The 72,089-nt window shown below is 39.0% G+C and overlaps 1 protein-coding gene across 12 annotated transcripts; it reads left to right on the forward strand.

Annotated features, from left to right (window-relative positions):
* Window positions 1–15,128: 15,128 nt before the first annotated feature.
* Window positions 15,129–38,401, forward strand: Trim52 (tripartite motif-containing 52). 12 transcript variants are annotated; one of them, XR_015637947.1, is made up of 5 exons: window positions 15,135–16,725; window positions 35,690–35,771; window positions 36,468–36,567; window positions 38,064–38,196; window positions 38,331–38,401. XR_015637947.1 is itself a non-coding variant. In XM_087585439.1 (2 exons), exon 2 carries the CDS (start codon window positions 15,946–15,948, stop codon window positions 16,651–16,653), a length of 708 nt encoding a protein of 235 aa, XP_087441565.1. In that variant the 5' UTR covers window positions 15,129–15,221; window positions 15,902–15,945; the 3' UTR covers window positions 16,654–18,374.
* The last annotated feature ends 33,688 nt before the right edge of the window (window positions 38,402–72,089 follow it).

Genomic DNA, 72,089 nt, shown 5'->3' on the forward strand with positions numbered 1-72,089 from the left:
TTTCTGAGGAACCTCCAGACTGATTTCCAGAATGGTTTTACTAGTCTGCAATCCCACCAACAATGGAGGAGTGTTCCTCTTTCTCCACATCCTCGCCAGCATCTGCTGTCACCTGAGTTTTTGATCTTAGCCATTCTCACTGGTGTGAGGTGAAATCTCAGGGTTGTTTTGATTTGCATTTCCCTTATGCCTAAAGATGTTGAACATTTCTTTAGGTATTTCTCAGCCATTCGGCATTCCTCAGCTGTGAATTCTTTGTTTAGCTCTGAGCCCCATTTTTTAATAGGGTTATTTGTTTCCCGGCGGTCTAACTTCTTGAGTTCTTTGTATATTTTGGATATAAGGTCTCTATCTGTTGTAGGATTGGTAAAGATCTTTTCCCAATCTGTTGGTTGCCGTTTTGTCCTAACCACAGTGTCCTTTGCCTTACAGAAGCTTTGCAGTTTTATGCGATCCCATTTGTCAATTCTTGATCTTAGAGCGTAAGCCATTGGTGTTTTGTTCAGGAAATTTTTTCCAGTGCCCATGTGTTCCAGATGCTTTCCTAGTTTTTCTTCTATTAGTTTGAGTGTGTCTGCTTTGATGTGGAGGTCCTTGATCCACTTGGACTTAAGCTTTGTACAGGGTGATAAGCATGGATCGATCTGCATTCTTCTACATGTTGACCTCCAGTTGAACCAGCACCATTTGCTGAAAATGCTATCTTTTTTTCCATTGGATGGTTTTGGCTCCTTTGTCAAAAATCAAGTGACCATATGTGTGTGGGTTCATTTCTGGGTCTTCAATTCTATTCCATTGGTCTATCTGTCTGTCTCTGTACCAATACCACGCAGTTTTTATCACTATTGCTCTGTAATATTGCTTGAGTTCAGGGATAGTGATTCCCCCTGAAGTCCTTTCATTGTTGAGGATAGCTTTAGCTATCCTGGGTTTTTTGTTATTCCAGATGAATTTGCAAATTTTTCTGTCTAACTCTTTGAAGAATTGGATTGGTATTTTGATGGGGATTGCATTGAATCTGTAGATTGCTTTTGGTAAAATGGCCATTTTTACTATATTAATCCTGCCAATCCATGAGCATCTGTCCGTCTTTATTAATGGGTATTGAAGTGTCCCTTCTTTAGCTTTTTAATCTTACTTGTTTTGAAGTTTCTTAGCAAGCTGTCAAAAGACAGATACAACAGAGAACGGATAATGGAAAAGAGGTATATACAAACAACGGAATTTTGTTCAGTCATAAACAAAATGAAACTGGCAGTAAAATTGATGGGACTGGAGAATAGTATACGCAGTGAAGTGATTTAGGCTCTGAAAGATGAACAGTGCATGTTCTCTCTGATGTGCACACGAGCTCCTAGTTGTTATCCTTGCATATTTAAGGGATGTTAGAGTACATGTGAGTAGGTAGAATGGTAGAGTCAGACAATACAGCTGGCACGAGGGACAGGGATAATGGTGGGCCAATCACGGAGGATGGTCCCTCAAGCCACATATTAAAATAAATGTCTTAAGGAAATGTGTTACTCTATATTGGTGGTTTCCAACCTTCCTTATATTATGACACTTTAACATAGCTCCTCATGGTGTGGTGACCCCTATCCATAAAATTATTTTCATTCCTACTTCATAACTGTAATTTTACTACCTTTATGAATTCTAAACATCTCTGTGTTTTTCCCGTAGTCTTAGGGGGTTATGTCCCACTTGTGAGAACCACTGCTCTATATGCTAAAAAGAAAAAGATAGCTACACTTACTCCTGCCCCTAGGGAAATGACCTTACAACTCTATTACGTGACAAGTCTCCTTCTTTTCCTATTCATACGTGTGCATCCTGAGATCTGTGACTTGCCACAGACCACAACAGGGATACAATGTGTCGCTCCTGACCAGAAGAAGTCTTGAAGTTCCCACTTCCATCCTCAGGAAAAGTCTGAGTACAGACTAACAAGTGATAAAACGTAGCCACAACCCGTCAAGTAGACATGTTATACTGAGAAGGATAATAACAATCTAACCCCCAGAACTGCAAGGATACCTGACCTTCTAGGCTCATCCAGCCCCTGTGACAAGCCCTTACCCACCCCATGGAATAAGAGATATGTCTTATGACCCTTGTTCACGTTCCTGATCTGAAAGGTGGATAGTAGAGTGAAGGCCATTTTAAGCCAGTGAGTGTGGGAATGGGACTGTAGGCAGCAACACGTACTGGGGCTCTTTTATTCCCCCTGACCTCTCTCACATGTCTTTGAGGGGCAGAATCATATGGAATGCGTTGTTTAGGTGTTTCTCCACAGAGCAATCTTCTGGTTACACAATAGCTGTAACAGAATTAATTCTACCGTGTACGGCTCTAGAAAATATCTCAAGATTAGTCTGATAAAGTTCTGCAACTGTCAGTGTGATTTTGAAAGGCAGCTTTGTTACGACTTGATAGTTGAATTCATGGCATCGCACATATTGCTGGATCACAATGGGGCTGTTAATGCAAGTCTCCAAAGCCTTCCTCAACTCTCCTCAAAGTTGGTCAAAACCTGGTCCTATCGTCAGCCTCAGAGAGAGTCATTGTCTCACCAGAGATGTGAAGTGGACAGGAAGATAAAGCAATGGAGAGATGAAGAGGACAGAAATTTAACCACAGCAGACCTAAGGCCGCTCAAGGTATTGTTCTAAAGTGTGTGTTTGATTTTAGAGTAAATTAAGTAAAGTGGAAAAAAGCAATGAAAGTGGTATGGGAATGAGAGCTCATGCCAGACTCAACTCCTCACCTTCTACAATGAAAGAAAAATAAAATGACGGGGACACAAATATTAAATGTCATTTTAGAAAAAAAAAAGTGTGATACCAACAGACCAAATAATATCCATTTTTTTATGACAGGTAATGTAATGGAAGGAAGATATTTTTGGAATAAAATAGATTTTAAAGGAGATGTGTGAGTGATGAGAACATCTCCCGCCCCTTCCTTCTGTGCTGCGGATGGGTGATTAATGCATGAAAGAAAAAAATTGAATTGTTAAAAAGAGGTTTGGGTCACTTTCCTGTAAATAATTAAATTTCACCTTTTGGTCGGTTGGAAATGGCTTTCTATCTTTACTTCTCTGACGAGTACACAGGGGAAGCTTTATCTATCTTTATTTTTTTCCCATTAGCGTCTCAGTAACAGCAGTCGGTACGGCATAGCATTGGAACTGTCTTGTTTTCAGAAGAAAGTCATTCATTCGGTACCTTCCCTTCAGGGAGACCTGTGCTCTCAGCCGCACAGTGGCTGGAAGCCAGAGAAGCAATTTCCTTTCCTTTAAAAGGGGTTGGGAAGCATCTGATTGTTATCAGGAAGAAGCATTTCAGCTTTCAAGGTGAAAGAACACTTGCTTCTTTTAAAGATACTGCTAGAAATAAGATACAGCAGTGAAAGACGGAGGGCTGACCAATTAGACAAATCCGGGAAGGGCGGGACATCGTCTGTCTACAGGCTATCTCAATGAAGTTAGCAGAGCAGGGTAACAAAAGCACCTTTTCAGAATCCCTGTGCGACTTCGCTCAGTTTTTCATCTTGTTTTACTTACATTTTGCTTAACATGTAATGAAGGTATATATATTTTTGGATTGTAATGTGATATTTTAGTTTATATAGTTATCAGGTAACAATTAGCACAGAAAGATTCGTTCACCTATCACTGAAGTTTTCCCTCTGTTTATGATTAGACCGTTAAAGACCTCATTTCATTCAGCACTCTGAAAAATATGTTTTATTATTTAAAACAATATTAAAATTTAAATATATTTTGATCAGATTCCCTCCCCCAAGTCCTTCCAGATCATCTCCCTATCTCTACCCACTGAACTCTAAATTTTCTTAAAATAAATAAACAAAAAAAAAATCAATATAAAAAAATCTCCCACCCAAAACAATACAACAAAATAAAGCAATATGCAAACAGAAAACCAAAAACCAAATCCCAAAACAAAACCATCAAACTGTAACCAATAGAAGCAGACGAAAACCTGTGGCATCCCTTATAAGTTGGTGAACTCATCCTGAGCGTGAGATCTGCCCCGGATATATATTCCACTTAGATAACTTTGTAGACCTTAACAACTTGTGGTATAATATTCATTACCTAGAAGGCTTATTCCCCTGTCTCAGAATGACAGTGAACGCTTACATTAGGAGTTAAAATTTTAGATAAGAGTATAATTAATTTTATTTGTTTTAGTTTTAGAAAAGATTTATTTACTTTTTTATTTTAAGTGTATTAGTGTTCGACTGCCTGTATGCATATGCACCATGTGTGTTTCTTGTGCCCTCAGGGGCCAGAAGAGAGTTTTGGATCTCCTGGAACTGGAGTTACAGACAATTGTAAGCTTGGTGCTGGGAATTGAATCTGAATCCTCTGTAAGAGCCTCTCCGTAGCCCTAAAATATGAAGTGGAAGGAATTATGGAGGTTCTTTGAGCTCTAGGCTATAAGAATAATACCTGCTGAAATTATTTTTAATTGTGATGACTCTAAGAATAAGTGAAAAACTGCTCAAAATATCTAACAAATTTTGTGTTCTGCCTTTAATATTTACTTTTTAGCTAGTAATACTCAGAAGATACAGCATATAAACAAAGGCTCCATGTAATTTCAGCAGTTTCATTAGCCACCTTTAGTAAAAGGGCAAAGAAACTAGCATTGTTAATTTTCATGGCATATTTTACCTAACCCAGTATACCTGAATGATACAATTTAACTGTGTAATACATGTAATCACGAATGAAATATTTTCTACAGATTGCTTTTATGCTGACCAGTAATGCAGCTTGGGAAGATCACAGGGTAGCGGTTTTACTTTTTACCTTTAGGGTTCTACGTTAACATTGTTGATTAAAGATTCAAGACTGTGAAAGTTGTTGCTTCAGTGTCTGCCTTCTCCTTACACCAGGTTTTTTATTTTTATTTTTTTTATTTTTCCATCTATTAGCTATCATAAGCCGAAGATTGTCTTTAAAAATACTATTGTTTTTCAACTCGAGTTTTAGGAGCATACAAAGTAGTGGATTTAATTTTGACATGGTCTATCTGTGTACAATTCTGTCTTCTTACTTGCCCGCCCACCCTCTGCCTCCCTGTCCCAGGCAGTCCCCGTCCTTTGCCTAAGCTGTCCTTGGCTCGTTCATGTTCCAGAGGATTCCATTTCACTTTTGTCCCTTCCCCCACTTCTCCTCTTATGGCCCATTTCTCTTCTGTTACACACACAAACACGTGCAAGTGCACACATGTAACACTAGATTCCACATATGAGAGAAAATATTTATTTTTATTTTAAGGCTGACTTATTATGCTTGATTATTTCTAGTTCCATTCATCTTTCTCTGACAGTTCTGTAATTTTGTTATTTAATTATTTATTATTGGTTATTTATTTATTTACATTTCAAACGTTATCCCTCTTCCCGATTTCTCCCTCTCCCAAGCCCCCTTCCCCCTGCTTCTGTGAAGGTGCTCTCCCATCCACCTACCCACTACCCTAGCTTTCCTCTATTCTGGGGCCTCCCCCTCCCATTGATGCCAGATAAGGCCATCCTCTGCTACACGTGCAGATGGAGCCATGGGTTTTTTTAAAACTCTACTTAATTAAATCAAATAGCATCGTGGGTGTGTACCACTGTTTTCATGATTAAATCATCTGTCAGTGGACATCTTGGCTGATATCTTGGATGTTGTTAATATTGCTTCAGTAAATGTACAATTCTGCTGATTTAGAGTCCTTTGGAATGATACAGCAGGGTCCCACTACTCTGAGTTTTTTGAGGAAGTGTGATACTGATTCCCATACCAGCAGTCAGAGTTTATTTCTATGAACTAATTATTTTATTTTATTAATTAACATTCAATTATTTCATTTGAGTAATTAATTGTGGGTTGTATGTTAGGGTTATACATATGCCATTACCCACGTGTGGCGATCAGAGGATGCTTTTTGGGGGTCGTATCTCTCTTCCCACCATGTGGGTCTTGGAATGGACCTCAGGCCATCAGCCTTCGCAGCAAATGCATTTGCTGCCACCGGGTCGTTCTGTGGGCATACTATAGTAGTTTATATAGTTTATATTCCCAGTGTCATGTACATTGTCCATAGTGTTTGTCTTCTTCCTTTCCCTCTCTCTCCCTCCCCCCTCTCTTCCTTTTGTCCCCATTTCTTTCCCTCCTTTCTGGAAACAGGATCTAACAATTAGTTTTGTCTCAAAGTTACTATGTAGGTACAGGTGACCTCGGGTTCCTCCTCACCCTCCTTGGATTATAGGAATGTCCTACCTGACTGTTGCCTCAATTCTAGGTGGCAACCTTTCTGATTTGAGCAAATTGGAATCTCAATTTATTGTTAATTTTTTGTTTCCTAATGGATATGCTGAACAGGTCAGGTATGCATATGCGTGCATTGCATGAGTGTGTGTGAGTGTGTATGTTTGTGTGTATGTGTATGAGAGAGGGGGGGGAGAGAGAGAGAGAGAGAGAGAGAGAGAGAGAGAGAGAACTTGCATGTGGACACTAGAGACCGATATCGAATTGTGTATCAGTTATCCTCAGTCTCCTTTTTGTGGTTTGTTTATTTTTGTGACAGGTAAAACTTTGTGCTAGTTAATTTTTCCAAACTTGCTAACAACCCCAAAAGTAAATTTGTGTCCTGACTCCCCATCACTGGAAATACAAATTTTTGAATGACTGTAGTTTCAGTCAAATCCAGCCCTCACAGTTGCATGACAAATATTTTTACCACTTGAACCATCTCCCTAGTCACACTTTTCCAAATATTTATTGGTCATTTGTGTTTTTTCCTTTGAGAAGGAAGAAATTAATTAATTTTTAATTCTTAGGATTGTTTCCTCTTCAACTCGATTCCTACCCGGAACTTTTGCTTGTGTCTTCAAATGCTTTGTCTCTGCTTTCCTATAGCAGTCTCAGAGTTTTACATCATACATTAAGGTCTTTGATATATTATGAACAGAATATTTTTTTGTGCAAGGTGAGAGATATAGATATAATTTCATTATGTTGCATGTAGACATCTGATTTCTGGGCACTATTTGTTAAAGGATTTTTTTTCTTAATGTATAATTTTGACACTCTTGACTTCTTGACTTTTTTTGTCTAATATATTCTGTCAATTTTTCTTCATTGCATGACACTTTAACAGGACTCCCACTGTTCTTGAATTCCTGTTGATATTATTCCATTCCTCACCTTCTCTCTCTCTCCAGCATTAAAGTTTGCTGAGTCTGACGTCATCTTCAACTTTAATATGTATGTATGAAGATGGAGAAACATTGGAGTCAGAATAGAAGAATGTGAACTGGGCATAAAAGTAAACGGCAACTCTCGATCTAATTGAGAAAACCTCAAAGAAGCTAGAGCATGTGCAAACAAGAAAAAGGAAAAACCCAAGTTGGAATCTATGTCTTTTCTGCAGTAAGTAGACTGTGAATCTCTAATATAAAATTGTGAAACCCTCTGATAATAAAATAGTCTAAATGCCATAATGCTTGTATTTCATAATCTATTACATAAGTCCAGGCTGTATGAAATTTGTATGGCCATCTGTGATGATGGAATAATTTCAAAATACAGCATATGGCAATCTCTCATCTGCAGTGTGGCCAGCTGGAACATCACTTGGCTTGCCTTTTGTATGTGGGATATATCACTCATTTTGCTCTCAATAGTATTTTTTGTTATCCAACAGTATCCGTTATTCTGCCTGTCACTGGCAGTTCTTAACTCTTTTAGCCATCCAACAACCATTATGCCCTGTTTCCTATTGCTCCCATTTCTCCTAAAGTAACTGTACCTGCTTCTACTCTTTGTTTTTAAAATTTAACATCTATAGACGACTATATTATAAGGGTTGGGAAGATGGTTAGTGGTTGAAAACACTTGATCCTTTTATAGAAGACCTGGGTTTGCTTCCTAGCACACACATGGTGGCTTCAAACCACTATAACTGCAGTGCTAGAGAATATGATGCTTTCTTCTGACCCCTGGGAGCACTGGAAAGGCACATAGACACATGTAGGGAAGGCTTTCATACACAAATAACAAAATAAATGAGTATAAAAGGTAAAGCAGAGAAAATCACATGTACAGCTTTTATAGAACATGGAGCAGCCTTTCCCCCCCCCAAGTTAGTTGTTTTCCAGACTGCCACCTGAAAAGACCATTTGAGTTAACTAATCTATGACATAAGTATCATATTACCATGGGACAGAAAACCAAAGCCAAAACCAACCAACTAACCAACCAACCAACCAACCAACCAACCAACCAACCAACCAAGCAACTCCCCTCAAAATAACCTTTAAATACAAAGAGATATCAGTGACTACATTTCTCATTAAAATATTGGCTATTTATAAGGCATTTAAAGCTTTATGGATTTCCTAGGGGAAACTGACAATCTTACAGGAACGCTAAAAAATTCTGGCATAAAAAAAGGATGTAGAATCTGGCCCAAAGGAATGCATAGTCCAACCCAGAAATGTCTTTGTAATTGTTGAAAATATATCTTCCCTGTGAGATCAGTGAAGGTCCAGTGAAAAGGTGGTCAGCTGAACTTAGAAAGCTAATTTATATTAAAGCTGAAACTGATAGTGGTATGGTTTGAGTTTTCAATGCTTTTCAAAGGACTGGGTCTTTGTCCACAGAGAGGTACTATGAAGGAGAGCCTAGTAAAAAGCATTTGAATCACCCAAGGTATGATTCAAAGAGTTTTATGAACCCACAGCCATTTCCTCAGCCTCCCTTTGGTTTTTCTTCCTGGCTGTAGGATAAATGGTTTAGTTCTAATATTCACCATCCTGATGGGCTGTTTGACATGGACCCAAAGCAACAGAATAGCTTGATCACAAGTGGAACCTCTAAAACCATTAGTGAAAATAAATATTTTCTTTTTGTAAGTTCAATCTTAGATATTCCATTACTGTGGCATCCTTACTAACATACATATATATGCTCCCAGTTGGGTGTGGAGGAGAATGGAATTCCAGAAGGATGATGTAACTAGGAAGGATGTACAGATGCTGTAACCCAGGAAATGGAAGGAATGTGTTGAGGTTAGAGCACAGAGTATGTGAGTGGCTATACAGTACGAGGTTAAGGGGAAGAGATGGCTCAGAGCTTTACCAAAGAAAGCTGTGTGCTGATAGGTTTGGAATTTATTTTGAAGGTAATAAAAAGCTATTGAGAGATTTCAAGCCAATGAGCAAAGTGAGATCTTGTATCTTAGTTTATGTCTCTCTGACAGCACTGTAAGAGATGTACTGGAAATGTGGCACACATGGGGAGATCCTGATTGTCTATGAAGGTGGTACTGAGGTCAAGTTTTTTAAAAAAGGTGGAAATGAGTGAAGCCAATGCATCAGACAAGTAACAGAAGAAAAGTTGATAGTACCTGGGTGTAAAGAACCTGTATAATCAGGGTGAGAGGGGAAATGAGAATTTCCCTTAAGACTCACCTTCTGTTTCTGTGTAAGTTATGGTGTTTCTCGAGAAAAAGGGGACTCAGAAGAATCAATTGCTTTGTGGATAATCATTTTAAGAGGTCAGATAAAAAATGGTAGGTGGGCATTTCTTTCAGCTATAGGTGTAGATGAGATCGCGAGAATGTCTAATAGGAAGATGAGGACACCAAAGACGATCTGCAAGGGCTCTTAGGTAATAAGAAATGGGAAACAGAAGACTGATAGGGGTAGTTACAGGCGTAGACAGAGGCTGAAAAAGAATAGTAGAGAAGTTAACAGTAGAATGAAATTATGGCTATAAATAACTTATAAACAATCAGAAAATAGTAACATGTTTTGGTGCCATAACAGGGCTGTACAGAGGGCAGAACATTTCTGAAATCCCTTGAAAGGACTTTCCTTAAAAAAGGGAGAAGCAGTAATTTCAGACCATTCCATTGGAAGCTTGGTGGTGAAGGCGATCTCCAGCATGAGGCATGCTGTAGGAATGAGTGGAGATGAAGTAGAGCCTGTTTTTCTTGGTTAATCCATTAACACATAAAATTGAAAAGCCATCGTAAATGCTTTTACACCCTAGTAATTATCAGCAAACAACAGCAGAGTCAAACTGCACAAAAAGCATAATTACTGGTGGGCTAAACGTATCACTAGCCATATCCATGATCTCTAGGTTTGATTGAGAGACCCTGGCTCAGTGAATAACCTTCTTTATGGAAGAGCATAAAGATGATTCCCATTGTTAACCTCGGGCTTCTACAACTATCAACACACATGCACGTGTGCAACTAGACATGTGAGTCCACACACATGCAGACATGAATACCACACATATCACACACAGAGGAAAATGGAGAAAAAGTGTAATAAAATCTCATCCTGTTTAAAATCAGTCTCAGAAATGAGTATTGTGTCATGCTATATACAAAACTGTTCAACACGCGTAATGATTAGTACTAACCCAGTTTATTCTGATTCTTACTTTTGTCTTTTCGGAACTTTAATTTTGTTTCTTTGCTCCTGACTATTTTCTTGGCATCAGAAATGATCCATCTGAAAAATAAAAATCATTGACATTGATTCTGGCTTTGGCTCCTAGTGTTTGTTGCCTGTTACGGCATCAGTGTTCAACCACATCAGACCTGGAGTGGTGCTTGATTTTTGTCAACCTGACACAAGTGAGAATCACCTATAAGAAAGAACCCTAACTGAGGAATTGCCTCCATTAGATTGGCTGATTGGGATATCTTGGGGCATTTTCAAATAATACTAATGTAAATAATTGTAGGAGGGCCCAGCCCTCTGTGAATGGTGTCATCCCAAGGGAGTTGGTCTTGGGTGTATAAGTAGCTAGGCAAAGTCCAGGAAGCAAGCCAGAAAATGTAATTTCTTCTTGGTCTTTTCTTCAGATTGTACCTTCAGGTTCCTCTTTGTATTCCTTTCTTGGAACCAGATGACCTGGCTAATTTTTAAGTGGAAATTGTTTTAAGCTTGTTCCAAATCAGGACATTACTCATAAGAAGGAAACAGGTTCCGTGCTTATAAGATTTCTTGCCCCTCTGTCTACTTTCCCCTCCCATACATTCTATATCTCACCATCTACCTCGGGTGATCTTGAATTTGCCCTACTTATAATTCTGGGGCTGAGTTTGTAGCGCGCGTGCGCGCCACCAAGCTGGTCTTCCTGATAAGCTTATCTCATAAAATTGATGTTAAAATAAATTCATATCGTACCAAGTAGAATAAGGAAAAGCGTAATTCTGATAAAGATTTCGATTCTAATACTTCCGTAGTATGCGTTTTGGGGTCCTGTACCCTCCATTTCTTCCCTCTCAGGGTGTCCAGATGCCACTGCAAACCGGGCTAGAAGGATGGAGAACCGAACAGGTGGAGTTCTGCAGGATCCGGGTTGGGCTGGGGGTGAATGCGTAGTGGGGATGGGGAGAGGGAAAGAAGGCCTTCTCTGAGGGTCTGCTTTTTTAGATGAGGGCCTTTTCTAATGATTTTCAATGAAACAGCTCTCTCAGATATCTTAGCTTGTGTACATATATACATACTTTTACGCGGGGTGGGCTTGTACACATACATTTTATTCTGGGTGTACCGCGGCTATAGAGATGAACCTTGGAGAGTGGGAAGGGGTTTTTCTTAGGGTGAAGTTTCATTGGCTGAGACTTGCTTAAGATATCGGGGATCCCTCATTTGCGTGGAGAGGAATTTCAGAAGTTGAGGTTGTAATTTCACCAAGGGTTATGGGACATTCTAGCGTATGGGTTGGGCTCCCCATGTCGAGCGGAGGAGAAGAGGGAGCCCTCCATTTTGTGCTGAGCTCAGGAGCGCTGTCCTGCCATGCTAGAGTACAACCTCAGTAGCAAGGTGAAACAACATCTACAAAGGTTTTTATGAAAAATGTCCCCGTTCTTTACTTTCCTAAATCTATTTTGATTAACCTTTGTCTATTCCTTTGGCACGTAACAATACACATAATGTAAAATTTGTCCGAAAGTAATTTATTACTACGCCTTTCTAGTTTTGGACAGGATGTATTTACTTGCTTTGCTTATTTTGCTCTAGCATTTCCCAAATATGCTAAATAATGGTTAATAATGCCAAATTATTTTAAATAATGGTTAATAGACAGGCTCTACATTGCTATGAGTGCTTAAATACTTCTTTCAGAGATGATCCAAAGTTGTTATATTGCTATTTTCCATTGGACGTTTTCTTTGGCCTTGTTATAATTTTGTTACAATCTCTCTGTGCATATGCTGGGGTTGCCTTATTTTGTGTATAAAGATCAATAAGTCACCCTTAAATTGTCTACTAAAGTGCATATGTCTTCAGTATTGAACCTTTCTGACGTATCTGTTCATTTCAAGTTTTTGAAGACATCCCTTTGGAAGAGGTTTTCTTCTTACCCGCTCCGTACTTATCAATCAGCTGTAGGTCATTTGTTGTTCTGCGGTCTCCCTAATCTACCATCCCAGAAATTACTATGTCATTTCATTCCAGTAATTTGTCCATGTGTGAATTTTACACACTCCCCCCCTCACCCTTATTGTGGTGCTATGGCTTCTACTAACTTTTGAGTAACGGTTTCGTGGGAGATCAAGTTTACGCTAGATTGTAAGTATACATATGACTTCACTCCCACGCGGCTTTTCCAACTCAGTGGTCATTAAGTATGAAATGTGAACACAATTCATTCATAATTTTAAAATTATTTACTTTATTTGGTACCTACTATCAGTGCTCCACAGTTCCTTTATGTTTCTTTTCATTTTTGGAAATTTTGTCTTCGTGTCATAGATTTTAAAGCAATAAGCCTTGAAGAAGGCTCTCTTGTACCTCCCTGTGCTGAGCATGTTTTGATTTTTCTTTCTTAATTTAATTTTGGAACATTTTGTTGAATTATCTCTGCCATTCTCATTTTACAATTCTTCCGTCTTCTCCTCTTGTTCTGGTGACCCACTTTTATATATTTAATGTCCCTTATTGGGTATGGGTCATTGTCTAATTGTTATTTCCATTTTTCTATCCTGTTTTCCATTGCTTGCTTGTATTCTTTCAAAGATTGACCTGTTCTTTTAAAAATTTAGATATTTTAATATTTAATTTTTAATTTAATATTCAAATTTAAAATGACATGTTTGTTTGTGGGTGTGTGCACAGGCAAGCAGGTAACTGTAGAGGTCAGAAGAGGGCGTCCATCTGCAGGAACTAGAATTATAGTTGGCCATGCTGTTTGATGTGGTTGCTGGGAGCTGCTCAAGGTCTTTGCAAGAGCAGTATGTGATTTTAACTGCTAGGCCCTCTTTCTAACTTGTGTGTCTTTTTTAATATGTTGGTCATATTTAATAAAATCAATATCCATGAGCTAAAAATTAAATATAACCACATATACACATGCATACTTGATTTTTCCCCCAATGTCATTATTCTATTCAAACTTTCTTTTCTTTCAAAAATTTTTTTCTGCTTTATGTTAGAGACTATTTTCAAATAACTAGAGAATTTTGACTATCAATAAATAAATGAGATAGTAACTATCTAACTTGTAGGAGAGAAGCTGCCTCCTTCCTTGTTAGGTAACTTAGTTCCACTGATTGGTCAGTGAACCACTGACCATGTTTGGGATTATTTTTCCACCCAGATCTTTCCTTTAAATTTGTTTAGATTTTCTAGAGAACAATTAATTCCATTTCCTTCCAGGAGGGTCTATCACTGGTTGCTGGCATTAGAGTTAGAATAAAAAAGGTTGGAGAGTTCATGTTTTAATGTACATCTGGCAAGAGAATTCTCCTGTGTGTCCTGTGTTTTCTATATTTTTCTCTGATTCATTTTCTATAGTAGGTAAACCTCGGTTTTCTGCTCAGCTGTGATGTAATTATGTATATGTTTCTTATATAAGTTCAACTCTTTTGTTATGGATAGCTGGATTGTCAGTGGGTATTTTAGAATCTTCTATTTTGTTTCTCCTGAATTTTCTCTATGGTTGTTTTCATTATTTTAAAAATATTTTTTAATTGTAATTTACTTTTCTTTAGCATCAGTTATATAGCCTATAAATTAATGCTGTTGTTATCTTTCCTGGGGTGACACTTGTTATTTGTGATTTAATACATTAAAAATCTGAATATATAAGTAAGATATTATAGTGAAACAAGAGTGCTTTGTTTGTAAACTATAAACAGTTTAGACCATTTGAAATACCTAGATTTTCATATCTATAAACCATGATCATTTTATGCTGACTTAAGCAGGGAAATCACAATGCTGAAGGTTTTGCAAAATTAAAAAAAAAAGAAAAACAAAACAACTCCCCTCCCATGAAGCCCCAAAACAAAACCCACAGCTTAAACCTCTAAAAGTGTTAAAATCAACTCCTTTATAACAGATAATCTACTTCTATTGTCATGTGATTAATATGTCCCTTAATAATCATGAAGGGATTGCAATGTTCTCGGCAGACTAATTCCATTCTTATTGATCACTTTAGCTTTTTATAATGTTAGGTAGTGCCAAAACATCTCCTCACTGTAGCTGCATATTTCCAGTCTGGAACATTCTTTGTAACAATCTTTTTTTATGCAGGGCAAGATAATAGACACTGCTTAAGAGTGGAGTAAGAGGTCTAACATGAATTTTGATGGGAAATGCTATTTAGCTGAGGAGAAGCAATTTTTTGTGATGACGATGACGACGAATGATAGGGACCACCACAGACCTTTTGAAACCTGAGTCCCTATTTTTCGGACTCTGGGCCTACCAGTCTGTTTTTACTTTTTTTTTTTTTTTTTTTTTTTGTTCGTCTAGCTATCTGTCTATTTATTTAGAGATGCGTCTTGTAGCCAAGATGAGTTTCAAAGTTGCTAGTCGGCTCAGAGTGCTTTGAACTTCTGACCTTCCACCTCTGACCTGTTAGGATTACAGTCACGCTCTCTCTACCTCTCTGTAGCTTTTTCACTATGTATGGTCCCTCGCTTTAATACCATTAAGACGGAGGTCCTCCAATGGCCCAGAGCGTCGCGATTTTTTAAAAAAAACTTGATTGGGCCGGAAGAACTTGTTTTCGAGCGCGTTGACGTCATTTCCAGGTGCTTTATATTGAGGAGCAGCCGGGCGTGTGAGGCAGACGCCGGATGAGGCTGCTAGCTCTGTGTGAGCTTTGAGGCTCCAGTCAGCTGCGTGGTCCTGCGCCAGCGGCTTCCGGAGCGAGGGCTGCCGTGAGTTGGTTTCCTTGAGCGGACCGAGGAAAGCCGGCCGTGGGCGGTGGCAGCTGGTCCACAAAACCTCGCGTGTCTCAGCAGGGCAACGAGGCCTTAGCCCTTAGCGCCTGGCGGCTGGGCAGCGAGGCTTTAGGCCCTAGCGTCCCTCAGCTGGGCAGTGAGGCCTACCGCTTTTGCGCCCCTTGGCTGGGCAGCAAGGAGGCCTTTGGCCTTAGCGTCCCTCGGTTGGCCAGCGAGGCCTTAGTCCTTACGGGCTGGCGGCTGGGCAGCGAGGCCTACCGCATTTGGGACCCAGGGCAGTGAGGCCTTGAGTCCTTTGCGCCCCTCAGGTCAGCAGTGAGGCCTACCGTGTTTGGGACCCCTTGCCTGGGCGGTGAGGCCTTGAGACCTTAGCGCCCCTTGGCTTGGCAGCAAGGCCTACGGCCCCCTCAGTAGGGCAGCGAGACTTTAGTGCTTTGCGCCCCTCAGCTGGGTAGCGAGGCCTTTGTCCTTAACACCTCTTGGCTTGGCAGTGAGGCTTGGCAGCGAGGCCTACCGCCCTTGTGCCCCTTGGCTGGGCAGGGAGACTTTAGGCCTTGTGCCCCTTGGTAGGGAAGTAAGTCCTATCACCTTTGTGCTCTTGGGTGGTATAGGCAAGACTTTCCACTTGTGGTTTCGTGCTTTGTGCTTCTTGGCAGGGCAGCGAGGGCCTCTGCTTTTCTGAGGACCTGTGTGCTTTAAGATGGCCGCCCCTACAGGGCCTCCCAGCCCTATGCAGTCACTTCGGGAAGAAGCAGTATGTGCCATCTGTCTGGATTACTTTAAGGACCCCGTGTCCATTGGCTGTGGGCACAACTTCTGCCGAGGGTGTGTGACCCAGCTGTGGGGCAAGGAAGATGAACAGGACCGGGAACCGCCTGCTATAGGGAACCACGTCATTAGAGAGGTTTTGTTTCATAGGTACACAGAACAGGAGGTGTTTCAGCACCGAGCACATGCTGGACGCTGGGCTGCTCATAGCCATAGAAGGCATCGGGGCAATGCAGACTCTGTGTGGGATGATGAGGAAGAAGACTGGAACAGTTTACAAGGACTGGTACATGACCTGAGAATTAGGGTTTTTCCAGAAGAAAGAGATGAACACCCCCACGATGGCCACCAATACCATCACTATGGCCGATACCGACACCGTCCAGTTTTCCGCCGTGGTCCCCCACATCCACCTGTGCGTCGGCAGCTCTATCCAGATGCCCGACCACGATCTCCACCTCGAGTACGATCTCCACCTCGAGTACATTCTCCACCTCGAGTACGTTCTCCACCTCGTCCCACACCACAGGTCTTCAGCTGCCCACAATGCCGAAGGACATTTCCAAGTCGCAGTTTTCGACCCAATTTGCAGCTGGCCAACATGGTCCATATAATTCGCCAGATTTGCCATACGCCATGAAATTAGCAAAGCATGCAAATATGAGGAAACCTGGAGCTCTCCAGTGAGGTAGAAAAAAAGCTCATCTGTATGGTGTGTATAGATTCCTGGCACCACAAAAATAACAATGTGGTGCCATTGGATGAAATACTTAAACAAGGGGCAAAAAAATGAGAAATCTATAGTACTTGGCACTCTCAGTGCTACCCCAGATTTGGGGAGAAATTAAAATATTCCAAATTTATCAGTGCCTGCAGCTTTAAATCAGAATAGAGTAGTTGAGTATGTAGCTCAATAGCAGAATGCTTGTTTGCCTAGCGTGTTTCATCTCCCACTTTCCAGTTTATTTTGAAGTAATGACGATCAAGCTTCAGTTTTAGGAAATATTAGTCCTTTGTTGCTATTAGCTGAGAATTTACTTATGGGAATGAGGAAAACTGCTTTGCTTAGCTTCAGAATTACGCTTTCAGAACTGAATATTTTCATGAACCTGGTATTTGACTACTTAAAATATTTTTGAGGTTGTTATTAGCTGATTTGATAACATGCTTTATAGGAATTTGTCAATTTTATAGTAATGCCATACATAGATTTTTAGCAAAAGTTGAAAAGTTGTCAAGATATACTGTGCTATCTATGTGGATTACTTTGGAAATCTTCAGGTTTTCTGTCTTAAGCTAAGAAAGAGTATGCTTAGTTCAGGTTTGCTCTTGAAGATGTGGAGCTCTTTCAATGTTTTTGTTAGATCTAAAGTTCCTTGGTCATTAAAGAGAACTGTATTCAGCATTTGGATAACAATACTAACATTAGGGAACCAATGAAAACTTGAGGCTGAAAATATGAAACTTTGAAAAATTAAAACTTTCAGTCAAATTTTAACACTGAAATGCACTGGCCCCGAAATGATAATAGGCAAATACTAACATTTTTGTTGTGAAGTATTTAAAGCAAAACTTGCTAAAACCAGCATATATAGATATATGTTAGAGATTCTTATAAAAAGTGCCTAATTTTGTTGGCCCAGAACCAAATTTAAGAACCAGATTCATGAATATTATATCTTTAAATTTAAGTTAGTATACAAAATAATGGATTTCATTATGAGAGTTTCATACTTGTGTATCAGTGTACTTTGGTCATATTTGCTCCTCTAGTGTACTTTTCTCCTATCTAGTCTTTATTCATATTGCATGATGTTAGATACAGAAAATTACTAAGCCTAAATTCTAAAGGGGAAATCCGTTTTTTTATCATTACCCTTTCTTCAACTCCATTCTCCTTCCCTTTAGAGCCCCCCTTTTCCTGTGTAGTTCCCCTTCATCAATGCCATTTTAAGAAGAATAAAACCTAGAATATTCAGAAATACTTAGGTGGTGTGTTTCTGACAAGTTAAAAATCTATATGGTAGCTTTGAGAGGATAAATGTGTTTCACCTTGTTCAACTTTTACTTAATAGGTTCAAGGAAGACTTTGTGGAATTTAAATGAGTGATTGTTTTGACTAGAAACTTAATGAAACTTGTAACTGTCAATGCAAATATGCATTGCATTTATTTTCCAGTTTTCTTACATTTTTGTTTCTGTTTTTATTTTTCCCTTGCTTTATTTAACTGGAAGGAAACTTAATTGCTTGTTAAAAGTGACTTAAGTTTTATTGTATTTTATACAGTATCCAGTAAAGACAAATTTAAGTTTCACAGTGACATGCTTATATTATCTGAATAAAATTACTTTAAAATTAAAGAGATTGAATGAAAATTTAATTTAAAAGAATAAATGTTGAAAGGAGACATTGTAGCAAATATTGATCAAAAAAAGTTGATCAAAAAAAATCTAATATCAGAGCTTGCAAATAGTATGCCTGTAGAAGAGTAACTGTTACCTAAATTAGATTCCTCCATTCCTGTGGAGGTTTGAATATACTTGGCCATGAGAAGTGGTACTATTAGGCAATGTCGTGTTGTTGGAGGAGGTTAGTCACTGTCAGGCTGGGATTTAAGGTCCTGTGCTTAGACCCAGAGCAGAAGAGGTAATCCTCTTGTTGCCTGCAGAAGAGAATCTTCTGGCTGCCTTTGGATCAAGATCTAGAACTTTTGTCTCTTCCAGTGCCATGTCTGTCTAGATGCTGTCATGCTTCCTACCTTGATGATAATGAACTAAACCTCTGAAACTAAGCCAGCCCAATTAAATTTGTCCTTTGTAAGAGTTGCCTTGATCACAGCAGGGAAACCTTAACTAAGACAATTCCTGAAAACCACAATTCTGAAACTTATTTCAGTGTAAGAAAGAAGATAGTTCACATCACTGTTTTTATAGGAACTTCTGAATTCTGAGGGCTAAGGTTAAAGGGATATATGCATTATTAGCTAGGAACCAAGCCTTCAATACACAAATCTATAAACAACACTTGTACTCCACAGTGCATAGCAAATAAAAGCAAAGCAAAAAATGCTCAGAGAATGGGAAAGTTGGTGAGCTGTTCTAAAATTAAGCTAATGAAAATGTGGCATATCCATGCTTTTCCTTGTTGGAAAACATTAAGCACTTGATATATAATTTCATATAAAAGGAAATAAAGTCTTGCAGTTATATCCAATTCTGAGTCTTTGAAGCTACAAATAAAACATAAGAAATTCTACACAAATACTACACAGATCCAATTATAAGGATGTTATCCTGATCCTGTGCTAGGCAAAATGAGTCTGTTGTCAAGATAAAGCTAATGCACCTTAGCAATTTGTTAAAATTGGTCCTTTGTCTTAGGGTTTCTGCTGCAGGAACAAACCACCATGACCAAAAAAAGCAAATTGGGGAGGAAAGGGTTTGTTCAACTTTTACACTGTTCATCACCAAAGGAAGTCAGGACAGGAATTCAACAGTACAGGATCCTGGAGGCAGGAGCTGATGCAGGAGCCATGGAGGAGTTCTGCTTACTGGTTTGTTTCCCATGGCTTACTTGAATGTGCGCTCTCGCGCTCTCTCTCACACTCACTCACACACACGTTTTAAAAACTTCTTATTTGTTAATTTCACATCATACACTCGAATTCCACTCATCTCCAGTCCCTTCATACCAGCCTCTGTCCTTGCAATATCCCCTCTTAAAGAAAAAAATGTGGAAGTTGTAGTGTGTGACAGTGTGTCCCACAGTTATTTCCTTGTGTTCACACTTTACTTGCAAATGTTCATTGCTATGAGTCATTGGTCTGATTTGAGGCCTCTGTCTTCTGCTACTCTATAAATACTGGGTCCTCAATAGGACTCCTCACAGATACCCTGTTGTTGTCCTGTGTCATGGAGATCCTTCAGCTTTGGATCTGCAGGACCAGCCCTTCACATCCTCCAGTTCACTGATTGGGTAGAAACCTTGGATCTGGGCTGGTTGAACTGGTGAGCGTGTTGACTCTCCTGTACCTACACCATCAGGGAAAACCCTCTAGTCCTGTCCCGGGTAGCTCACCCAATGCTGCAGCTGAGCTGGCAAGGGGTGGACCCATTTCTCCTCTAATGCTTTGGGCCATCTCACCCATTTCCATGCCGGCAGGACCAGCTCTAATGTTCTGCCCAGGTGAATGAAGTACAGGGCCTGCTCTCCTTGAGTGCTGCAGCACAGCCTGCTTTCTTATAGAACCCAGTAATAGCGCTACCCACAATGGGCTGTGCCTTCTTCCACTGATCACTAATTGAGAAAATGCGTTATAGCTGGATCTCATGAAGGCATTTCCTAAACTGAGGCTTTTTCCTCTATAAGAGCTCTAGTTTGTGTCAGAGTGAAACAAAACCAGCTAGTGCAACTGAATCCTTGTGAACTTGATACACAAGCACATCACAACCCTTCCTGTCTTATATCCAAATATCTTAAGTCCCATAGTCTTCACAAATTCAAACATTACAATTTCAGTCCCTTTAAATAGCCAATTTCTTCAAAATCCAGTCTTTTAAAATCCGAACTCTCTCAATTGTGGGCTCAAATAAAATAAAATAAACTTTCTTACTCCAAGAGGGAAAAATTAGGACACAGTTGCAAAGCAAAATCAAATTCCAACCATCCTAGTGTCTGGGATCCACTCACCATCTTCTGTACTCCTCCAAAAGTGTTGGGTCTCTTCTCCAGCTTCATTCCACTGTTGCTGCTGTTCTTGGTTGGCATGTCATGGGGCCAAACCTTGGCAATTCTCTCCAATTGGTTCATACTTTCAAAACTATTAACACTTGGATGACTTATATAGTACTGAGTCTGGCTGACAGCAGAAGATACAACCTTGGTCACCTGCTGACTTTCATGAAACACTTCCTGAAAGATTTGATTCAGTGTTGCTGGTCTCCTCTCAATCATCACTAATTTCTTAGCTACAGCTAACCAATGTCAATTGTTCAGTAATGCAAAAGTTTCACTTCAGTGATGCTGGTCTCTTGTTAAGCTCAGCTGACTAGAATGGCAGAATCTTAATTCAAAATAGCAAACAGCCCTGATAGAAACTCTAAACTTCCTCTGAAACTTCAGTTAGGCCTCCATCTTTTACACTGCTCTCAACATTGTTACTGTCCAGGTTTCTGAAGAACATCCCACTGAGCTCTTAACATTTAATGGCTCAGATAGGCCAAAGTTCTGAAGCTCCTCCACATGTCTCCACAAAACATGGCCAAGTCTGTCACTACAACACCCAACTATGCTGGTACCAACTTGTCTTTGGGTTTCTATTGCTGGGACAAAACACTATGACCAAAAAGCTAGTAGGGTAGGAAACAGTTTATTCAGCCTACACTTCCACAATACTGTTTGTTCATCACCAAAGGAAGTCAGGATAGCAACAGGGCAGGAACTTGGAGGTAAGAGCTGATTCAGAGGCCATGGAGGAGTGCTGCTTATTGGCTTGCTTTCCCTGGCTTGCTCAACCTGCTTCCCTATAGAACCCATGCTGGACTGGGCCTTGCCCCACTGACCACTAATTGAGAAAAGGCCCTGCAGCTGGATGGATCTCATGGAGGCATTTCTTCAACTGAAGCTTTTTTTTCTCTGATGGCTCAAATTTGTGTCAAGTTGACACAAAAACAGCCAGTACAGTTCTATTGTCCAAAACTGTTCTGCTTAACATAGCATGCTGAGAGAAAAGGGAGTAGGAACTGGATTAGCCTTAAGAAATAATATAGCTATCAAACTGCAGTGATTAGTTGTGTTCAGAGATAAGGAAGAAAAACTGAATCAAAAATTTGTTGGTAGTTTGACTAAATTATGGACTTTTCTCTGTTCCTCTAACAGGGAAAAGAGACCAAGCAGAGGGAATGTAGTAAATTTCTCCAGTGTATTAGATATTTAAGCAATGTAGAATAAAAATAATTTTAAGTACATAGTGAGACTTTTTAAAAATGACTTATTACTCTAAATTTAATGATCATTCTTTTAAAAGCAAATAGTGGAAGTGTATTACTAATACCAGTTGATCATCATATAGTTTATACATCTTATTTCCTTGTTCCTGGAATGAGCATTATTAAAGCTTACTGTGTCTGGAATGGTGCCTTTGGCATAAGCATTAAGAAATATATAGACAGGAAAGTTTTGTGCAGATGGAAATTCTGCTTTCCTCATTTTAGTACCATTACTGCTATTTTTCTCCATTTCTTGACCACAAACAGGAAAAAACAAGAATATTTTTAGACTTAAGCTTTGTTTATAGTAATTAGATTTATTTTGTTATCACAGGATGGCCAGATGTGCATGAAAACCACTTTGTGTTTCCCAACACAGATCATATTAACCTCCATTTTTTTTTCCCTTTTGGACCAAGCAAGTGGTGACCAGACGATCTAGTCTGGAAAAGCTTAATTGCCAACTCTGAATTTAGTGGGGGTGGAGAAATTCCTTAGAGGGAAATGGGAATTTAGTTTCAAGATAGTAGTTTCCATGTGCAAATGAGCTTTGAATTCTCCTAAGGAGAAAAATGAATATTAGAAAAAAAGCTGCAAAAAAACCCAAAAAGATTTAGGATAAGTTTATTTTTAAGGAAACTATTTAAAATAAGTTACGATATAACTCACATAGTTTTGTAGGACTAAAAATAATGAACTTTTTTGCAGACCTTAAAGTTTCTCATCAACACTTGAAAGGAGTTAAATGAGCTGACAGATTTAATTACTCAAAGTAGTCTGTATCATTTTTTATTTCACTTTGACATAAGACTTGGCACAAATCTATTATAAGCTGTGCTCATTTATTGCTGCACTTCTAAGTTATAAATCTGGTTTATATCTATGGAAAATGTAGTATAGTATTGAAGACATGTCCAGTTATCTGGGCAATTTGTTTTATGAGTTTATACCAAATTAAGTAGAAAGCATTTGGAGAATTTGTTTTTCCTCTGTGGGTTGCAAGTCAGTTAGAAAAAGACCTTTTTGAGCAAGGGAGTTCAGAGTTCTGGCTCTTTAGTCTATTTCCTGAATAGATCTGATTAAAACATGATCTAAAAGTCTGATTGATGGTGTCCATTTCCCTTTTCAATGTAACAGATACATTCAGAATGTTGACATCTATGAAAGGTAGAAACATTGATGCTGTATTGCATTCCCCTTAGTATTTCTTACTAGTGGAGGAAATGATTTAGTCAAGAGACAGGCAAAGCTAGTTTTCTCAGGTAATAATTTCTGAAATTTATAATATTTTATATAGTATACTTTTAGACTTTTAGAATGGCTTAGCCAAATTAGATACAATATGTTCAAATAAACAGTTTGGTTGCTGATAATGAGGGTAATGTGGAGAGAAAGCTTTGTCATAACTGGGTATAAAGGAGGGGGAAGTGTTAACTGTTTCCTTCTTTAGTTCTCTGTTTTGGGAAGGGAGATTACTTAGAAAGATGGACGAGAGGGAGAGAAAAGGAGACAGATCAAGAGATTTCTAAGGAAAAAGTTATGAATGGATTGTGTATGGCTGGACTTTTCCTCCCTCTTTGGGATTGGGGATGGATTGACGTTTTTTCCTCTTAAAGGTATAGCAAATTTTTGTTTTAGTACTACAGGTGTTTTCTTTACCTTTTAATGCTGTACTTAGTTTTTGAGCAGGGTCTCATTTAAGCTAAGCTGGATTCAGATTGGCTATATAGTTAAGGATGATCTTGATCTTCATATTCTTCTGCCTCTGCCTCATAATTGCCGGAATTATAGGCACACCACACAGCTGGCCTAAATTATATACTGTTAAAATGTTACACTTCAAGTTAGCTCTGATTTATTTTATCAGCTCTTTCATACATTTTGGAGGGTAGGGTTTATACCTTTTTTGTTGGTTTGCTTTGTTTTGTTCTGTTTTATTTCCTTGGTGATACTGAGTCATGACTGTGTATCAAAACCTTTTTGGTTTGGTTTTGAGATTATGTAGTTATATAATTTCTACATTTCCTTTCCTCCTTTAAATCTCTCCCCATGCCCCGTCTTTGTTCTTTAAATTCATGGTCTTTTTTTCGTTAATTGTTGTTACATGTGTGTATGTATGTGTACTCCTAAATATAACCTGGTCAATTTGTATAATATTACTTGTATCTGTTTTCTGAGCTGACCACATGGAATTGATAACCAGTGGAGCGCTTTTCTCTGGGGAAGACTTAGTTCTTCCACTCTCCACATTCCTTTCTTTAACATTTTATTTTTCTTGGATACTTTATGTATTTACATTTTAAATGTTATCCCATTTCCCCCTTATTTGCCTGTAGTTTCTTGTTTAGAGTTGAGGCCCCATGATCTTACAGTGCCTTTCAACTTGGGCGTGTTTGTTGGTGTTCTTGATCAGCTGATGTTAGACACTTTTGTGATGAGAATTTACAGGTGCAGCTTCTGATGCTACTGAGAGACTCACAGTAACCTTCCTGATTCTCTAGCTCTTAAATTTTTCAGTCCCCCTTTCTACACTGTTCCCTGAGACTTATGTGCAGGAGCTGTTTTATGTATGTAGCCATTGGGACTGGGTTATACAAGTCTGCATTTTGATTTGTTGTTTGTAGAGGAATTTTAAACCAGCAATGGATCACATCCAAAGGACTTCTAGGTATATATGATCCAGTTGGAATGCAGATACACTTTGGATTACAATATGATCTGGTTGAATTCGACACACCCTTAATGTACCCTTAGTTCAGGATCATGCTAGTTCTACAAAGTGGTTATAGGTTCTTCTCCAAGATCCATGACTTCACTGTCCTTGGGAACTTTGCTAGGTTTCTGGTTTGCAGGCCTGGTTTCCCTCTGGTTGACTGGTCTGAAGTCTAGTTAGAGGTGCTCAGGACTGTTGGTTCCTTCCTCCTGTGGCAGCTTACATGGTGCTTCGTGGTACATACTTTCTTAGGTGAGTAAACAACAGTGTGATTCCTTATGACTTTTTCAGATGTTTTCACTATTCTTTCCACTTTTCTGGTTTCAGTTATTCCAGGATATGTTCATGGTTATTTTTGGGCGAGTTATGAGTTCTTTGTATATTTTGAATATTAATCTTTTATCAGATGTTTACCTTGCAGAGCTTCTTTCTCATTCTCTGGGGATTCTCTTGGTTAACTGCTTTTTTAGCTGTGCAGAAGCTTTTTAGTTTTATGAAGTCCTACTTGTTAGTTGTTGGCCTTAATACTTAGGCAAATGAAGTCCTATCCAGAAAATTCTTTCCTGCACACATATAGGGTTTTACCTATATTTTTTTCTAGCAGTTTCCATGTTTTAGGTTTTATATTTAAGTCTTTTGATCTATTTGGAGTAGTTTTTTTTTCTTTTTTTTCTTTTTTCTTTTTTCTTTTTTTTCGGAGCTGGGGACCGAACCCAGGGTCTTGGGCTTGCTAGGCAAGCGCTCTACCACTGAGCTAAATCCCCAGCCCCTATTTGGAGTAGTTTTATGCCAGGTGAAGCTGTAGTTATTTTTCTATTGCTTTGAGGAGACATCATGACAAGACCAACTTAGAAATCATTTAGTTGGGGGCTTGCTTAAAAGTTTCAGAGGGCTAGTCTATAGCCATAATGGCAGGGAGTATGGTAGCAGCCAGTCAGGCAGTAGGCATGGCGCTGGAGAAGTAGCTGAGCTTAAAGCTCATCTAAGGGAAACACCTCTTCCAACAAGGCCAGCGGTCCTGATCCTTCTCAAACAATTTTATCTGTGTCAGAAGCATTCAAATGTGAATCTATGTGGGTTTGCAGCTTTATCATAATGCAAGATGCACTTAGTCCAACTTTAAAAGTACCCACAGTCTTTCAACGTCTGAATACACATTAAAAACCAAAGTCTTTGGAGAATCAATACAATCTCTGAACTGTAATACTCTGTAAAATCAAAAAGTAAATTAATTCTTCCAGTGTACAGTGACATAGACTATAAATTACTTTTCCAACAAGGGAGGAAAGCAAGCATAATAATGAAATGCTGGACCAAAGCAAGACTGAACATAGCAAACCGCACTCTAAGTCTTGAAACTCTATGTCTGATGTCAAAGGGTGTAACTCTTCTAGCTTTGCAGACTGCAACATCTCTCTTTGAAGAAGATTCTTTGAACAACATTCAACTGTTTTTCTAGTCCAAAGCCCCAAAGTCTTCCACAGCTTTGTATACCTGTCACAGTACTCCATTCCTGGCACCAATCTCTTAGTTGCTTTTCTGTTGCTGTAAAGACAACATTTAAAAGAAAAGCAATTAATTGGGGGTGTGGCTTACAGAGGGTACAGTAGACATGCATGCAAGTAGGAGTGACACTAAAAAAGTACCTGAGATTACATCTGCTCCATAAGCACAAGGGAGAGAGAGAGAGCGAATTGGGTATAGCACAGACTTTTGAAATCTCAAAAGTGACACTAATAATGTCATACTTCCTAATACTTCCCCAGAAGTTCCACAAACTATGGCAGAAGCACAAACATATGAACTTATGGGGACCATTCTTATTTAAAATCTCAAAGTGAGAGATAATGTGTCTAATTTTGTACTTCTACATGTGAATGTACAGTTTTCCCAGAACCATTTTTTGATGCTTTCTTTTCTCTAGCTTACAATTTTGGCATCTTTGCTCAAGTATTAGGTGGCAGAAATTACATGTACTTACATTTGGTTCTGTAATTTTGTTCCATTGGGCTATATGTTTGTACTGGTACCATATTGTTTTTTATTACTATTGCTCTGTAACGTATTTTAGGATCTACTGCAACAAGGCCACCCCTCTTAATAGTGCTACTCCCTATGGGCCAAGCATTTAGATATAGGAGTCTCAGGGTGGAGGCATATCATTTCAAACCACCCGTTCTACTCCATGGTGCCCATAAACTTGTAACCATAAAGTAATGCAAAAACGCATTTGGTCCAACCTCAGAAGTCCTTATAGTCTATAACAGACTCAACACTATTTAAAAATCTAATGTTCAAAGTCTCTTCTGAGATCCAGGCAATCTGTTAACTGTAATCTGTTATAAAATTAAAATTAAAGATCACATACTTCCAACATATAATGGCACAGGATATACATTATCATTCAAGCAAAATGTAGGGAAGGGAGCATAATAATGAAATACTGGACCAAAGCAAGACTGAAAACAGCTGGACAGACTTCAAGCTCTGCATCTCCATGTCCGCTGTCAGAAGTCTCTCCGGCTCTCCATCCCCTTTCAGCTTTGTGGACTGCAACACACTTTTCTCTCTTAGGCTGGCTCCACTCCCTGTTGGCAGCTCTCCTTGACAGGTACCTGTGGCCGTGGCATATCGGGGTTTCCAAGGCACTGCAGGTTCTATCTTCATAGCTTCCCACAGTGGCCCCTCGGGGCTTCCGTGAAGGAACAACACCCTTGCCACGTGCCTGGTCTCAGACTTTTCTTAGTTGTGGAGGACAGTTCCATAACCCTTGACTCTTTTGTATGTCTGATAAGATCAAACTACATCCCGTGTGCCTCTAGATTAAGGTGTAGAACTCTCAGTTCCTTCTAGCACCGTGTCTGCCTGCGTGCTGCCATGATTCTTAACTCTCGCTTCACAGAGTACTCTTGGCTCTAAAGTCAGTACTACATGGCCAAAGCTGCCATGTTCTGCTGCTTGCTAGGACTGGAACATGGCCTCCTTGCTGAATCAAGGCTTTACTTCATCGCCTAAGCTTGGCTGTCCTGGAATTTGCTTTGCAGATCAGTTTGACCTTGAATTTAGATCTCTCCTGAGTGCTGGGATTAAGGTTGTCTACCATTTCGGAACCTAAACTGTTTTTTAATATCTTTTCAAAAACTGGAAGCTTAGCTTGGTGGGATCCCGCCTTGAGGTTTACATTTTGAAAGGTTTAGTCCATTGACTGATGGTAAAGGAGCTGAGGGTTCTACATTTTGATCTAGAGGTAGCAGAAAGAGACTGGGCCACACTGGATGTAGCTTGATGATATCAGACATTAAAGCCTGCCTCTACAGTGACATACTTCCTCTAAAAAGGACACATGGCAACAAGGTCAGTAATAGTGCTATTCCCTATGGGCCTACCATTCAAAACCCATGAATCTATGGGGGTTATTCCTATATTAACTAGTCAAACCACCATAGCAACCCAGGGATTTTGTTTGTTTGTTTTTACTTTTTTGGTTTCATGTGAATGTTAGTATTGTCTTTTCTATTTCTGTGAGGAATGAGATGGGGATTTTCATTTAGATTGTATTGAATTCAATCTGTCATGATTCTTACCATGACAATAATGAACTAACCCTCTCAAAATGTAAGCTAGCCCCAGCTAAATGTTTCCTTTATAAGAGTTGTATTATGGGTCATGGTATTTTTCACAACAATAGAAACCCTAAGACAGAAGTTGGTACCAGGGATGGATAATCCAGCAATAGGTCTAACCTTGTTTTTCTTTAGAAGAATGTGGACTTTGGGACTCTGAACTAGGAAAGTAGTTGGACAATTTAAGCTCAGCTTAATGGGCCATATTGCATTGAATATATATTCTGGAAATAGCTTTTGTTAATTTTCATAGTTACTTCTATCACTTCATGAACATGGGATAGCTTTCTATTTTCTAGCACCATAAATATATAATCAACAAATTGTATTTGTTGATTCTTTGTACCTTCTCCCCTTGTTTCCACTTTATTTGTTTCTGCTCTTAATTGTAATATTTTTGAATGTCAAGTGGATTTGGAGGCTTTGTTTTATTTTTCCAAATTTTTGAGTTGCATCATTAAGTTATTTGTGTACCTAATTTTTTATTTTTTCTAAATGTAGGGACTACTTTGAATACTGCTCTGAGTGTATCCCTGATGTTCTGTTGTGCTTTTGTTTTCATTTAGCTTCAGAATTTTTTTATCTGTCTTGATTTATTCTTTCATTCATGAATCATTCAGTGATTAGTTCTATGAGTTTGTGTTTCAATCTCTGTGAGTTTCAATTAGAGACTTATTTGCTGTCAATTTTAAGTTTTCCTGCCTTGTGGTGAGATAGGGTTCAATGAGTCCTTTCAACCTTTTTGAATTTGTATAGATGTGTTTTGTATTCCAGGCTTTCTTGTGCCGCTGTGCAGAATATGCATTCTTTTCTGTTTCAGTGGAACGTTCGTTCTGTAGATATTGATACATGATACCAATTAATTCTGATGAATCTCTCTTTTTTTTGTCCAGATAACTTGTCTGTTGGAGAAAGTGGGGTATTGGAATCACCAATTATTAATGGATTGTGTTAATCTGTTTCATTAGTTCTAGAAGTAAATTTTTTAATATAAAATTGGGTGTTCCAGAATTTGATATATACATGCTTAGCACAGTAATGTCTTGGTTAACTGCTCCCTTGAAGTTTGTTACATATTAGGATGAAGGCTTATGCTTGCTTTCTGGTCCCATTTGATTGAGGTACTTTTACTTTTGAGCATTCTATTATGCTAAGGCAGTTTCCATCTTTAAAGCTAAGACCTGTTTCTTCCAGAGAACAGAAGTATTTCATTTCTTGATTTATTCAGTCAGTATGTTAATTGTGACTTCATGTTGACTTTTTTTGTTTGTAGAGATAATTTGTGTTTTAATAATTATGGTTTGATATTTTTATCCATATAGTCTTTCTGCTGTGACCATTCCTCTCTTGAGTATGAAAGATTGTCTTCTGTATTTTTTTTAGATTTTGATTGTTAGATATTACATTTTTAAGGCTTTTTATACTGTGCAATGTTTTTCTTTTTTTCAATTATGGCAGTTTTTATAGGTATATTAGACTAGGCTGGCTGTCATAGTCTTTTAGGATCTGGAAAGCCTTGTTCCAGGATTATAAGGGTTCTAAGTTTCCATTGAGAAATCATCTGTTATTCTGATGGGTTTTTCTTTATATGTGACTTGTAGTCTTTTTCTTGTAGTTTCAGTACTCAGACTTTCTTACATATATTTAGTGTTTTAACTATGATATGCTATGGAAGTTTTCTTTCTGGTCTTGTCTAGTTGGTGTTCTGCCAGCTTCATATGAGGATGTGTTTTCTTCATTTGGTGAAGTTTTCTTCTATGATCTTGTTGAAATGTGGTCTACGCCATTGACTTCATATTGTTCTCCGTCATCTATGCCTAAAATCTGAAGGTTATATCTTTTTATGATGCCCAACATTCGTCTGTTGGTTCCCTATGTGGTTAAATTTTTTCATATTCGTTATTTAGTTGGTCTAGCTGTTGAGTCCTTATATCTTTCACTTGAGGAGTCTCAGCTAGAGATTCATCTTTTAGATGCTCTGGGGCTTCTGAATGCATGTTTGTTTATTGACTTTTTTTCTTATTCTGGGTACTTCCTCTTGTGCATGGGGTGGACAGTTGCTTGTGATTGTGGGGACAAGCTCCAAAACTTATCTTCAGGTTTCGCCGCAGATATCTGGAAAGGCCAGCTTGCCTGACAGGTCTTTCATGCTTAGAAGTTATAATTGTTTACAGGCTGGAAGGACCACAGTGGACTCTTGAGGTCTTAGTGTTGTTTATGCCTTGCATTGTCTAAGATCCATGTCTATGGTCCAGCCTGTATTTCCCATCATTCTCTTATCTTGCAGGGAGTCATATACTTTCTGATTTGTGAACAGATTCTCATTTATATATATTATTATATGTTCATTCCAGTAAAGTACATTTTTTTTGTCATTTGTAGAGATTCACATTGCTTATGCTGACAGATTGAGTTAAATCCACATCCCTTTTGGGCTTTAGGTAGTATGGCTTGCTTGGGATTTTCACTAAGTCTCCTCATCTTGAAAATTCACCAATTTTCTCTTTATTGTTGATATTTACGTCATGAATATCTGAAGAGGTATTAGAAGGGAACCAAAATACAGTGAAATTATCACTATAACGAAAAACATTAAAAATTATTTCAGCTCCTTTAGTGTACAAAGTATTAAGTCTCATATTTTCATATTGGTCCTTATATTTTTCTCCTTATTGCCCTCTCCAGTCCCCTGTGCCCTCTGACATGTTCTTTTCTTTTCTCCATGTATTACCTGTCTTTTTCTATGGCATTGGGAATTGAACTCATAACCTTCTGTATATTTTATAAGCATTATACCATTGAGCTATGTTTCTTACCCCTATTTTATAACCTTTAACCATCCTATTTAGAAATCTCAAGGACACATGTTGAAATAATCAATCACTCAATGTTTTCCCCATTTATATATGATTATTAGGACTTACAGATAACTGCTTTGTCCTTTAAAGGAGTCATAATAGATGAGAAGAAACAGTCATTGAAAAAATTTGTGAACTTAATGCTTCAGATAATTAGTTAATTATAAACACACAGATTTATGGTCACGGTCATAGATGGGAAATGTGAGTTGCACAAATAGATTTAGAAAATGGTCTTTTTATTAGAAGAATATAATTATTTGATAAAACTAATTTATCTTTATCAGTGAGGATTTTTTTTCTTTGAACTCATGAGAACCAAACTCTGCAAGTTGTCCTTGGCCTTCACATGCATTCTCTCTGTCACACACACACCACACATACACACACACACACACACACACACACACACACACACACCACAGCACAGGGAAATAGAATAAATTATAATAAATTGTAATAACAATTTTAAATAATTATTGGTGAAAACAGGTCTTACTCGTAAAGGTAAACTTAAGATAAGGATGTACAAATACCATTTATATTAAAGAATGACCTCTTAGAAAACATTTGGGCCAAAACTTAATACAAAGAAATTGATATAATTTTTAGTTTTATTACTATATTCACATCCTATTCTATTGTTAATAACATAGTTCTGTTAAATATCCTGGTATTTATTCATGCTAAGGGCTGTCAACATTTATGTTCAGGTTACTTAATACAGATTTATAAGAGATGAATTTGTAGGCGCCACATTGCTTTGTCAAAAACAAATTCCATAATTGTAAAAATGCATGATAAAGCAATTACTTTCTGAAAACGTGCTTTCTTTGCTAAGTCGCTCCTGTATTTTTACCTAGACATTGTCCCTTATTCCTGTCATTGTTTTAGAAATATTATTTTACTACACAATAGTTGACTACTTTCAGACTGTGCGGATTTTAACACTCTATTTCCTTTATATTGGTTCTGTTAATCTAGTTATTGTCAAAAGACCTGATAATGTTAATGCATTTCTTCTCGTAGTGTCCTGGTAATGTGTACATTTATTCTGTGTGTCTAAAATGTATGTAATGAATTCAGCAGTTGTGAGTGAATGAAGGGTAGTTTATGAGCCAGTAACAAAAAGGAGGGCTCTTCAAAGAAAAAGATATTAGATTGAATAAAAGAGTGAAAGAGAGAAGAAAAGAAGGGGGTGGGGAAGAGAGGAAGGGATCCAGAAGGAGGAGGAAGAGGAGAAGAAGACATCACTCGGATAGCACGTCAGTTACTGGAATTTATGGTCATTGGATTTAAAAATAGCTTGGTGGTTCTCCAGGATACCTCAGTGTCCTGAGAATGTGATAATCTGGATTTGTTTACTGTTTGTCATTGCCATTGTCATTGTTATTTCTCATGAATGCGTATATTTATATCTATGATAATGGCAAACTTGGAAAACATGATATACGTTCAAACATAAAATTCATCATGAAATTATAATTATTTTTAAGATTACTAATGGAAAAGAAACTTTTATTGGCTTTGTCAAAAACAAAATCAAAATGTAAGTTTTCTCAGCTACGGCTCGAGCACCATGCCTGCCTGCCTGTCTGTCTGCTGCCGTTCTTCCCGCCATGATTGTCATCGGTTCATCCCCTCAGACTGTAAGCAAGCCCCCAGTTAAATGCTCTGAAATTTGAAGTATATTGAAATGCTGTGAGAACTTTCAGATGTTGGCATTTGGGTTTTCTTCAGTGGGTTGGACTTACAACTGTAAAATATGTCATGAGGCATGCTTGCAGAGTTTGCCTCCGAGAAACCTAAATATTCCTACTGTTTTTAAATATGTTGATGGAATTACTTAGTTGTCAAAATGAGCTTTACACTCGTTCCTACAAAGGCTTCACTACTTTGGAAGTTAGTTATTAGAAACTAACCTTCCACTGCAGCCTTCTTCTAAGAGTGTTTGTATGAACCTCTCTTATAATAAAATGCAGTGTTCTCAGTTCTGTGTTGACATGGAAACAACCTGCTTAAGAGAAAAGTAATTAAAAGGCGTTAGCATAATACTGAATATCACTTGAAAAATATGTAGCTTTCTATAAGGATTTAAGAACAATGTGCCAATAACTTTTAGGATTCCAGTAATCTTTTCCTGACTTAGCCACCATTTGGAATAGTGGGAAATAAAACTTACAAGGTCTAGAACATTTTCCTTTTGGTATTGGAAATTGAGCTCAGGGTCTTGAACATTACTAGGCAAGCATACTGTCACTGAAATATGTCTTGAGCCCTTCATTTTTTTTTTCATTTTGAGGTAGTATCTTGCCAGCTTTCTTAAACTGGTTTTGAAGTAGCACTGTAAGTCAGATAGGCCTTGAACTAATAATTCTACCGCTTCATCCTCTCTAGTAGCTAGAAATACAGGTCTACTCAGCAATTCTTACTTACAGTTAATATTTTAAACTACTTTTAATTACAATGGCTGTGCAGTCTATTTTGTGAGAATAACCAAACAAAGGTTGAATATTGTCATTAACACAGGTATCTTAGTTACTACTTCTATGACAAAGCATCCTCACCAAAGCAACTTATAAAAGAAAGCACTTAGTTGGTGCATACTTAACAGTTTGAGGGGGTGAACCGATGACCATCATGGCGGGAAGCACAGCAGCAGGCAGACAGGCAGGCAGACAGACAGGCAGGCAGGCAGGCAGGCAGGCAGGGAGGCAGGCATGGTGCTCGAGCCGTAGCTGAGAAACTTACGTGTGTGTGTGTGTGTGTGTGTGTGTGTGTGTGTGTGTGTGTGTTGTGGGGAGAAGGTGGGGGTGAAGAAGGAGGAGAGAGGTCCTGTACTGGAAAACTGGAAAGAGCTGCTATGCTTGCAGAGAAGTAGAACTGGATACTTGTTTGTAGTATTCAAGTCCCACACAATTTCTAATTTTCCTTCATCTGTTGCTAGCTCTATAGTCGCTTGCTCTGGAGTTCTGGCTTTTGTTCAAATTTGTTCTGTCCTGTCTTGTTTCTACCAACCTATGTCTATGGCATATTCCATTATCCTCAATTTCTGACACTGGCTTATACCCAACTTTAATATTGCTCCTTCTTGTCTTCAGGGTTGAAATCTCAAAGCAACTGCAGTTTACATGTCATTTATTTCTTAGTTTTCTTAGGGAAATATTAAAATCAGTTTTCAAAATTACACACACACACACACACACAGGAGGGGGGAGGGGGAGGGGGAGGAGGAGAGGGAGAGGGAGAGACACACACACACACACAGACAGAGACATACACATATGCTTCACATAAGTAAATTTACATCCCTTTCAGGAATCTGATATATTTGAGGATTTTCAATAGGTTGAAATTGGGTGGATCATCCTGAGGAAATAGTTAGCAAAGATTGATAGAAAGCTTGGGATGGTTTGAGAGATGATATAACCATTTATATGTAAGGCAATATTTTTCTGCATATATCTTTCTCCCAATAATGAGACTTCACATTTAAAAAAGGCGATTTTTAAAAAAATGTATACGTATTTCTGTGTGTATATGAACTTTTGGGCACTTGCAGAGCCCAGGAGAAGTTGAATTCCATGTAGCCAGAATTACAGGAACCTGATGGTGGGGCCTGATCTCCAGTTCTCTGGAAGAGTAGCAAACACTTTTAACTGCTGAGCAATTTCTACAGCCAAAAGATTTTGTTTTTTAAAAATAACTCACTTAAATATTAGACAATTGATTGCAAAAGTCATTTCAATAAAAACATGAACATTTGAAGTGAGGCTTCTGAGGAATGAAGGAGAACTTTATTCACTTGACCTCCCTTTGGAATATGAAGGGAAGGACGCAACTGAGACTCTTCTGCAGATTTCTGGTTTAGTGTTTCTGAGTGGTCGGGAATATGACTTACAGAGCAGGATAGTTAGAAGAGCTAATAGGTTCTGAAGGCACAGATGATGGTGATTTCCTGTCACTTCTAATCCAAAAGGAGCTATCTAATCGAGAATTAAATGCTTCACTTGGAACTCAGATGGAGACTGGGGATCCACATTATTCCAGTTTTTAAAGAGGTAAAGTGTGGAACGTGCTATAAAGAAGATAGAAAAGACTATTAAAAAACAGTAGTGCCATGGAAGGCTGGAGAATGTGGACTGCAAAGGGGGCTGCATAAGCCTTTGCATGTTGCAGTTCTGTGGCATGATGTAGCTAGAAGAGAGGGATACAAAGTCAGAGGAGTTGTTCATTGCCTCTGTCGGGAATTTTATCACAGTGGCTTCTCACTGTAATCCCAATAATGCCTTTGAATAGAATGTCTGTAGGCTACTGAAGGCTACCTAAGGCATGCTGAGACTTAACATCCTTCCTTTTCTTGCATAATTAGAGAGTTTTCTGTAGTCACTTGCAATGTTCATGACATATTCACATTTCACTGTCATGGTCTGGAAAACATCTCTAAATACAAATTTGTTTTTACTTCTCTTTTTATCCTCCCCCTTGAGACAGTTCCTTATGTGTGTACAGGTGTGCCTGCAGCTCCTTAATGTGTGATTCCCAGACCGCAGCATCTTAAGATTTGGGATTGCAGGTATGTTCTACCACATACAGATTAATTTCTTCTCCCAGTTCCTGGGCTGGGAATTAAATCTCGGTCTTTACACATGATAAGCCTGTGCTCTATCACAGGACTGCAATTCCAGCTAGAAAGTAACTTCTGAGCCCCTAAAGATACTCTCTTTGTGTGTACATTTGCCGCAACATTTTTATAGTAGCTCAAAGTTAGTTGTTTCTGCAAGAAATCATACTTGAATGTAACTTGGAATACATTACTTTGGATATAGCTTGTGTTAACTCTGCAAATGTCAAACACATAAATGATATAACTGAAGATGGCTTCCTATGTTTGTTGGTCTTGACATAACTCTTAGGATGTTGATTGATGTAAACGTGTTTATTATATGCATGGGGAGGCAACTACTCACTTCTACATCTAAATTCTATAGATTAGTTCTCATTTTAAAGTGAATTCAGTCTTTGAGGTGAGGCTGGTAGTTAAATAAAGTAAAAACTGATGAGTTGAGTGAATAAAACATTGAACTTAAGCATCTCTGTCCTTGGTAAATTTAGTGAGAATTTTCAGCTTAAAACTCTGGAAAACTGAGTGCACTTGGAATTGGGCCATTGCTCTGTTTTGTGCTTCTAGTTTTTGTAAATTGGAGCACATATTGAATTTCAGAGTTCTCAAGCCAAAAATATATTAAAAACTACATATGCTCTTTCCTAGTGGAAAAACAGAGTGATCTCCAGTGGAGAGGGACTCCCTCTTCCGAGTTTTTCTGCAAAACGAGTTATTTATATATGAGCTCAGAACCACTGCCAAAAAGGTGATCATGACGTATCCTATCAATAAATTTGTTCTTTTGTTAAGATTATTTTTATGCTTATAGGAACATAAATCATATTTATTGCCTTTAAATATTCATGCAGATTCATATATTAACATCTTCATGTTTTTGTTGTCATAATTTGTATATTTGAATTAAAAGCCTCTATAATTTATATGTAAACCAGCTGACTCCATAAATATAAACTGGATTCAGTCAAGCCGCCAGCGTGAAGACACCTGAGTCAAGGTACGTTGTTTTGGAAGTAGATATTAGTTGCTACTAGATGAGACCTGTGTCTTTTAGAAAAGGACAGATTAGGATAATTAGAATAGTCCAATTACATCATCATACAGTTTGTCCTGTACGTGATAGAGGCAACTAAACTCTGTGAAGACTTGTGGACTGAACATCGGTGCCTACTCAAGGTCTTTATCATTCCGACAAGTTCATATGATCCTGTGACAAGTTTATAAGCAAAGCATTTGAAATTATTAAGTATTATATGTGATGCCTGTAGGATAATGTGGAAAACTGAAGGACAATTAGGAAAGATTTCCTTTTAGATCTGTTGTCAAGAATGAAGTGTTTTGGTTATGAGAAGTCAGGGAAGAATAGGAAATGGCCATCTCATTTTTTTTGTGTGTATTATAACTTTGTTGCATATTTTAAATACTCAGTAGAAACAATCGAAAAGGAAGAGATGATGTTAGTTTTTTTGAATTGAGTAGGAATGGAGAGGGGCTTTAAAGTTATTAAATTTCACTGATATTGTATAAACAGTTTTTAAAAAGTCAAGACACTTAAAGCTGGATCAAGTTTTGAAAATGGTGATTCCTAGTTATAAAGTCTACATTAGTAACTTATATTCTTACTCTATCTTCTAGTGTTGGATCACAAACAATCTTCCAGGATTTCTAAGTTCTGTAGCATCTACATTTACTCGTTGAATGTCTCTATAGAAATAGTCTAAGGAACTGTAGATGGATTTGAGAAGTCATGCTAATCTGCCAGAGTGTAGGGTTTTATTTCTACTGAGTAAGTTGAGGTCTAACCTTTGGTGCCAGATTTCTGCCCCAATTTCCTGGCTGAAACTGAAAACGTAGTTGGCAGTATCATGGGGTGGTTCAGGGAGCCGGGGGCAGAGACTATGTTTGCTGTGTTCATAAACCCTCATGGAATACATGCGGGCTCCAGTCACCCTTCTCTCTGCTCCACACGGTTGCCTGCAGCAGGAAGGAAGGATCGTTTTCATCTCCTGGTACACGGAAAGCTCTGAGCATCCAGTTACAATATCCTTTAGCAAATGGAGTCCCAGAAGGGCCTGCATGAACTTAAAGTGTACATGCATTCTCCTCTGGCTTTTCTTTTTCAGACAAATATCTGCTCTTTAAATTATTCATTGCTTTGCAGAGGAAGTATTAATTACAGGACTGTAAGCTTAGATCAAGTTGGGATGTAATTACAGGGCTTGCTTTGTCTCTGTTGTCCAACAGAATCAGCCAGGAAGCATTCATGATGCCAGCAGGAGAAGGTGTTTTAAAGCCCATTATGTCTTCGGTTCTCTCAAGAACTCAAGCCTGGATCAAGTGACATTTCTGCTGCCCAGTTGTCTGGGAAAACAAAGCAGCAAGTATTAACAAGTTACATTTTTATAAGTTTATAATGTTCATTGGTAGACTATGTGAATATGTTATGTGTAACAATGAAAATGGATTTGTCTGTATCCTCATTCTTAATTTTTGATTTTCTTCTGTTTGTAGATGTGTGAGGGTATTCTTGGCTGTACATTTGTCTATCATGTTAAAAACGATGAATAAAATGATAAATAGGTGTTTGTGCTACACAGTTTTATTTCTTTTTCCCCCCACAGTTAATTTTTTTACATTACATCACACTCCTGCCCCTGCAGATCTCTCCCCTTCCCCTGCTCTAACTCATACCCTGCTCTTCAGCGAAGGGGAAGCCCTTGCCCCCACCTGGGTGCCCCTCCACCCTGGGGGTCAGTCTCAGCAGGACTATGCGTCTTGTCTTCCACTGAGGCCCAGCCAGGAAGTCCAGGTAGGAGAAGGGGATGCAGTGGCAGGCCACAGAGTCAAAGACAGTCCCCGCTTCAATTGTTAGGGGATCCATATGAAGACCAAGCTGCACATGTGCTGCGGGTGTGTGTGTGTGTGTGTGTGTGTGTGTGTGTGTGTGTGTGTGTGTTGCTGGGGCTAGGTCCATCTTGCATCCTGTGCATGTTCTTCGGTTGGTGGTTCAATGTCTGTGAGCCCCCATGGGCAAAAGCTAGTTGACTCTCTAGGTCATCATGTGGTGTTTCTGGCCCTTGGGCTTGCTCAGTTCTATTCCCGACTCTTCCAAGATTCCCTGAGCTCTGCCTGACGTTTGACTGTGGGTCTCTGCTGCTGGATCTGGCAGCATTGCATCACATCACAAAGCCTCCCCGGAGACAGCTATGCTAGGCTTCTGTCTGCAAGCATAAAAGAGCATCATTACTAATGTCAGGGGTTGGCTCTCTCCCACAGAAAGAGCCTCAAGTTGGGCCTTACTGCTTTTTAACAGCACTTTCATTTAAAATTGTTTTTTTAAACGTCTAATTTCATATTGAAATTTAGGATAAAAGCACCCACTTCAGTATTGATTTACTTTGTTATTTCTTATATTGTGAATTTTCATTATTCTCACAAAGTTTAATGTTATTTTTACTTTGGTAGTTTCCTCCCAAGTTCTCACTCAATGACTACCTTTAGCTTTTAAGCTCTCTTCTCAATGAAAAGTTAAAACATTTTTCTACCATCTTCCGTCATTGGAGGTGTGAGACCTGAGAATTCTGTCCGCTCTCCCATCTGAAGTAGATTAGTGATTCTGTCATCGCTGCTGGGCAAGCTGTCCTCCATCTTTACTCTTAGGTTTCCACCTTGCTAGCTTGCTTCACGTTAACTCCTGTCACATGGTGAGCTGCAAGCACATTGTCCTTGGAGCACGTGTTTCTAGGAACATCACGGTCACCTCAGTCCAGGCTGGGGGGCTGCTCTTCCTGTTGTCCTCCACTGTCTGCATGACGTCTTGTTTCATTTTTCTATCTTTCCGCCATAAACCAGATGGGGAGAGGTGAGGCTCTGGGTTTCATCCTGCTCCCTTTCTCATCCTACGCATAAGAAAAGTTCAACGAAACACAGGCCTGCCTGAAAATATCTTAAGAAAAAATTATTTTTGTATACCAACAGAATAACCAATAAAACATATTAAAAGAAAGTAGATTAATAGAAACCATTACTTCAAGGACAGAAGCTTATATTTTGACAAACATTTTAATTGTGTGATAGGAGAACAACACTTCCTGTGATTGTTTGCTTTGTTTCTGGAACCAGTGGGAGATTATATATAGTGAATTACACAGCTCAAGACAGGGTAAACTGGCTTATTAGGAACAAACAAAGATATTCAGTGAGAACACAGTGTGTCATAAAAGACTCATGTAATGAACAGAAGGAGCAGTGTTCCAAGGTCCAGAAGCCTGGGAAAAGGTACTGGCTTGCTCCCTATTTGTGCTGTCACTGCATATCCATCAAGCATCGCAGTCTTAACCGTGTCCCAGGAAAGGAAAACAACATTTTGCATTTTAAAGCCATCATTGAAAAATATTCACTGGGGGTAATTAATATGGAAATACCTAGATGTATTTATAGCCTTGTTCTCCATACCTGTCCTAGCTGGCTTGTCGCATTTATAACAAAATTAAGTCCCTGCTTGCTCTGGAGCAGGAAGCACTGATGTTAGGGAAGCTTGTGCAACAAGAGTATTAGTTCAGAGTCCACATCAAACAGATCTGTGCTTGCTTCTCAGATCCTCTGTTTCCGGTAAGGTGGTCTCGGGCAAGTATGCAACTCAGCTTCCTTGATTGTAAATTGTCAATAGGAGTGGTATGACGTTTAAAGCACTTAGCACAGCAACTTGTTCACACTGGTCTTCAGTTGATGTTATTGGTCATCAAGCAACCCTACTCCTGACTGCAGCTCCTCAATGAATCCATTAACAAGCACCACAGTGTTAGTTATGAAGGTGGAGTTGGCACAGATCTTTAATCTCAGCACTCGAGAGGCAGAGGCAGGCAGGTGTCTGAGTCTGAGGCCAGTCTGGTTTCCAGAGTGAGTTCCAGGACAGCCAGGGCTACGCAGAGAAACCTTGTCTCACAAAGAGAAAGAAGAAAAAAAAAAAAAGAAAAAGAAAAGGAGAAAGGTTGTGTCATAGCTGTTTTCTCTCTTTCTTTGTTTTTGTGTATCATAAGGCCCTAGCATCAACTATGTGATTCTACTTTAAAATGTTGGCATTTTTAGTGCAGTAAATATAGATAGAAAGTTTTGTTTAAGGAAATGATAGTGTTCATATGTAGTTTTTAGTATTATGTGGATTTTGTAATGAAGATATGTTAATATTGATAACTTTTGCTAAATCACATATAGAAAGAGCACCTTGTTTTTTGTTAGAGCAGATAGCTGGACTCTTGAGTTTATCATGTAGAAGCCATCTATTCCAGTCAGCTTCTGGGGTGTGCTTAGGCATTAGCTTGAATTGAATTTTTGATCTTCAGGATATCTACAACCCCCTAGTTGTACTTATCTCCTTAAGCCAAGAGAACAGAAGCAGATTTATGCAGAAAAACTCATTAATTTTTTACTCAGATTCAATCATATAGATGGTATCTGCATTTAGCTGGGCGGCAAAGGGAAGATTAGTATGAATAAATGATATGTTTAGGCATGGATGTTATTTATTCACTTACTAATTAATTAGTTTATTTATAGACAAAATTTGGTACTTGCTATGCAATGCATGCAGGTCTCAAATTCATGGTAATTCTCCAGTTTCAGACTCTAGTGTGGTATTACTATAGTTCATCACTAAACACATCCTCAGGATAGTTTCTACTCAGGTTGAAGTATTAGGACTTCAGTTTCTAAGTTCTTAAAAAACTTGGGATAGGTTACTGAGGATACAGATACCAATAACTAATCAAAGATTATTAATATCTGAAGTGCTGCTGATGCAGATACATCTTTCCTAAATTCCTGAAATGGTAGAATTTATTTAATAGTTGCAACTTATGTTCAGTATATATACTTCACAAAAGACAAAGTAGAATTTGTTGTGCAACAGATGGCCCTCTGCCAAAAATGACTATTCTGTTTCCTGAGTAAGAGGTGTCCCTGGGAATGCTGTGGTTGGTGTCTGCATGGTTTCCCAGTGAGACTCTTGCCCAGACCTGCTTCTAGTTCCAAGCAACATTGTGACTGAGTTGTCTTCACTGGGAGAGTAAGGAATGAGCTTCTTCTCTAGGCTTGCCCAGTAAACTTTTCATGATTTTTTCCTACCCTTTTATTCTGTTTGGTTTGATTGGAAACAACCCTTAGGGAACTATAAGAGACCCTAGGAGGTAGATTCTGAATAACTATGTGGAGCTGCGTCTCTGCTAATGCACACTACAACCACATACTTCAGTTATTAAAGAATAGTATTAATTTCTTTATGCGAAACATCAAGTGTTTTTTAAAAACTATAGTCTTAAACTTCATTTGGACATAATAATAGTATCTGGCAGAGCTTCAATGTCTCTAGAGTCAACACTCTTATAATTCTCCAGAAAGATAAATAGATTTTATTAATGATAACTACTTTTATTTTAAGGGTCAGAAAACCAACTGAGACAGGTTAAGCACTGAGGGCAATTTATTACAGTTTCCAGGATATGTCATACACTGGGCAAGGGAGCAGTCTGCAGTGACAGCAGGAAATGGGGTATTAAATTCTACGTTTCTATTTCATGTATTTATCATATTCTTTGGGAATCTACTTAAAGCAATCTTTTTACTTTCATTTATTCTTAAGCTACATCTTGAGCTTTCCTTTTCTAGTGGTTTCCTTATTTTGTTTCCAATACCTGTTACATTTTTACATTTTGAAATATCATTAATTTGTAATGACTTACATATATAACTGCCTCTTGCAAACTTATTGTGAAAATCTCAGCTTTTTATAAAGTCAGAGGTCCTTTGTAGTCTGTCTTCTAATGCCACTGGGGTACTAAATTTATAACTGACATTATTTAGAGACTTTCTTACCTTAAGAAAAGTTAGACTCTAGCTTGGAATCGCCTAGCATAGAATTTATACCACCTAATGGAAAATAAACAACTGAATTAAGTATTAGTCACAAATAGGATGTTGATGAATAATTTTGCCGTAGAATCCTCTTTAATATTTTCTTCTGTTCCTTTAGCTACTGTATAGGTGCATAACAGCAACACACTTCAGTCTTTGCACAACTTTCCTTTAATGAGTTCTCTCTGAAGCCTTGTTTTGGGCCAGTATTCATGCTTTAAAAAAAAAAAACTGGATTGCAGGCAATCTGTGGGCCTTTTAGCTTTGCATTCTGCAAGATCAGCTAGTGTTTCTTGTAATTTGAGTTATTAAGTGACATCAGGTGACTCAGTATTAGATATGCCATTACCTCATCACAACAGAAACGAAAGTAGGGAGTCTTAGAGTGCATACCACAGTTCCATCTCTGTTACTCGTTTAAGGTATTTCAGAAAATTTCAGTGTTTCTCTTGCCCCCTGCCTTCTTTTTTACACTTAAGACATTTTATCCTCTGTTGGGTAAGGAATGAATTAAAAAATCAAATTTAAAATGTATTAAGAATTATACCAGTAGCTTGTGTGGGGAAAATTAATGGAAAACATTTATGAGTAAGTTTATTAGCTCTGTTCTGGGCTCACTAGCTGATATCTTCACCATGAGATAGTGGGCATGTCTTGAAGTTTCTTGTAGTTTAATTTCAAAAGTGTGACAAGATCCAGTTCTTCATGTTGTTAATTTTAGGAAACTGCTTCCAAGGTTGAAATTGTAAGATTCATCCTCATCCTAGTTAAGACTAATGCTCTCATATAACTGAATTAAATTCTATAGTAATGGGGCTTTGAGAACTGTCTTTTGGAGATAGCTTATATTTTCAGTAATTTTATATATTGACATTTTACTGCTGCTGAAAACATTTAAGCACTGTTTATTTGGTACAAATAAAAACAAATCAAAGCATTAAATACAGATTTTTTCTTTTATTAAACTGTTTCAATAGATAATATGAAATAGGTTATTACATGATTTATTAAACTTGATAATCTAGTAAAAATGGAAGTTCATATATTAGTTTGAGTGAGGCAAATAGTCACTAGGAGTGATGAGGAGTAAGACATTTATCACTTGGTTTGACTTTAGACATTCGTGAAATAGATGAGAGGGTGATGTCAACTTGTGTTTCTATAGTAGCTTCTGGCCTGAAGTCAGTGTGGCGGGCAGAGGAAGAGGAGCATTCTCTTTCTGTAGTCACCCGGAGAACGGCTAGGACAAGTCAGATCACACGGAGCATGAGTTGGATGTAGCTAGCTCGCTTGCTACCCCCACATTTTATCATCAGTACATCTGGTGACTTAGAGGTGACGCAGGGACGAGTGACTTCCCGTGATGCTACAGAAGCTGTGCACATTGGCCCAGGATTCAGAGAAGTTGCTGGAGGATCCAGTGGGAGGGAAAGTTCCATGGGACTGGTGCTTCATTTCAGCTGAGCCAGCCCAATAGAAGCAATATGCCTAGGTCATCATGGTGCCTAGGTCGTCATGGTGCCTGATGTCTCGAACTGACCTCCCAGTATACAAGGTTATGGTGCTTGGTTTCCACCTTTCAAATGCCACCGAGAGTACCTCTTTTTGACTTAAAGAACTTGGAAACAAAGAGGTTAGATGCTGGGGTCTTAGTTTCAATGTAAGTGAGCTAACACAGTGCAAATAATATTAGATACAGTGAAAACAACAACAGCAGTAGCAGCAACAACAACGAAAACTCCAGCAGTTTCTCTTTCTTCCCTGGAACAAAGACTCAAGTAGCTTTTTTTTTTTCTTTTCAATATTGTTTTCATCAGATTCTCATCACAGCTTCAGTGCCTGCAGAAGATAACATCTTAGGAAGTCTGGTCCAGGTCACCCTTCCTCCAGACACACTGGATATGATCTTAATTGCTAAGGATATTAAGAGTAGATAATAAGGTAATGAGGGAAGCAGCAGCAGGCATATGATGTGGTAATTATCAGTCTGGGGCCTGGAAGCTTTAAGAAAGATATTGAGTAATAGGACTTGGAGGCTTACGTGTTTTAATTCTCTATCCATGGTGAACTGATGGATATATTTATAAGATAATAAAGGGTTCATGTTCAAATTGAAACTCACCGGAGAAGACTGGAAGACTATTTAAGTCGTCCTTGTACCTTGATTATGAACCAGGGTTGCATCTAGACCAAAGTGCAGTGGTACATATAGCACAGAGGCCGATAAACCAAGGGAACCTCTGTGGAGTAAGACAACTCTAACTCCTGCAGTGCCCACGGCTCTGAAGGCAGCCTGCTGAGAAAACTTTTCACAATAGGCCACTTTGCAGCCATGAGAGTTAACCAAACAAAGAACTCAAATTATGCTCAACTGATTTCACCTGATTTCCTTAGGGAGTTGTGATACTTGACGTTCTGTATCATGATTCTGTTGACTCAGTGCCCTCACTATACCATGTAAGCACACAGTATATGAATTATATCTTGTGTATAAAACCTTAATTTAGTATTTCAAATGCTTGGAAATCAGCAGAGAATTTCTCATAAGTAGTAAATGCAATTGAACCTTAGTTGTGAATATATAGAACCATAACCAATTCTACTAAATACATAATTATATCCACACAAAATTACTGATTGAAAAGAAAACCCACCAGTATTTTCTTATAGTAACTTTATAATTACATTACCTAAAATTTTGTGCATTTATGCATAATGTCACTAAGAAACCAAAGTACTATTCATAGCTGCTGATTCACAGTGAATCAGAGCCTAGTAACCGGTACCTCTGCCTTGTTAGGCCTCAAGTTTTATCAATTCGGAGAAAGATGATGTTTATCTGTTTCCAGGGTGTAGCCTGTGGACCTCCTCTGCCTCAATAAACTGGCTTGGGATGTGGGTCAATTCCCACTTTACCAGGTTAATTTTCTCTGAAAGTTATCTAACATGATCTGGCCAAATGCAGTATCAATAGAAAAATAATATATAAAAATAAACCAGTTAATGTCCAGTTCATTCCTGGTGTTGAAGGTGCTTCAAGAGCTCCTGACGAAGACACTCCTGTCCAGTTATTTAAATAACACGCCTTATTTGTGATGTGCTTTCCCTATGTTTCCTACTGTTTACTGAAGACACAATGGTTTTATTATAGTTGGACAGTCCTGAAACACACAGCAGTATTATAATCACCCTGTCCCATTTTAATGACTCCTGTTAGCTTAATTTTCAGTTTTGAGTCCTTTGTCTTTTACAGAGTTACTGAAAAGCTACATTTGTAGGCGGCAATATGGCACCCATTGTAGAGGTGCTTGCCACAGTGCGATTCACAGATCCCGAGTGAAGGTGGGAGGGAAGAGCTGACTCCTGCAAGTTGTTCTGATTTCACATGCACGCCGCAGCACCCCTCACCAGTAAATATTTTGGAAACCCCAGTATTTCTGTATGTGACTGTTTCCGGAGCGTATACAAACATTTTTTTTCCACTTTCAGATTCTTTTAAAAGCCATTTTCTTAGTCTTCTACTCTCTTGCCTGTCAAACTTCCGACAGTTCTACTTGTATCTGGCTGGGACATTGTGTTTTACATTTTAACATTGTTGTCCAGATGATCTCAAACCTTAAGTCACTCCAATATGATATGTCTTTTCATGCTCTGGAGTGAAGAGAATTGCTAGAGAAATTAGGTATCCTGTATGGACGCATACTTTTGCAAACGTCCTGGCTGGCCCTACCTGGAGTCATGTAACCACAGGTAAGGTGGCTATCATTGCCAGCATCACTGTGTGTGTGTGAAGTACGTGCCTACAGGCGCCACTCTCTCCCGCACGCTACAGACTCTAAACTTTGCCTCTTAGTTCCATCTCTGCTCCCATGGTCACTTCAGGTATTTCTGCTCATTCTCAACCCAGCGCCAACATAATCGTCAGGAGTTACCATGTTCAAGTGGAGTATATGATATTTTGAACACCCTGGCTTTTTATACTTTGACTGTAGATGCCCCAGAAAGGGGGTACCATCCTTTTAAGTGGACCCTGTTTGCCCCCCAGCTCTCCTTGGCCAGTCTAATTAACTTTCTTTTCAAAGTGCAGAAACTCAAAGCACTGCTAGCTTTGTCACAGTCATCCTAGACGTTTTTCTTGTAATCAAGGACTTAATTACTGGGAATTAAAACTATATATTTTTTAAAATTTTTGTATAAAAAGATAGCTACTGGAGAAAAATTTAATTACTAGAGATAAAGTTATGACCATGTGTGTTCCCCATTGGCATTATGTTTGACCTGTACTGTTTCTTCCTACAGATAGATCCTATAAGAAAGTGTTTCTCCAGCATGTGTAAAGGTGCCCTTCTCTCTGTCATCACTGCAGCCTTCCCTTCAGCCAGAGCTTATATGAGGGCCTGTCCTATCGCTTGCAACACACACACACCTGCCATTTTTGCCTGAGTTTTGTTTTTAGCCTGGTTTCATCTATTGTGCACCCTCTTTAAGATGGATTGCTTTTGCCTGTATCACATTTCCATTTGCTTATGGCGTTTCTTTGTAGCAATACTCATTGTGCGTTTATTCTATGTTAAGTCAGATTCATGCCTCCTTCAGCCTCTTCATCCCTATCAGCAGAATCACTCCCCGATTCCAGTTTTGTCATTAATCAGCTTACAGCCCTTCACTGGCTCGCTGGTGCTCTGTGGCTTCCAAACGCCTTCTTTGGCATGCTCACCAGGCTCTTGGTGATCTGGAGCCCGCTGCTTAGTTTAGCTTCCTTTCTGAACACGTGAAAACTGGAATTCTGAACTCTAGCCAGAAAAAGCCACCTTCCCCAGGGGCCTTATTTCTCTTGCTCTTGATCTCAAATCTCAAACCTTTTTTACCCCAAGAAAATGTAGTTCTCTTCTTTAACTTCTATATTGTCATAGCTTATGTATGACGGTTGGCTCTCTTGTTCATCTGTGCCCCAACTCTACATACTTTTCAGTTCACAGGTTGCCACTTCTCTTTCGTATTTACTCTTTCTGTTTGCCTGTTTACTCGTCTGTGTGTCTACTATATACTAACCATAGGTAGGCAGGTATCGCAATATCTCAAAGGTTCTTACTCTTAAGCAGACAATCAAATGCAATAAATCAGCTGATTGTGCAGTGAGTCTGTGCACAGTAAATTGCTAAACAAGATTGCACTATTCTCAGGCAATTCTGTAGGTCAGTGGTTCTCCACCTATTGGTAAAAGAATCCTGTAATTTTAGTGAATTCCCCTTTTTGCCAACCTCAGTTTTTGCTCCTCAAGTGGCCTAATTTCTTCCAAATTTTCCTTTCTTCTAATGTCGGTTAACAAGTGTTCTGATGCAAGCTTGGCTTTTGGTAAAGAAATTTATTTGTGGCTTTCGTATTATCTTTTCTCTCCTTACTACATTATGATTCATAACAGCAAAATTACAGTTACGATGTAGTAATGAAAATGATTTTATGGCTTGGAATCACCACAACATGAGGAACTGTATTAAAGGATTGCAACATTAGGAACGCTGAGAACAAATGCTGTAGTTTCACAGTTATAAGTGAAGGGCTTTGTGTGTGTGTGTGTGTGTGTGTGTGTGTGTGTGTGTGTGTGTGTGTGTATGTTTTGAGTCACTGTCTTGTTATGTAACCCTATATTGTCTCACTGACAGTACTCCTGCTTAACCCTCCTAAAATTAATAGGAAATAGCAGAGGTGTTTACTTCGAATTAGGCAGTTAAACAAGAAATTTTATGAAATAGTAGTATCCCGGCGAATTTCCTCATGTCTACTTGTTCATCATTTCTCCTTTATGTTGGTTCTTTACAGTAGAGTCTGTGTTGTCATGCTACTCCTTGCTGGTTTATTTTCCTTATAAAGGAACCACATCCAGATTTTCCCTTTCTCACTCTCTCCAACTATCAAGATCTACCTCCTACCCACTTCTTTTTAGCTGAGTGCTGGGATTGCTTGGCTGATATTACACAGTTCCGTAACAATTTGATGCACTACAGATCAGATAGAAGAGTAAGTATATCAACAAAGTTTCTTCTTTGCCTCTCTCCCAAAGGCGATGTGAGTGGTAGGTCATGAACACTTCCTGTAGTAGATGAATAACAGAGATTGTTTTGGTCAGAAATTTTAGAAAAACATCTCTTCAAATAACTTTATAGGATTATCCATCAGTGTAACCCTTTCATTAGAAGTTTCAGGGGAAAGGGTAAAAGGAGAAAAATTGTAATTTTAATGAATCCCTTTCTTTTCCTGTCTCATTTTCACACCTCAAGCAGACTGTTTTTTTTTTTTTCAATTTTATTTTTATCTGATGGCAGTTAACAAGTGCTCTGATGTAAGCTTGGCTTTTTGGTAAAGATTTATTATTCATGGCCTTTGTATTATCCTTTCTTCCCTCCTTACATTATGTAGTATATGTGCCTAACAGGTTTCGTGGAAATACAATTCTTGTTTAAAATGTAAGCAGGAAGAAATAATTTGTAGAAAAATAAAATCATAAAAAAAAAGAAAAATGAAATCAGCATCAACTACTGGTCCATGTTTAGTGCAGTCACTCTAACAGCATTTGATGACGACAAGTGTGGACTCAGAGATCTCCATCCAGTGGGATTTCATCCTAGGGCGTGTTGTTTCTAGGCTAGGTCCCTCTTTCTGAATGCATATTGCAGTCCATGTGTGAAGTGTATGAGATAAGATTTTCTTTTCCATGTTGGAAACTGGGGAGATTAACAATAGCTACTCCAGTTTTTAACAACAGGGTGTAAGCTCCTTCAGGTCAAAGGTAGTTACTTAGGAACGTCTTCTTCCCTGCCCATGTGCATTTATGTAGGGTCATTTTTAGGAAAAGCACTTGAAATACCTGGGGAGGGCTGCAGATTTCCTTACCTCTGTTTGACCTTTTCATGGTACTCATTTGCATTACCAATTGGAAGTGGGCTCTGTATTAACTCTGACTTACTACCTATAGCCTTGGGCAGCATATGATTGAACAATAGTCTTTCTAAATAGGCATGGGGTTAGAGTGGGAAGGGAACTTTGCATTAATCACATCTCAAACTTTTGTTTATAGCCAGTCTAGTTGATTTTTGGCTCTTCTCATTCTTAACAAAATCCAGGTCATTACCAAGATGTGGATTGTAACCAGCACTGTTGATCTGAGGCCAAACTTGGACTTGCTAATGACTTTTTGCTGCCACCATGTATTAGTTTCAGCAACTAATCATGGCCAAGATTCATACTGCCTTCAGGGAACTATGTGAGGTGTTGAAATGGAAAGAGGCAAAGGGGAATATGGAGTACAAGGGAAACTTTCCATCGATCGAGGAGACTGCATATGTATATACATACATATATGTATAAGACACATACAATATAATATGTGTACATATCTATATTATACATAATAACCATGTTACAAAGCAGCATAAGTCATAGGAACTTGTAAGTAGCATGGTTAAAGATGCTGGCCATCTGAACACAAGGGTGCATTAGTAATGGGTGTCAGATCAAACACCTAAGAGCGGGTTCATTTACATGAATATAAAGTGGCTTCCTAATTATATAGCTACTCTTGTGCAGAAAATATGCATATTGATTTAATCTAATTTTCTGAATTGATGATTGAGCATTCGTGTAACTGATGTGGCAAGTTTTTTCTCTATTCCATGTTAAATCAACCCCATATATTGTTCTTAATATCTTAGTTCCTACACATTGATCTTTAGACTGTAATATAGAAGTACATTTTAATATACTGACTTTTTGAAACAGAAAAATTTGGAATAAAAACCTCAGTCTACTTTCTAAATTTTAAATTGAACATAATTTTGCCAATAGTTTTCTAAATACTTTTGTGACGATTTCAAGAAGTTACAGAGATATTGACATCATCACAACTTTAATATATGTACTAGAAGATGCAGTCAGTACAGGTAGTTTATGAGCTGGGGTCATAATTTTTTCCAAACAATATGTCATGTATTGAAGAACACTTTGATTCAGTCTTCCAACTATTGTCTTTACTTTGTGATATGGTAACTATTGAAATTTAAGAGATTTTAAGATTTTTTTTATATTTAGGTTTTTCCACTTTTATTGAAAATAGATTAATTTTTCCATATAATATATCCCAATTACAGTTCCCTTCCCACTTCTCCTCCCTGCTCCTCCCCATCTCCTCTCCCATTTGGATCTACTCCCTTTCTGTCTCATTAGAAAAGAAAGGCTTTTAAGATAACAACAAAATGTAACAAAATAAAATACAAAACAGATGAACAACTGTCACATTGAACTTTGACAAGGCAACCCAAAAGAGGAACAAGAACCCCAATAGTAGGCACAAGAGTCAGAGACCCCCACTCATGTCCACACTTAGGAATCCCGTAAAAACACTAAGCTAAAAGTTATACTGCGTATACAGAGGACCTGATGCATGGAGGTCCTGTGCTTGGGTTTAGGCTCTGAGTTATGTGAGCTTTGCTCGATTGATTTAGAGGACTCTTCTGCTGTCCTTCATCGCTGGTCACCCATTTTCTTCTTCCTTTTCGGTCTCCTCTTTTGAGAGGATTCCCTGAGCTCTGAGGTATGGAATTTGATGGACACATACCACTAAGAGTGCTCTCTCTTTCTCTCTGCATGTCTGGCTTTGGTCTTGTATTTATTTCCATCTGTTGCAGGAGCAAGCTTCTCTGATGATGGCTGAATAAGGCGCTACTGATCTATGAGTACAGCAGAAATTCATGAATCTTTTTAATCACTACTGTTTTGACCAATATTGTTTGGTCTTACCCTAGGTCTCTGGCTATCTAGTCTCTGGTTCTTGGTCACCCAAGAAACAGTGGGTATGGGTTTCTTCTCATAAAGTGGCCTTAAGTTACACATTTGTTGGTCACTCCAACAAGCTTCGTGCTACCATCACCCTAGCATATTTTACAGGCAGGATGACAGTTTAGATCAACTGACGGCAAGGCAGCACTGCTGAAGACAAGAGCCAATGAACTCATTGACCACAAGAGGTTGAACTGGTGTTGATACGTAGAACTTTTACTCCTACAGTGTAGTGCCTTTGGTAAAGAAAGATATTCTACCGGGCACTGAAGAGAAACATAACGCCAACCCAGGCACAAAACCTCTTAAGTGGTTTAGAATTCGGATTTCTGTTCATTCTGTGTCACTATCTCTTTCCACAGTTAGCTTTCATAATCAGCAAACATTCTGTTAGCTTTTAAAGTAGTGGTTATCAACTTGTGGATCATGACCTCCACAGGGGTCATATTGGGTATTCTTCATATCAAGTATTTATGCTTCCTAATAGCAAAATTACAGTTATATAGTAGCGATGAAATGATTTCATGGTTGCAATCACTACACCATGAGGAACTATATTAAAGGATCACAGTATTAGGGAAGGTTGAGAACCACTTTTTAAAAAGGAGTTGAACAACAGAATGTGAGAATACACAAGAAGTATTGCACTGGCAAGAAATCACCATGCTTCTCTATTTCAAGAAATCATAGTGCTACTCTACTGTAAGAAGTTACAGTGCCAGCCCATTAGAATTAGAGCTCTCACCCTTATAGACTACTATTAATGGTACTGGAAGGCACTCTGCATATTCCCAAACACCAACCCAACTACAGACCCTCCCATCTACGAGAATGACCTTCCTGCAAGATAAGCTGGTCTACTTGTGGCACAGACTAGGCTTGTGGAAGTAGCCAGCAGTATCTAATTTGAATTAAGGCTGACTCCATGAGTTGAAACTCATACCCAAAGCTTCTTGGGTGGCCAAGAACCTAAGACAGATTGGCCAAGGACCTAGGGGAAAAACCAGAAACTAGTGACTCCTAATGATATTCTGCTGTGCTTATAGATCTGTGCCCTGCTCAGCCGCCATTATAGGAGCTTCTTCCTGCAGCAGGTGGGAACAAATGAGAGACCCCAGCCAGACAATGTGCAGAGAGTAAGAGACCTTGGAGCACTGAGCTCTGAACAGGTGGGCTTCATCAAGTCCCTCCCCTCAGAGCTCAGGGAAGTCTACGAAAGAGGCAGATCCCTTGTATGAGCCAGAGGGATGGAACCAAGGCCTTCTAGACACAGCAGGCCTGGCACTTAGGAACTTAGAGACCGTAGCAGGAAGCACAGCATCTGCATGAGTCTGCACCAGATAGGGTCCTAGAGCTGAAAGGAGATGTGGACACAGCCCCCCTTCTCTAATCCAAAAGCTTTCTCCAACTGACAACCACTCACAAATGAAGGTTTTAGTGACACTGGGGAAACAAGCTACTCTTACATGCAGTCCCTGTGCTCAGCAGTAAATGGCCAATAGCATCTTTGCATGATGATGATGATGGTGGTGGAGGTGGTTGTGGTGGTGGTCGTAGTGATGATGATAACATGTAGTCATGGCATTTTCTTCCTTACATGCCTTTTACATATACATCATGGCTACTAGTTTTGGAGTTTTCTGAGATTTGTATGTATGTCCACATTTGCACACGTACATACATGTGCATGTGTGTGTTTCTGCATCTATATGTGATTCTTTTGCTTTTTCCTTTTATCTTTTACTTGTTTTGGCTGTTTTCCCATATTCTAATTTGTTTTTGATTTATCTTCTTTCTTAGATGCCTGTTTGTTTTATAAGGAGCGATAGGAAGGGTGGGGTCACATGCCAGGGGCGGTAGGGAGAACCTGGGTGGAGCAGAGGGAGGGAAAACTGTAATTAGGATATATTGTATGAAAAAATCCATTTTCAATAAAATAAAACAACGAAATGCCAACCTGTTCTAAGAAAGCACAGTGCCAGTGTTGTAAGAAATCACAGTGCCACAGGATTGCAAGATAAACCACAATGCTAGTGCATTCTAACGTTAACATTTTGGAAACGATGTAGAAAAATGTAAAGAAAATAAGGAAACACAAACAGAAAAGTCCATCAATTTGTCGTTCTCCCTTCTTAGGGAAAAACTAGCATCAGCTATCTAATGGGTCATATATGGTCATGAAAGTCACTACATTGTATCAAACAAATCTGTATACTCATACAAAATGAGGTTTCATAATACAAAGCCATTTTTCTGTACTAAGGACTATATTTAAGATGACTAGGTTCATTTTCACAGTTTATCATTAATCTATAACTTGATGGTTCATTTCTCAATTGTAATGTTGATACTCATTTATCACCTATACCTTTCCGTATCTTCGTGTTCGCATGTGTTTTTACTATAAAACAACTTCCATTTCTCTCTACTTCCTTTTTGTCTCACTACTGCTCATTGGAAACGTGCTGGTCGCTCAGCTGAACAGGAAGATGTACAACAGATCAAACTTAGAGACGAGTGTGGACAGTTTCAGAAACGGCAAGGAACAGAGCCACACATACTATGGCTAAAGCCTCGCCTATGACTCTTCCTCTCAGGGATTTGTTGACTGGGAGACCTTACTTGGCACTCCGATGGCAGCACTTCCGGGTAACTGGTGAGGGTGAGAAATGGGATGAACCAAGCCTGGCTAGGATTTAAGAAGTCATCTTGAAGGTTTTAACTTCAACTGGAGCAAACAGGAATTCCTCTTACTCTCACACTGTAGACCTGAAGTGGAGAAGATGAGAGAGGCAGAGCGCTGGCCCCTGAGATCACCTGGCTTCTCCATGGTGCTTTGAAGCTCTAGCTGTGAACTTATCCACAGGCTCTAAATTTTTCTCTCAGCCTTGTGCTTTGCTCTTACAGGATGATCACCCAATGACATTCTCCAGTGAGATTTGCACTTTAATAATCCACAAACGGGGTTGGGGATTTAGCTCAGTGGTAGAGCTCTTGCCTAGGAAGCTCAAGGCCCTGGGTTCGGTCCCCAGCTCCGAAAAAAAAGAACCAAAAAAAAAAAAAAAAAATCCACAAACAGCAGAGAAGTCCAGTCCTTGGTCCTTAGACTGTGGTCTTCTAACAGTGCCTGCTCTTCTGTTCTTCCACATCCGTAAATAATTTACGTTTGAATAGGAAACATGGCCACCCAGGGCTTCCTGGCACAAGCACAGTACCACCTGCATGAAAGAAAATAGGTTTTGTGAGACATCAAAAAACATGTAACATCAGTTATATTTAAAAATGTGTGCATGTGTAACTCTAAAGAAAGAATCTGATTCAAAAGATAGGGAAAACTAGAGCACAAGCACCTTAGACTGTACATAGTAAAGAAAGTTTCTTAAAGCTTTATTTTAATGTACCGATTTGGCATAGTGAGAGAAATATTTTCCCAAGCTTCCCCTGAAGCTATATTTTGGAAAGAAGGAGTGACTCAGGAAAAACTATATTTTTTTTTCATTGCTTTCCTTCACCAAACATTAAATTGTTTCAGTATTGTGGATCTTTACCTAGGATAGTTGTTTGGAATAATGCTGTTCCAACTTTTGTTGTGTTAAAACACTCCAAGAGGAGTGGTCAGCCACAAATGAGACATCTCTACTTAACACCCTCCCTGAGGCTCAGGGACCATCCCAAAAGGGTGGTGAAAAAACTGTAGGAACCAGGTCAAGAGGACCAGAAGGAAACTGCCCCCTGGACATGACAGGAGCGCTGTACACTGAACTCTTAGCAGCTTCAGGTGCACACACAAGACCCATGCAAGATGAGGTCAAGGTTCAGTGAGGCCAGGGAAGGGTTTATGCCCCTCCTCCAAAGAAACCAAACCAGAGGAACTATAGGTAATTGGTGGCTTCTCAGGGAGGGAAAGTCAGTTTTCTTCAAGGTAGTGACTCCTTCAAGATAGGTCAGCTGTGCACTGGTAGATGCTCCAATATGGCGGAATATGTGAATAGCTTGAACTGGATTTGATGGGTTGTTATAAAAAGAAAAAGTCACTGAGTTAGGGGATAGGCGATGGAGGTTATGGAGGAAGAGTGAAAGAAAAATATAATCAAAATACTTTGTGATTCTCAAAGAATTTATAATAAAAATACTCTGAGAAAGGAAAGTTTCTCTTAGCTCAATTACAAGTTAAGAGCCTGTTGCCATGGGGAATGTCTCAGCAGTGGGAGTTAGAGGCAGCTGGTTAGTAAGCTGGTTCTGAGTATGCAGAGGGTATGTAACAGACAAGACTCCTAAAAACACTGGGAAGTTTTAATGACAAAATTGATGCTGTCTATTGTATACCATATATCATCTTACTAGAGTCCTCCTTAATGGTATTTCTAAACTGAGAACACATCTGTTAGCTTTGAGTTAGTGCTTGCTAGGTGAGTTGTAGAGGAATATTTTATCATGTATGGTGATTTACATTTGTAATGTATCCTGACTTTTTGGAGAAGTATGGGCTATATTTCTGAGAAAATTGTTTAGCAAACTTAGAAGGCTATGCCACAGTGTGTTTAAATGTCTCCTAAAGGGTATATTGAGTCTCAGCTTTACTTTTTTTTTTTAAAGCAATACCAAAGTAAGAAATTCTAAAAAGGCACATCTCTAAATGTCTGTGTTGGACTTATGCTAAGAAATTTTGTCTTCAATCTATAGCTTTGCACACTTACTTATTACATGGATTTTCTTGAATACAAGTAAGTTTTAGTCCTTCATCTGCAATGTAAGGTCTATTTCAGAAGAGGTTTAAGTGTATTTTCTGTTGAGTGTTTGAAAGACTTAGTGCATTTCCATAGATAGTTTCATCATCACTGCTTTGGCTTTGGACCTCCATTGCTTACTTTAGAACTGTCCTTCCTGGTTCTGAGCGTTCTCACTATGATTTGGATAAATCCTCATCTCCAAATAATCACCTGGTTACATAAAATGTTCTCTTTTTCCAATGTGACAGGTTATTCACTGGATTAGCCTTAGGGCTTTTCTAGTTTGCTCCTCAGAAGCAATCACACAGAAGACGACTCTTGGTGCTAATGAGTCCTTGGTAAAATTGACATGGAATACCTCTGAGTTGACAATATTTTTTTATACTTTCTGAGACTCGTACCGACTAACCACAGAGAAGGGAGAAAAGGAGGAATGTAATATGAATTTATAGAAAATAATCTGTCATAAAAATCTATAAGATATAGCAAGCTGTAGCAAATTTAGTCTTCTCAAGCTGGGATCATCACATGCACTCAGCCATATAGGAAGTCTCAAGCTAGGGTCATCACATGCACTCAACCATATAGGAAGTCTCAAGCTAGGGTCATCACATGCACTCAGCCATATAGGAAGTCTCAAGCTGGGATCATCACATGCACTCAGCCATATAGGAAGTCTCAAACTAGGGTCATCACATGCACTCAGCCATATAGGAAGTCTCAGACTAGGGTCATCACATGCACTCAGCCATATAGGAAGTCTCAAGCTGGGATCATCACATGCACTCAACCATATAGGAAGTCTCAGACTGGGGTCATCACATGCACTCAGCCATATAGGAAGTCTCAGACTAGGGTCATCACATGCACTCAACCATATAGGAAGTCTCAAGCTAGGATCATCACATGCACTCAGCCATATAGGAAGTCTCAGACTGGGGTCATCACATGCACTCAGCCATATAGGAAGTCTCAGACTGGGGTCATCACATGCACTCAGCCATATAGGAAGGAACTGGAACAACAATATTCTATCTTGACTTAGCTCAGAGCCTTTCCATTTAGGAAAACACAATTGAGATATTCTTTATGAAAATATTTACTTCTCAAATGCATATAGAAATGTTTAGAATGTTTCTGTATATCCCAAATAGGCTTTGCATTGTGTAATTCTATGGGAGTCTAGGCCCTCGCTGCTGCACCAATCACGAGCCCAGTGTCTACCTTATGAATACACTTTGTTTTAAAACCAACTCCCCAGACTTGTCAGAACAGCACCAATTTAAATAGTAAAAAAAGCTAACATATACTCAGCAGTAAATATGCACGTTTTATGGTTTTTACATACTACTTCTTTTAATCTTTGCAGCAATTTGATGAAATATCATCCTTTTAAAATGGGGAAAAGAAACTCAAAAAGCAGAGTGATGACTTCAAGTTTACAGGATGAGTGAATGGCAGAGGTAAAGATTCAAACCCAGACCTAAGACTGGCTCATTCCCAAGACTTTGCTCTTAATAACTGTGCTGAGACCAGCCTTAGGCTTAACAATTTTTAATTACATATATATCTTAATTATAGAAAGATTAGAGTCTCCTTCCTTGATTTCAAAATAAAATACAATAATTATAGCTAATGTGTAGTAAGCCCTTACTAAAGAGCCAGCTAATGTTTATAGTTATTTATAGACCTCATCTAATTTCAATCATGCTGCTTTTAAGTTACATAGTTTTTTACCTTTCTCAAAAGTTTGACAATTGAAAGTGAGTCTATTGCAAATCCAGTAAATTTGTAATTCAAACACAGCCCTCCTCCCAATCAGTGTGTGAATATATTCATGGTTTTGGTGATCAAGGGTCTCTTAATGGGGGCAGGAGGGGCAATCTAGGTTAGAGAGCAAGCCTGAGTAAAGGAAGTAAGGATGAGTAGATTATTGGACAGAATTGAACATTTATTTCTAAATTTATTTATTTCATAAAACAGGTCCCAGGTCATGGAGCAGGCCTTAAAATAAAATTTGTTTTGTGGGGCAAGAGATGGCTCAGTGGATAAGAGCACTGACTGCTCTTCCAGAGGGTCCAGGTTCAATTCTTAGCACCCAGACAATGACTCGCAAACATGTGTAGCTGTTTTCAGTGATTCCAATGCCCTGTTCTGGATGTTAGGGTCACTGCATGCATTGTACATAGACATCCAGGCAAAAGACCATAAACAAAAAATTATAAAAACTTGGTTGGTTTCTCCAAATAGATGTATCTCGTCAGGTAAATTATTATTGTAGCTCTGTGGGGTTCACAGCTAGGTACCACTGATGTTTATGTTTTCTCTCAGCAGTGTGGGTAACAGCTTTGAGCACTTTGTAAGCTGTCCAGTAGGGATGAAACTTCTAGTAGGTACCAGTGAAATTTCTCCATGTTTGATGATTCAAGAATATGGTGTCTTCAGCAAGTCATTTTATAGAGAGTAACCTGTCCCAGAGGCAATAGCCTGTAATATATGGAGGGGTCTACAGGAACCCATTGGTTAGCATCTTCAAAAGTGGTAGCCCATTCCTGGTACTGGGATATTTGTCTTCTTTTGTAGTGTATGATGTCTACTTGGGTTATAACTCCCCATTACAGGCCAATTCCATTTTAATGTTTTATATATACAAATGTATATATTATGCACATTGTGTATATATTATAATATAGGATATTATCTTTTTGAAGCAATAAAACTGTCACACTCAACAAAGTGATAGTATTTCACACCTTTATTTTATAAAATACCAAGTTGGATTACTACTTTCTACATTCAAGGTGAAATGAAATTTACCAGAAATAGGTTTTATAATGTCCTAGGTAGACAGGGCAGTAGGAATAGCTATCAGATCTCCAGAAGGTCATACTGAGAAGAAAGATTAAGAGTGCTTGCTGATGCAGGCATACCTCGGAGTGTGTATGTCTGTTTATATTTCATCAGCCAAAATACTGAATATTAGGGAAACTAAATCAAACGTTTTGAAGCATGGAATACAGAAGCTAATTAGAAGAGGTATAAAAAGTTGGAAAACAACATATTAGAAAGCAAAGAACAAAGTCTTTTCATTATTTTTCATTAACTTGAAACAAAATACAACAATTTGTCACTCTGTCAATTCCTTATAGTTTTAGGATAATGGTGCCAAATAGTTGTAGAAATCCAGTAATGCTTTACTTTAGCTGTCGTATATACATTATTGCTAGCCAAACTTTAGGTTCTGTAGTGTGTTTCCCTGGCTGCTTCATGGCCCCTTACATGGCGTACTTTCAGTACTGCACCAATACTGTCAGACATGTTTGGCTCATTTAGTAGTTTAGAAGCTGATGGCTCCATCGCCAAGTTCTTGACATTTCAATCCCAGACAAATAGAGTAGTCAGGAGAGTAGTTACCATGGACTTCTAAGCAGAGAGGGCTATGAAGTTCATTTAGATGTTTACCAAGGCTGCCAGCCATCCTGATTTGTTTGGGAAAAACTTTTTGATGTGAACTGAATACTAGCTCATGGCCTGTTTGCAGAAACAGCAAGTGACCCCCGTCACTATTGCCACTTACTCAGTGGGCCTGTTTACCCTCACGTCTGCGTTCAATCCGTGTTTGGTATGCATCTCTTGTAAACATGGGTATGGTACTAGGAACAACAGTTACTCAAATCTGGCTTGTGTGTGACGAGCATGAACCAGGATGAAGTAGTAAAGTACTATGAAACTTACGTTTGATGCGTGAGAGGAAGAAATTATTTGTAAAAATCCAGAAACTTATGCGGTGAGATTCTCTGCTGCATGCTAAATGGCACGAATGAGTTATTCTAAAAGAATCTTAAGTTTTTAAGTGTATATACATTATATATATATAATCTCTTGCTAAGTTAATGAACACCCCAAAGAGTAATTGCAGATGTTCTTTACATTTTTCACCTTATTGAAGGAAAATAATAAAAACTTTAGCCTGACTAAATTAAGGCCTAGCCTAAAATTTTTAATTGGTTATTTTATTTATTTACGTTTCAATGTTATTCCCCTTCCCAGTTTCCCCTCAGCAAAACCCCCTATCTCATTCCTCCTCTGCCTCCTGCTTCTATGCAGGGGCTCTACCACCTACCCACACACTCCCTCCTCCCTGCCCTGGCATTCCCCTACACTGGAGCATGGAGCCTTCACAGGACCAAGGGCCTCCCCTCCCACTGATGCCAGATAAGGCCATCTTCTGCTGTGTATGCCCAAGTATACTCTTTGGTTGGTGTTTTAGTCCCTGGGAGCTCTGGAGGGTCTGGTTGGTTGATATTGTTGTTCTTCCTATGGGGTTATAAACCCCTTGAGCTCCTTCAGTCTTTCCCTAACTCCTCCATTGGGGTGCCCATGCTAAATCTGATGATTGGCTAAATCTGATGATGAGCATCTGCATCTGTATTGGTCAGGCTTTGGCCTCCCAGGAGACAGCTATATCAGGCTTCTGTGAGCAAACATTTCTTAGCATCAGCAACAGTGTCTGGGTTTGGTGGCTGCTTATCAGGTACATCCCCAGGTTGGGCAGTCTGTGGATGGCCTTTCTTGCAGTCTCTGCTCCACTCTTTGTCCTTGTATTTCCTATAGATAGGACCATTCTGGGTTAAAATTTTTGAGATAAGTGGGTGGCCCCATTTCTGAACCAGGGACTGTGCCTAACCTCTGAATATGGTCTCTACATATTCCCTCTGCCCTTTGTTGGGTATTTCAGCTAATGTCATCCATGTTGGCTCCTGGGACCCTCTTGCTTTCCTTGCATCTGGGACTTGCTAGTGACTACTGCCAGTTCCCCCTCTCCCACTGTTATACACCTCTGTTCAATTTCCTGACCCTCTCTACATCTCCCCTGTCTGTTCCCACAACTGATCCTGCCCCCATTTTTTTTCTTCCCCCTTCTTTCTCCCTCCCAAGTCCCTCTCCCTCTACCTCCTGTGATTGTTTTGTTCTTCCATCTAAGTAGGACCAAAACATCCACACTTTGGTCTTCCTTCTACTTGAGCATCATGTGGTCTGTGAGTTGTATCCTGGGTATTCTGAGCTGTTGGCTAATATCTACTTGTCAGTGAGTGCATACCATGTGTGTTCTTTTGGGATTGTGTTACCTCACTCAGGATGATAATTTTAAGTTCCATCCATTTGCCTAAGAATTTCATGAAGTTACTGTTTTTAAGCTGAGTAGTATTCCATTGTATAAATGTGAAACATTTTCTTTCCTTTTTTTTGTATTTTGCTTTTTTTATTGGATATTTTATTTAAATTCCAAATGTTATCCCCTTTCCCACATAAATCCTATCCCCTTCTTCTATGAGGGTTCTCCCCGTGCCCCTCATCAACCTACCCCTTCCTGCCTCCCTGCCCTGACATTCCCTTACACTGGGGAGTTGAGCTTGGCAGGACCAAAGGTTTCTCCTCCCATTGGTGCCGAACAAGGCCATCCTCTGCTACAGATGTGGATGGAGCCATAGTTCCATCCTTGGCACCACATTTTCTGTATCCATTCCTCTGTTGAGGGACATCTGGGTTCTTCCCAGCTTCTGGCTATTATACATACAGCTGCTATGAACATAGTGGAGCATGTGTCCTTGTTATATGTTGGAGCATCTTTTAGGTATATGCCCAGGGACTGAGGGGATGGTGACTGCTCTTACAGAGGTCCTGAGTTCAATTCCCAGCAACCACCTGGTGGCTCACAACCATCTGTAATGGGATCAGATGCCCTCCTCTGTGTGTCTGAAGAGAGCGACAGTGTACTCATACACATAAATAAATCATAAAAAAAGTATATGCCCAGGAGTGGTATACCTGGGTCCTTAGGTAGTACTATGTCCAATTTTCTGAAGAACTGCCCCACTGATTTCCAGAATGGTTGTACCAGCTTGCAATCCCACCAACAATGGAGGAGTGTTCCTTTTTCTCCACATCCTCACCAGCACCTGCTGTCTCCTTAGTTTTTTATTTTAGCCATTCTCACTGGTGTGAGGTGAAATCTCAGGGTTGTTTTGATGTGCTTCTCCCTGATGCATAAGGGAATAAGTGCTTCACAGCCATTTGAGATTCCTCACTTAAGAATTCTTTATTTAGTTCTATACTCCATTTTTAATAGGATTATTTGGTTCTCTGGAGTGTAACTTCTTTAGTTCTTTGTATATGTTGGATATTATCCCTCTGTTGGATGTAGGATTGGTAAAGATCTTTTGCCAATCTGTAGGTTGCCATTTAGTCCTGATGACAGTGCCCTTTTCCTTACAGAAACTTTGCAATTTTATGAGGTCCCATTTGTTAACTCTTGATCTTAGAGCACAAGCCATTGGTATTCTGTTGAGGAAATTTTCCCCGTATTGATGTGTTCCAGGCTCTTCCCCAATTTCTCTTCTGTTAGTTTTAGTGTATCTGGTTTTACGTGGAGGTCCTTGGTCCATGTTAATGCTGCAAATTCATGACCATGGGAGATCTTTCCATTTTCTGAGATCTTCTTTGATTTCTTCAGAGACTTGAAGTTCTTATCATATAGATCTTTCACTTTCTTAGTATCAAAAACCAAGGTATTTTGTATTATTTGTGACTATTGTGAAGGGTGTTGTTTTCATAATTTCTTTCTCAGCCTGTTTATCCTTTTAGTAGAGAAAGACTACTAAATTGAGTTAATTTTGTATATAGCCACTTTGCTGAAGTTGTTTATCAGATTTAGGAGTTCTCTGGTGGAACTTCTGGGATCACTTAAGTATATTATCATATCATCTACAGTGATATTTTGACTTCTTCCTTTCTAATTTATATCTCCTTTACCTCGATTTGTTTAAATGCTCTGGCTAGAAGTTTGAGTACTATATTGAATAGATAGATTGGCAGCCTTTTCTAGTCCCTGATTTTAGTGGGATTGCTTCAAGTTTTTCTCCATTTAGTTTGATGTTGGCTACTAGATTGCTGTATATTGATATTATTATGTTTAGGTATGGGCCTTGAATTCCCGACCTTCCCAAGACTTTAAATGTGAAGGGGTGTTGAATTTTCAGCATCTAATGCGATGATCATGTGGTTTTTTTTCTTTGAGTTTGTTTATATGGTGGATTACGTTGAACATTCCCTGCATACCCGGGATCAAACTTACTTGATCATGATGAATGTTGATTTTGATGTGTTCTTAAATTCAGTTTGCGAGAATTTTATTATTTTTGCATTGATATTCATGAGGGAAATTGCTCTGAAGTTCTCTTTCTTTGTTGGATCTTTGTGAGGTTTAGATGTCAGCGTGACTTCTATGCAGTCACAGTAGTGCTCCTTGTGTTTCTATTTTGTGGAATAGTTTAAAGAGTATTGCTATTAGGTCTTCTTTGAGTTTGTTAGAATTCTGTACTAAAACCATCTGGTCATGGGCTTTTTTTGGTTGGGAGACTTTTAATGACTGCTTCTATTTCTTTAGGAGTTACAGGACTATTTAGATTATTTTTCTGATCCTTATTTAACTTTGCTACTAGTTTCTGTCTAGAAAATTGTCCATTTCATCGAGGTTTCCTAGTTTTGTTGAGAACAGGCTTTTGTAATAGGATCCGAATATTTTTTTAATTTCCTCAGTTTCTGTTGTTATGTCTCCCTTTTCATTTCTGATTTTGTTAATTTGGATACACTCTCTGTGACCTCTGGATAGTCTAGCTAAGGGTTTATCTATCTTGAGGATTTTCTCAAAGAACCAGCTCCTAGTTTTGTTGATTCTTTGTATAGTTGCTTTTGTTTCTATTTGGTTGATTTCAGACCTGAGTTTGATTATTTCCCCTTGTGTATTTGCTTTTTTTTATTCTAGAGATTTCAGATGTGCAGTTAAGCTGCTAGTGTATACTCTCAATTTCTTTTTTTTTTTCTTTTTCTTTTTTTCGGAGCTGGAACCCAGGGCCTTGCGCTTGCTAGGCAAGTGCTCTACTGCTGAGCTAAATCCCCAACCCCTACTCTCAATTTCTTTACAGAGTTTTCCTTTAGCCCTGATTTCATTGTGTTCCATAAATTTGGGTATGTTGTGCCTTCATTTTCATTAAATTCCAAAAAGTTTTTAATTTCTTTATTTCTTTCCTGTCCAAATTTTTGTTGTTTTTGTTATTAAAGACCAGCCTTAGTCCTTGGTGATCTGATAGTATGCATGGGATTATTTCAATCTTTTTATATCTAATAAGGCTTCTTTTGTGATTGATTATATGGTCAATTTTGGAGAAGGTACCATGAGGTGCTGAGAAGAAGGTATGTTCTTTTGTTTTAGGATGGAATGTTCTATAGATATCTGTTAAATCCATTTAGTTCAGAGCTTCTGTCAGTTTCACCGTGTCTCTGTTTACATTCTGTTTCCATTAGCTGTCCATTAGTCAGAGTGGGTTGTTGAAGTCTCCCACTACTACTGTGTGAGGTACAATGTCTGCTTTGAGCTTTAGTAACATTTCTTTTACCAATGGGGTTGCATGTTCAAAATTGAGAGTTCATCTTGGTAGATTTTTTCCTTTGATGTATATGAAGGATCCTTCTTCATCATTTTTGGTAACTTTTGGTTGAAAGTTGATTTTATTGTATTTGAGAATGGCTACTCTAGCTTTTTTTGGGGGGGGGGTCATTTGTTTGGAAAATTGTTTTCCAGCCTTTTACTCTGAGGCAGTGTCTGTCTTTGTCACTCAGGTGTTTCCTATATGCAGCAAAATGCTGGGCCCTCTTTATGGATCCAGTCTGTTAGTCTATGTCTTTTTACTGGGGAATTGAGTCCATTGATGTTGAGAGATGTTAGGGACCAATGATCATTGTTTTCTGTTAAAGGTAGAATTGTGTTTGTGTGGCGATCTTCTTTTGAGTCAGTTGAAATTAGATTACTTTCTTGCTTTTTCTAGGGTGTAGTTTCCCTCCTTGTGTTGGAGTTTTCCACCTATTATCCTTCGTAGGGCTGGATTTGTGGAAAGATGTTGTGTAAATTTGCTTTTGTCATGGAATATCTTGGTTTCTCCATCTATGTTAATTGAAAGTTTTGCTGGATACAGTAACTTGGGCTGGCATTTGTATTCTCTTAGGGTCTGTATGACATTTGTCCAGGATCTTATGGCTTTCATAGTCTCTGATGAGAAGTCTGGTGTAATTCTGATAGGTCTGTCTTGACCTTATTCCCTTACTGCTTTTAATATTCTTTCTTTATTTTGTGCATTTGGTGTTTTGACTATTATGTGACTTGAGGGATTACTTTTCTGGTCCAATCTATTTGGAGTTCTGAGGGCTTCTTGTATGTTTGTGGGCATCTCTTTCTTTAGGTTAGGGAAGTTTTCTTCTATGATTTTGTTGAAGATATTTACTGGCGCTTTAAGTTGGGAGTCATCGATTTCTTCTATACCTATTATCCTTAGGTTTGATCTTTTTATTGTGTCCTGGATTTCCTGGATGTTTTGTGTTAGGAGCTTTTTGTGTTTTACATTATCTTTGATGGTTGTGTCCATGTTTTAAATGGTATCTTCTGCTTGAGATTCTCTCTTCTATCTCTTGTATTCTGTTGGTGATGCTTGCATCTATGACTCCTGATCTCTTCCCTAGGTTTTCTATGTACAGGGCTGTCTCCCTTTGTGATTTCTTTATTGTTTCTATTTCTATTTTTAGATCCTGGATGGTTTAGTTCAATTCCTTTGCCTGTTTGATTGATTTTTGTGTTTCTTCTTTAAGGGCTTCTACCTCTTTATGTGTGTTTTCCTGTATTACTTTTAGGGCGTTTTTTTATTTCCTCCTTAATGTCCTCTAACATCATCATGAGTTGTGATTTTAAATTAAAATCTTGCTTTTTCTGGTGTGTCAGTGTATCTAGGACTTGCTGTGGTGGGAGAACTGTGCTCTGATGAGGCCAAGTGGCCTTGGTTTCTGTTGCTTAGGTTCTTGCCCTTGCCTCTCACCATCTGCTGATCTCTAGTGGTAGCTGGTCTTGCTGTGTCTGACAGTAGCTTGACCTTCCTGTAAGCTGTGTGTCAGCCCTACTGGGAGACCAGCTCTCGAGCAGGAGATCTGGGTACAGAGAGCTCTGGCACAGGGTCAGCTCAGGGCACAGACAGAAACTATAAGGATCCTGTTCCTGACTCCTCCTCAGTTCCTGTGTCCTGAGGGCTCCAGTCAGGTTCCTCTTGGGCCAGGAATGTGAGCAGAAGTGGTGGGCTCACCTGTCCTCTCAGGAATGTTAGTACTTCTGAGACTCCAGCTCTCCCCCAGGAGGACTGGGTAGAGAGATCTGTCGCACATAGTCAGCTCTGGGCGCAGGCAGAAACCAGAAGGATCCTGTCCCAGATTGCTCCTTAGTTCCTGTGTCCTGAGGACTCCAGAAAGCAGAAGTGGTGGTCTTACCTGAGCTCTCAGGTGTGTCAGCACTCCTGGGAGACCAGCTTTCTCCCAGCCAGATCTGGGTACAGAGAGCTGTGGCAAAGGGTCAGCTTCAGGTGCAGGAGGAGGGAGTTTGTATTAACTCAGATCCTTTTCACTGTTTTCTTGGGGTAGTTACTCTAACCAGGCAGGAAATCAGCTCCAGTGCCATTGTAACCACACAGATATAACTGCTTTTCCCAGGTTGGTAAGAAGAGGTCAAGCTGTGTTCCACTTATCTGGCAGCCAATTGATTCTGTCTTTCCAAGTTGGAAAGTTGAGTCTACCCGTGTTTACTGGGAGAATCTGAGTAGGAAGGACAAAATGGAGCAACTTGTTAATATAATCAAACTTAAGAAAATACTTTAAATTTAAATTTAATTTGCTTTTATATTTCTATTGAAATCTGAGATTATTGCAGAGAAGAAGAACTTTGCTGTCACTAGTTTGCGTTTTAGTAAACTTTGAAATGAAATAACTGCCCACAGCTTTGTATGTAGTTTTTCTGAATTACTAATGAAAGACAACAAAAAATTTATGAGTTCATTTGAACCTCCTCCAAAATAGCCTTAGATTTTGGCATTTGCTTTATTTTTTTCTTTGAGATAATTAAGTCATATGATAGTAGTAAAATTCATATTCCCTACATCAGACTTGAGATTATCATCTATTTGATGCCAATGTATTTATTGTGTACTTTGTGCCTTTAAATCAGGCTGCCGGATTTTGGTTGTACCCCAATACACAAGCTAAAAAATATATATGCTTTTTTCCTGGGAGTTTGCAGATACAATTTGGATAAACTGAATGAAGTATAAAATAATGTTACTTTCATGATTCATGAAAGTCCCAAGTTTGAGTTTTAGGTAATACTTCTGTCAGAGAGGTTTCTAACATGAAATAAATTAAAAAGAAAAAATAATAACATTAACAGAAGGAATGATTATTTTGTGAAGAACCAATACCGAAAAGTTTATGATCATTTCAAGGAGCTAGAGAAAGTGTGTGTTTGGGTTTCAGTTTTATGGGAAATGAGTTACAGATATCAGGCACAACAAGGGCTGAGCCTGATATGGCTAGTCAAAGTCATGGAGTAACCATGATGTTGTTGTTTGTTTGTTTGTTTTTGTGGGGGATTATAATAAGGTAAAGGCATGCTTCTATTAAGAATTGTAATCTTTAGAGGTCATAGCTTAAGAAAGAAGTATATATAGACTGGGTTTGAACATATTGAATGCATAATGAGTGAACTGGATAAAAGTTTGGATGTAGAAGATATTATTGTGTGGTTACATGTATGAGGTATAGAACTGACGATTAAAAGATGTAGTGGGGATAGTGGTGCTGGTCATGCTTAAGGATGAGCACTGGTCTGTGTGCCAATGAAGAGAATCTGGTGTTATTTTCTGGTTTAAGGATCGCAGAGGGAGAAAAATTAGAGAAGAGGATATATACACTTGGTCTTGCCTGTGGGGTGGATAGGTTTGTGTGAAGTTATCATGAGGGTGTGGAGCTTGGGGCTAAAGCATACAGTTATAAATCCTGAATAGCAAGATGGAGGAGGGCAGAGCATGTGTGGTGAGCAGAGGAATTAAAGAGTAGAAGAGTTGACTTGGTGACTTATTGTCCTCCTCCTCCTCATAGAGAAGATGAGAGTACTGAGTTAGAAGACAGGATGCTGTACAGGATTTAGAAGAAAATATAAGAGAGTACAGAGAGAGGCAGATGTTGAAGGGCAAGATTCTGATCATGGATAGAATAAAGCAATGATTCGAGAGGTTTGTTTACAGTGATAACTTTGTTCACTGAGAGACTTGTCTTAAGGAAATGCTAACAGCATGTAGGTGCAATTAATTCTGTGTCTCTACTAAAGATACAGCTAGAAAGGCTCTAGAATGGTTACCCAGTCACTCAGGTAGCCTCATGATTTTAAACTAAAGAAAATAAAGTTTTCAGGACTTGCTATGTGATTTGAGGTATCTGCAAAAGCTATGTAAGACATCTATTCGGTTTCAAAGAGTTCTTATTCATTTCTTTTGCAATTTGTTAGATATTTAAAAGAACATAATAACCAGCTTTTCAGAGTAGCATCGTTTATCAGCTCTGGACATGGTCTCGCCCATTTTACAGCTGTTACAAAGACACTTGTGGTGCATCCTGTGGTTTTCAAGAAGCCTAAAAGCCTCTCATTCTTTGGAAATAAACATTTGATAAATGACAGTAGAGTGCCGGCTGTGACAGCCGTCGGCCATGCCTAGCACAGCCAATGCTTTGGGTTCTATGTAATGTACCTATTTTATTTAAAGAGGTTGTGACAGAAATAGCTGCCACATAGACATCAGCATAGTTTTTGCTCAGATCAGATCTCAGGCTATCAGGTTTGCCCAAGTGTGTATTTCCAACAGGGAAGATTTGTCCTGTCAATCAAGTTAGAGGCAGGCAGTGACAGGGGCTTGGCCTTTATTGAGGTGAAGGTCTTTTGTAAGCCTCCATTATCATTTCCTTTATTATCTTTTTGTTCCTTTTGTCTGTGTGGTGTAAAACTTCTTATCTCTAAATGGCGCAGGCGCTTCCTCTTTTCCTACTGGTCTTTTGGAAGAAAAAGTAAACTTCTCATCAGTTCTGGGCCATGAAAAGATAAACCTGTCAGAGAAATGATAAAGCACATAATGGGCCGTGATATTCTTTCTTCTGGGGTTAGAGAGAAAATAATTGCCTCAGACAGGTCCTTGGTGTGCTATTCATTGGCCTGTGACTCAGTAGGGGTCCCCTGACATTTTCAAGGACCCTCTCACTCATAGTTCCTCATTCACTTTGTCAGAGGAACAACTGATGAATCCCAAATTCCTGTCTCAGAGATTTTTTTTTTTAAATGTAGAAAGTGGGAAGCAAAAATGAAAAAACACCATATTTACCCAAAAGAAGAACATTTAAAGATAAATGAAGGAAATTCCTTAGGAAATGAATTTTGATTGATTGCAAAACCAGCCTTGATTCACTTAGATCTTGGCTTGGAAACAAGGTTTGTTTGTTTTTTGGCACTGTGTTTGAAATATTTTATTTTGCTTGAAGCTGCCATGGGCTGAGTGTAGATACTGTAGCAGAAATGAGACAGAACACGCGTGGAGCTGAGCCAGTGCACAGAGGAAGGCATAGCTCACTGCATGTTTGCACACAGCGGACATGTTCCAGGTAAACGCTGCTCAGAAACCATTTTCTTTAGAGTATGGATATATTTTCCCCTCTGGCTATGAGAACAGTTTTCTTGGCAAGGTTCATTAGCCGAAAGTAGCATTGTTTTACTTAATGGTGAAGATTAAGTGTTTAAAAGATAAACAGTGAAACAAGTTAAGAAAAATATTCCTTGAAATGGGCTAGCCAGGATTTTTGGTGTTTGCAGTGTCCCCGTCTCCATTACCCCACCACCACCACCACCACCACCTCCTCACCTCCTACCCACAATGTGCTTTGTAGAGGATCTTTTCTCCATGTGATTCTTACTCCCAATAAATGCCTTCTTCCTTCAGCCACTGATTCTGTCTGCACTGCTTGAGATTCTCTCTGCTGGTACCTGTTTTGCTTTAGATTTTTCCTGCCTAGAAAACTAACCTGAGCGGGACCCCTAGACTATATCGTTTCAATACCACTGGACTCTTATCAATAGGATGGCTAATTGGCCCACAATTGTGTGACATGTTTTGATCTGGCCTGGAATTTGAGCCAATCCACCAGCAGGGGCCCTGCCAGCAGAGAGAAAAAAAGCTTACAAGACCTTCATTTTTTGGGTTGCCAGATTTTGTTTCAGGTCAGGAGGGAGAGGAAGAAGCCAGCCATCTTGGAAATTCACCACCCTTATTACCTAGTTACGGCTTGGCCTCTCTCCTTATCTGTTGGCCTAGGAGGGAATCTATGCGACTCCTAGTGCCTCGACGCTATTTTTAAAAGAAAGCCTTGCTGAGACCAGCAGTTAACACAGGTGTCAGTCCTCAGAATCTTCCACCTTGTTTTCTGAGACAGTGTCTCCTGGCTGCCCATTCTGTCAGGAAGCCTTTTCTTTCTCTCAGTCTCTGCCCTTTGTCTATTTGACCAGAATATACATACCATATAGCAAAATGCTGGGACAAGATAATTAATCTCTTGGGTCCAACTCGAAGCCCAGGAAGTCTGGGGGCTCACTGGGGGTTTCTTCTGTAAGATCAACCTGCTTGGTCAAAGGCTTTATATGGGAGACTATACTGACCCTGAGGTTTTAGTCCCTGGAATTGTGAGGGTTGGGGATATCCCTTTAATTTCCAGGTACATTTGGTCATTTTGTGACTTAGAGGATGCACTAAGCAATTAGATACTGACCTCTGTTTTGTCTTTGTTTCTTATCAGCCTCAGATTTTCTGTGGAGACTGACTTGGATAAAGATTCCACAAGCTATCCAAAGGCTAATTGGTCAGGAGTTCCCGTAGTCCTCCACTCACCCAGGACTAAAAACTCTGAGAACCTTTCATTGGCCATGTGAAATGGTCACTTAAGTCCAAAATTTAGAACTTTTAATTTTTAATATCTAAACTGATTTAAACAACTCCACAAGAAAGAATGGCAGCAAGGTCGAAGGGCCTCTTGCCTCATAAAACTCTCAGCTCACTTAAACCTTTGAAAGGCTCTGGCTTATAGCTATACCCAGAGCTAGAATGCCCAATTCTATTTCAGCTGGGCCTCCAAACTTGTACCTATTCCTGAGATAGCATAGAACACTTTTGCTTTATGCTTTTGCCCTGTGTTTTTGCCTCTCCAAGCCTGAAAAATCCTGTTGTAAATTTTTTTATTATATTTTTATTGGATAATTTTATTTACATTTCAAATGTTATCCCCTTCCCCCCACTCAACCGCCCACCCTTTTCTGCCTCCACACCCTAACATTCTCCTACACTGGCGGGGGGGGGGGGGTTCCAACATTGGCAGGACCAAGTGCTTCTCCTCACTCTGGTGCCCAACAGGGCCATCCTCTGCTACATATGCAGCTGGAGCCATGGATCTGTGCAGATGTACTCTTTGGATGGTGGTTTAGTCTCTGGGAGGTCTGAGGGACCTTGTTGGTTGGTATTGTTATGGGATTGCAAGCCCCTTCAGCTCCTTCAATCTTTTTTCTGACTCCTGCAATGGGGGCCCTGTTCTCAGTTCAGTGGTTGGCTGCAAGCATTCACCTCTGTATTTGTCACATTATGGCTGAGCCTCTCAGGAGACAGCATATCACACCCCTGTCAGCATGCACTTCTTGGCATCAGCAATATTATTTGGGTTTGGTGTCTGTATGTATATGGGCTGGATCCCCAGGCGGGGCAGGCTCTGAAGGGCCTTTTCTTCAGTCTCTGCTCCAAACTTTGTCTCCATATCCCCTCCTATGAATGTTTTTGTTCCCCCTTCTAAG

The sequence above is a fragment of the Rattus norvegicus genome, chromosome 15, assembly GCF_021556685.1.
Source record: "Rattus norvegicus strain SHRSP/BbbUtx chromosome 15, alternate assembly SHRSP_T2T, whole genome shotgun sequence".
Taxonomy (NCBI): domain Eukaryota; kingdom Metazoa; phylum Chordata; class Mammalia; order Rodentia; family Muridae; genus Rattus; species Rattus norvegicus.

Bases quoted from the DNA above. Each gene is read 5' to 3' on its own strand.
- Trim52 (XM_087585439.1), top strand. From the start codon at position 15,946: ATGGCCGCCCCTACAGGGCCTCCCAGCCCTATGCAGTCACTTCGGGAA.